Source organism: Dromiciops gliroides, chromosome 2 (genome assembly GCF_019393635.1).
Source record: "Dromiciops gliroides isolate mDroGli1 chromosome 2, mDroGli1.pri, whole genome shotgun sequence".
Classification (NCBI taxonomy): Eukaryota; Metazoa; Chordata; class Mammalia; order Microbiotheria; family Microbiotheriidae; genus Dromiciops; species Dromiciops gliroides.
This window is the reverse complement of record NC_057862.1, coordinates 26,658,014-26,730,102: the sequence shown is the minus strand read 5'-3', so window position 1 is coordinate 26,730,102 and position 72,089 is coordinate 26,658,014. Positions and strand designations below refer to the sequence as shown.

Genomic DNA, 72,089 nt, shown 5'->3' with positions numbered 1-72,089 from the left:
TAACAACTATCCTGATATATTTCCCACAAGAACTTCTAGGCACATTATGTTATGAATAGTTTAATCAAGATGATATAGGACCTGTCATAGGCAGGTTTTACAATGAAGAGGAAAAACTACAGCTAATTGCTATAAATTTAAATTCAAAGTTAGTTTTTCCATCACATTAAGGAGATGCTAGTTCAGTTTCATAAACCCTTTGTCAAAGGATGCATAATACATTTTTTCAAACAACACTAAGGTATCAGTCAATGTTCTAGGAAGTGGGAACTAAGATTTTCCCAAAGGTCACAGCTTCCCCAAGTATGGAGAGAATATTTCCCTTTGGAGAAGGAAGGAGGAAGAGGACCCACATTATTGTTACTACAATTCCAACTGTAACAAGAGCTCTAGCAAGAGAAAATGGTCAAATGACCCCAGAAGATATCATGGAGATAAATAGGACAAGGAGTTCTTGAAATTATAGCTGTATCTGCAGCCCACTGAATATCACAAGCATACCTTCTCTTGATGTACCTGTCCACAGGAGGCAAGAAGACATTAAATGGAGGGGTTCCAGATATTCCTTCTGTTGGCTTCTTACCAAGGAAGATCCAAGATAAATCTAGCTATCCATGTTCTAACAGTTCCTTTATTATTAATGAGAACCTCCAAATTGGATTAGATGTAACTGATAGTGACAAAGGTTTCAGCAGTCCTGGTAATGATAAAGCTGCAAAGATAGTCATCTTGAGCCTATTAGAAACAGGTACTAGTCTTGGTGGCCCTATTGACTTCAGTGACTTACCTTGAGCCACATTAAACATCACTATATAGTTGTTTTGACAATATCTGCAATATAAAAGACAGCAGCTTTCATGTACAAACTTCATAGAAACCATTTCAAGCCTTGTTGAGATGAGATTCAAGTAGGATGCTAATCCTACTTTGTATAACTTAATGCAAAGGGGAACTAACACAGCTACTGTTGTGCATCATTGACAAGCTGTGAAAAGTTTGCATTAATTGTATGTTTTGGATTCAGTTCATGTTCAATTTTTTAAATCATTATGCATAGCAGCATCATTGGTAATTTTTATAAGCAAAGTAATTTTAGATGTATGGTGTTTTTACACTAGAAAGAAGTCCCCCATGTGGACATTTCTTATACTAATTGTATCATAAAGCTATTTATTCTTTGTTGTAAAAATACTTTCCTACAAATATTGGTGAAAATATAAGATATTAAACAGTTAAATATTTAAAATAAATGTTTCCCTTATTCCATTAAACATATCCAAACTCTTGGCAATCATAAAAAAGGATAAAAATCATGATTCTGATTTATCAGAACAGAAAATAATCAAAGAAAAGATAAAAAAAAAAGTAACTGGTGGGGACAGCTAGGTGGCACAGTGGAGAAAGCACTGACCCTGGATTCAGAAGGACCTGAGTTCAAATATGGTTCTGGCCTCAGACACTTGACACCTAGTAGCTGTGCGACCCTGGACAAATCACTTAACGCTCATTGCCCTACAAAAATAAAATAGTAACTGGTGAAGAAGCTATAGAAATACCAGCACATGGTATAGTGTTGGGAAAGTTCTGAATTTGTCAAACAATTTTAGAAAGCAATTTTGTGCTATGAGAATAAAATCATTTAAGTGTTCATATAATTTGACTGAGCAATTCCACTGCTGGGCATATATCCTCAAAAAATAAATTAGTGACATAAACAAAAGTATCCTTTATGCCAAAATGTCCACAACATCACTGTTACAGTGGTAAAAATTGAACTCAAAATAGTGCTCATTTGTTGAGGGCAGTTGAAAAATTATATATATGAATGTAATACAATGCTATTACATCATAAGGAAGAACAGACCTAAGAAATTGAGAGAACCATGGGAAGACATATATAAACTGATGCAAAATGAATAAAGTGTGACATGTATGTATATATCCGTAGATCCATACATGAATACACACACATGTATACATATATAGAGAGACAAATGCAAAATGATTAAAGTAAAACAAGGAGAACAATAAGTATAATGATTGTAAGACTGTCAAACAGAGCAATGCAAAAAGACAGAGGGTCTAATAAAACAAAGAACAATAATGTTGGCATGTTTTACCTTTCTTTGAGCAAAGAAATAGTGGATTATGTTTGTGGAATATGATATATTCCAAAGAATCTGGTTCCTGCACTGAGTAGTCTTGCTCACTTAATAGTTTTTGTTGTTGTTGTTATAAAGGTGGGTATTATCATTGGAGTTAAGAAAAGAGAGGTTGGAGAGAGAAAATGAACGTGTTAAAATGTATTCATAAACATTTTAACTACAACAATAACTAATAATAATAATATAAAATTTTGCCGGATGTCAAAGTCAAGCTCTCAAGGCCTGTAGTTAAGACACTTCTCCCTTTGTTTTTGTTTTTTTTAATTGGGATAACATTTCTTCCTTCATAATTATAACTTCTTTTCCATTGTCTGTAATCTTTCTTTCAAGATCATTCTTACTGATTCAGCAACTGCCAGTTCTTTCCACACCATAGAATGTAGTCCATATGGAACTGATGACTTCTGCTCATGAAGGGAAGTTACATTCTTTATTATAGTCTCACTTAGATTTTTCACTTCATACTAGTCATTTTTGCTCTATCTTTCCAGTGTAAAGTGAACTCTTCTTTGGCAAATAAAACAGTACACAAATTAAGGTTGGACAGCTTTCTGACAAATGTCAGGACATGACAAGTGTAATGGTTCCCATTGACATCGAGTAGGGGGATTATCCCTTTTATCTGCCAGTTTTCCTTAAATCATTATAGAAATAGGAGATGTGCTGAAGGCAAGCTCACTTTTCCAGGTCTCTTATTTAGCAACATGGCTACTGCTACTGTTGCAAGTCAGCCATTGAATAAGATACTCCAAATATTGGCCAAAGAAGAGTATTTTGTCCTTGTTCTGGGATCATTGGGTCTAGTTAGCCATTAGTTAGATTTTTCAATTAATCAATTAAACCATCAAATATGTAAGTGTTCAGGATAACTCTCTGAAGCATAACATATAGAGGGCCTGACCTAGAGTTAGGAAGAATTGGTTTCAAATCCTGTTTCTTACTTAGTAGATATATGACCCTAGGAAAATCACTTAACCCCAATGTACTTCAACAGCACTCTGAGATTTACACAGTAAACCATAGATGGGGCATGAGAGTGAAGGGAGTTTCCACCTAGACAAAAACTCAGCTCCTTTAGATATCTGTGTACGTTTTCAGTTCTGGGTTGTGTGCTGTGGAAAATTCCAAAATAGGATAAGATGTGGTCTCTGTTTTCAAGGAATTTACAATCCTGTTGGGAAAATGAACATATGTGAAATGCAAAATTCAGACCTTAATGTATTTCACTTGAAAAAGCATCTATTCATATTGACATATTCTCTCTTCTCCTGCCCTTATGGACGATCCTGTTAGTGCTAGAAACATAAGGACATACGGTTAGCTTTGATCATTAAAAATATGGAACAATCTAAAGTTTTCATTTCCCTGCAGTACCATGGTCAAGGGCATGAAATTGGGTTGCTTTTGCAATATCACTTTATCATCTGATATATCTCACCTCCTATTGAGAAAGTTTTCATGAAAAAATCAATCTGATTAGTATTTTTATTGATTAACAGTTCATATGCTTTCTTGTTCATTTTTTTATCCTTACCACTGTTTTACTTTCCTAATTATACCTCTTTCTCCTTCAAACATAGGTCTTGTTGCCTCTTCTCATATTATCTCTTCCCTTAGCCATGAATATATTAGTGTATTCTCTTCCCTTTTTTTGAGCCACTTCTCACTTTTTTCTCTTTGACCATTCATTTCAAATTCAACACATCTTTTTTCTCCATTTTTTTCAAGAAGAGACATAATGGACTGTCAATACTTCCCCATCTAAGAAACACACCGAGGAGTTCTTTTCCTTGAAACGTAAAATGGCTTTTATTTTCTTCATTTTCCTTCTTTCTTTCTACCCTTTTTCAACTAGGCCTATGATTGAAATAGTGTGGAGGACTCCTGGTGTGAAAACTCCTTTCACTTTTGTAGCTTGTTAAATTCCAGAATAAAATCCTCTGTTTGCCTTTTAAAGTTCCTCATTGTACAGGCCTTTTCTCCTTTGCTAAACTTCTTATACCACCCTCCCCTCCCATACTCTGAAATGACACCCTTATTGTTCCTTACACAAAACAGTTCATCTCCAGAATCCATTCATTTTATCTTGCCCATCTCCAATGCTTGGCATTCTCTAACTCCTCATTTGACTTTCCTGGCTTCTTGGTTTACATCTAATACCCCATCTTCTGTACAAAGTCTTTCCCAATGACCCTTAATGGTAGTGATTTTGCCGCTGATATTATCTCTAATTTATCCTGAATGGTTCTTGTTTATATGTGACATTTTGCATGTTGTTTCCCTCATTAGAATATGAGTTATTTTAAAGCGCAGGCAATTATTTGCATTTCTTTATATCCCCATGTAGGTTGCCATGGCTTTAGCAATATTGCTGGGTCTCACAAGGAAAAATCTGACCTCCTATTCACCCTGTTACATAAGGAAAGGTATGTGTGCATGCACATCTTTTAGGCACACTACCACATGGTTAGCCCATCCTTGACAGTCTTAGAAACTTTCTTATCAATAGTTTTCCAGGGAAGTATAGGTGTAGTGTGGTATCCAAAACACACAGAACAAAATATCCAAAGAAGGGAGAGACTTCCATGCTAGATTTAAAATACATACACTATGAGCTAGTCAAGCATGGGGAAGTTACGCAACCTTTTGGTCAATCAATCTCCTGCACACATGGCCCTTTCTTTACCTTTGATTCATACTCGTACAGACAAAGTATGCTCATAATAACCTGCATATATAATTATCAGGGAAGGTTGGGGAGGAGCTAGATAGGAAATCACATAAGGTCTGCTGGCCATCTCAGACACTGACTTCCCTGTAAATAATTCTCCTTTAAATAAATTATATCTCTTTAACCCTGAAGCTGACAATGGCTTTCTTCAGTATCAAGTTTTTGTTTTTGTTTTTTTCCCTTGGTAGTATAGGGGAGGCATTATACTCCCAAATGCCTGCCTGTACCCAAAAATTGGGTTAGTCAGCAGGATACCACACCCAACACCCCAGCACTTAGCACAGTGCCTAGCATATAGTTGGTGCTTAACAAATGCTTATTGACTTATTGCCTTACAGAATTTCCCAGGGAACTAACTAGGGATAAGTATGTGTCAGCTACTGAATTTGAATCTTGGTCTTGTTGAACCCAAGACTGACCTTCCTCTAACTGGTCTCTCTGGCTTCCCAAGTAATTCACAAGATTATAATTTAAAGCATGTTACAATTATATTTCTGCCTTTAAATTTTACTGGTTCATTTTACCTGAATATGTCTTAGAAGGGGAATGATATACAATTCCCTTGGGAGTTTCAGCTTTCCCTATTATTCTCATTGGACCCATTTTACTAGACTCTCCTTTTTCCTTTCAAATACAGTCTTATTAACAAATCACTTAAACTTCATGAGAGCAGTAAAAAAACAAGAAAAGGAACAATCTATTTAAAATAGTAAGGACTCTGACTTTGGTAACAATCATAAGGAAACCTTCTACATGAAGCATTTCCTAATCTGTCCAGCTTCATATCCTCCTCCTTAAATCATTTTGTATCTCTTTTCTATGGTGTTCCTTTCTATAAATGTCCTCCCCCAGTAGAATGTATACTCCTTGAGGGCAGCGGCTGTGTCTAGGGCAGAGCATGGTGCCCAGTACATAATAGGTGCTTTATATAAGCTTGTTGATCAATCAATTGAAAAAATGCATCAGAATCAGTACTTTTAAACAAGGTGACTCAAGCAAGTCCGTAATCTGGTCTCCTCTCATGTCTGCAGGGATGGAAGTTTGTAAGAACAATCTCTGCCTACACCCTGGGTTCAATACAACCTGAAATGGGAAAAGTAAGCAATCACTTCTGTCTCCAATTTTAAAGGGAAAGGGAGATTTTCAGACACTTGTGGCAGTTAACTCACTAAAAGTAACTGGAGCTTGAAGCTGTTCTCTCTGTTTGGACAGGAAAGTACAAAATGGTTGTCCCAAGCTAGTGCTCTTAACTGCAGGTTATCTGAATGGATATTATAGCCGTGGCTCTCTCTTGCTAATCTTCCTTTATGAAATTTGGCACTATTGTCTGGTTCCCTATGCAACTTTATTTGGTCTGTACTGGCACAAAAGATAACCCCAAATATCCTTATACTAAAAATCTTTGGGGAAAACATCACCCCCAAGTCTCCAATGTCTACATCCCAACATACCTGTATTGTACATTCCCAAAGTTGACTTCATCACAATACACACACACACACACACACACACACACACACACACACACATACATATACACACACCCCTTTATTCTTTTGCCATCCCTATTTATGTTAAAGGTATTGCCATTCTCCCACTGACCCAAGATGAAAGCCTACTCCTCATCTTTTCCTTCTCCCATCCCTTCTCTGAACATTTGCCAAACAAATCTTCTAAGGCAGTAGTTTTTGATTTATTGGCTTCAAGACCCCTTTACATTCATAATCAATTGAGGACCCCAAAAAGCTTTTGTTGATGTTGTTTACATCTATTGATAATTGCTGTATTGGAAATTAAAAACATACTTTTAAAAATATGTATATCAATTCATTAAAAAATAACAAAAGTTGGGGCAGCTAGGTGGTGCAGTTGATAGAGCCCAACCCTGGAGTCAGGAGTACCTGAGTTAAAATCCACCCTCAGACACTTAACACTTACTAGCTGTGTGACCCTGGGCAAGTCACTTAACCCCAATTGCCTCACTAAAAAAAAAAGTAAACCCATTATATACTAATATAACTTTTTTGTGTAAAAATCACTCTTTTTCAGAAGAAAAAAATAATAGGAGCAGCATTTTTACATAGTTTTATAAATATCTTTAGTATTACACTGAATATTAAGCACCTACTATGCATTGAGCACTGTGTTAAGCCCTATACCAGAATGAAACATCCACTGTCCTCAAAGAGTGTATACTTTACTGAGGGAGAGAATATGTACATTTATAGGGTTGAAAACAATGGAAACCAATACAAAATGACTTAAGGATGAGGGCATGGGGCTGGGCAGATTAGGAAAGACTTTATGTAAAAGATTTCCTTCTGTTACAGCTATGTTCTCATATCTCCTTCTATGAATATTATTTGCAATATGTTGTTTTGGTTAAAGTATGTGAAGGCAATAAAGCTTCACACTGACATGTAATTAAAATGTGGGGAATTTTTAGAGAGCCAAATAACATTGTAGGATTATAAAAATTATTTTGACCCCAACAGGCCAACAACCACACTTGGAGAACCATTGTTCTAACGGAACTGATCTAATCATATCAGTTTCCCACTCAAGACCCTCCAATGCCTCTCAAGAAGCTGAGAGATAACACATATACTGCAAAGCTTACCATTCATGGCCCTCTGTGTTCCTCAGTCATTTTAGTTCTGTCCTACTCTTTATGACTCCATTTGGGGTGTTCTTGGCAAAGACCCAAGAGTGGTTTGCCATTTCCTTCTCCAACTCATTTTATAGATGAGAAACTGAGACAAACAGGGTGAAGTGACTTGCCCAGGGTCACACAGCAAGTAACTGTCTGAGGCCAGATTTGAATGCTTGAAGATGAGTCTTCCAGACATCAAACCCAGTGCTCTATCTATTAAGCCACCTTGAAGTCTCCAGTTATTTTCCGTCCATATTCAATACTACTTACCTTTATATGCTTTATATTCTAGCTAAATTTGTTATTAGCCACTTCACTTGCCTTGCTTCTCCTACCTTTGTGCACTTATCTATGCCGTTCTTCATCCCTGAAATAACTTTTAACAACTTCACCCACCTTCTGCTAAGGTAAAAGTCAGGTGATATCTTGAACACTAATTGTTACTTGATTCCCCAGCTAGAATAAGCTCTTTCCACTGCCATTTCCCCACTCTCTCCATCTGACTTTACCTATGCCTTGTCATAGTTATACTTTTTTCATCTTCCTACCATATCATATAATGCCATGTCATATTGCACATTGTACTATGTCACAAATTACATGAATATATACTATATTGAATAAGATTTAATTGCTATAATGTCATATAAATCTCAAATACTTAAATTGATCTGTGATCTCATTTGGGGAGTAGGGGTTCTCGCCACCAAAGAAAATTGCAGAGGATTTCAGGGAAGAGTCAAGATGGCTGTGGAAAGGCAGTGAGCTCTCGAACTCATGACACAATCGCTCCAAAAAACACCCAAATAAAGCCATAGAACAATTACCGGAGCAGCAAAATCAATAGAAGAATGTGCTGAAATCATCTTCCAATGAAGGACGACTTGGAAGGTCAGAAGGAGGGAGCTGCTGTGCTGAGACAGGAGTAGAGCCCAACCTCACAGTCACTCTGACACAGATCCAGGCCCAGGAAGGCATTGCCAGAAAAAGAGACCCCCCCCCCCAGAGCCTCTGAATCAGCTGCAGAGCCAGTATCAACTGGAACTAAGCTCACAGTCTTGTGAGAGGGCTGAGTCCTTGGCAGGGGGGAGATTACAGGGGTCTATGATGGTGCTGAAGCAGAATTTGGGGTTTTCACCCCTGCTTGGAACCAGGAGATAGGCTTGAGTAGCAGTAGCCCAGGTCGGGGAGGGGCACAGGCTTGTTGGAGCTGAGAACCACAACATACAAAGCTGGTTGATTAGCAAGTCAGTCTGGGGTCATCTACTGACCACGGAGCACACTAGGTGAGTGAAGAACTTGTTCCTCGTTAAATCATACCACCTGGGACCTTTTGAAGTTTGGGGTACTGCAGCCTGGAAACAGTGCCCCACTTTAAGGAGATAAAAGTGAAGTAAAAGACAGGCAAGATGAGCAGACAGAGAAAGGTGAGGACCATAGCAAGTTTCTTAAGTGACAAGGAATATCAAGATGCACCCTCAAAGAAAGATGTCAACATCAGGGTCCCTATATATAAAGCTTCCATGAAAACTATTAATTGGTCTCAGGCCATAGGGTGCTCAAAAAGGACTTTGAAGATAAAGTTAGAGAGGTAGAGGAAAAAATGAAAAGAGAAATGAGGGTGATGCAGGAAAGACATGAGAAAAAAGTCAACAGCATGAAAAGCCAAATTGGGCAAATGGAAAAGGAGATACAAAATCTCTCTGAGGAAAATAATTGCCTAGGAATTAGGAGCGAACAAATGGAAGCTAGTGACTATGAGAAACCAAAACATGATAAATCAAATCCAAATGAATAAAAATAGAGGGCAATGTGAAATATCTTCTTGGAAAACTGCTGACCTGGAAAATAAGTCCAGGTGAGGGAATTTGAAAATGATTGGTCTACCTGAAAACCATGATCAAGGAAAGAGCTTAGACATGATATTCCAAGGAAATGCCAATGAAAATTGCCCTGATATTCTAAAAGCAGAAGGTAAAATAGAAATGGAAAGAATCTACCAATCACCTCCAGAAAGAGATCCCCAAAGGAAAACTAGGAATATTATATCCAAATTCCAGAGCTCTCCGGTCAAAGAGAACATATTGCAAGCTACCAAAAAGAAAGAATTCAAGTACTGTGGATCTACAGCCAGAATAGCACAAGATCTAACAGTTTCTACATTAAAGGCCTGGAGGGCATGGAATATGATGTTCCAGACGGCAAAGGATGTGGGATTATAACCAAGAATCACCTATCCAGCAAAACTGAATATAATCTTTCAGAGGAAAAAATGGGACTTTAATGAAAAACAGGACTTGAATGGCAAATTTGACATTCAAATACAAGACCCTAGAGAACTATTAAAAATTAGAGTTGGAGGACATATGTGGGGTCTTCCAGTGGGTGACTGTCCTGTGTGTGAGGCTGTGTTTTGGCTGGGATCACCCTGGGTTCAGGGTGAATTCTTTGTCCACTGTGTCACCTAGCTGGCCCATGATTACATCTTTAGGATAAAATTGAAGGGTGAGGGGAATGCACTGGGTGAGGGGGAAAGACACAGGAAAGGGCTTATGGAGTGGGGGAAGAGATAGGGGAAGAGCAGGGCAGTAAATGGATTTTATACTCATCAGAATAGGCTCAAAGACCTTAAACTCATCATAGTTGCCAAGAGGAGAGATGAATACACACACACAATTGGGTGGAGTAATCTATTAAATCTGGGCAGCAAATGAGCCTAACACTCATCAGAATTGGCTCAAAGACCTCAATCTTATCAGAATTGGCTCAAGGAGAGAATAACATACACACTTATTTGGGTGGAGTAAGCTATCTGACCCTGCAGGAAAGTAGGAGGGGAAGGGGACAAAGAGAGAAGGGCAAAAGAAGGGAGGGCAGATTGGGGGAGGGGAGAGAAGGAAGTATATCCCTTTTGAAGAGAGATAGGGTGAAAGAAGATAGATAATAGAGTAAATATCATGGGGAAGGGAATAGGATGGAGGGAAATAGTTAACAATAGTAAGAGTGAAAAAGAGAAAGGGGTGGGGATTGTACAAAAAGTATTTATAGCAACCCTTTGTGGTGGCTAAGAATTGGGAATCAAGGGAATGTCCATCAATTGAGGAATGACTGATGAAGCTGTGGTATATGATTGTATTGGAATAGTATTGTGCTATAGGAAATGACAAATAGGATGATACCAGCAAAACCTGGAAAGACTCATATGAAGTGATGTATAGTGAAGTGAGCAGAACTTGGAGGGCATTGTGCATAGTAACAGCAGTATTATTTGATGAGCAATTGTGAATGACTTAACTACTTGCAGCAATACAATGATCCAAGACAATCCCAAGGGACTAATGACAAAGCCGATAGAAAGAACTGAAAAAAGAGCACTTGTGGATTTTACATGTATTACCTATATCAGATTGGTTGATGTCTTGTGGAGGGGGGAGGAAAGGGAGGGAGGGAGAATAAATTGGAACTCTAAATCTTATGAAAATGAATATTGAAAACTACCCTTACATGTAACTGGAAAAAATAAAATAAATGATTTTTGCACTGGAAAAAGAAGATTGCAAAGCAATTATATTCTAATAATCATAACATATCATATATCATAATAATATTTTTAGATAAATATCCACTCCAAATATCCATAGGCACTATTTGTGCCCTATCTGTTATAAAGAGACAGAGAGACAGAGTTAGAAAAAGAGAGAAATTTGTATATTTATAAATATAGTCATATATTATACACATACACATACGCACACACACACACACTATATATATATATATATATATATACATATATATGCTCATATATATATAATAGATATTATATCTCAGAGCAAAGGTTGACAATCTGAATTGATGTAGGTGTTTCTTTCTTTTGAATTCCCTACCCCAATGAAATCATATTTCTGGTCTCCCTTTATTTGCCCCCACAAAAGACACATACAAGCAACAACTAACAAAACTTGTTGTTCAGTCATGTTTGACTTTCTGTGACCCCATTTGGCAAAGATCCTGGAGTGGTTTGCCATTTCCTTCCCTGGCTCATTTTTTACAGATGAGAAAACTGAGGCAAGCAGAGTTAAGTGACTTCCTCAGGGTCAAACAACTAAGTGCCTTAGGCCAGATTTGATTTCACAAAGATGCATAGTCCTGACTTCAGACCGAGCATTCTATCCACTTTTCCACCTAGCTGCCCCACAAAGGAAGTATGTTATTAATTAGGCATTTTCATTCTATTATGTATATGCTAGGAGCTGCTTTGTTAACATGTGATTTTATTTCCTTTGAGTTTTCTGTACCTTCTAAGTGTCCCTTGTCTCATGTAAGGCCCAGCACATGTAGGAGGTAAAAGCTGCACTCTATTGGGAGCTGATGGCCATCTGATTTGCGTGCTTCCTTACCCAGTTCATCAAGTTTCTATCCCCCAGGGTCTCTTTGCTGTGAAAGGTCTCAGCTTCTCACTTAGGAAGACCTCTTCCCCTTCATATACTGCCAAGCTCTGAATGCCAGACAGAACTCCTGCTATCAGCAGGGAAAACTAGCTATAAGTTACTTCCATGCACTCTGGCATCTCAATGTAATAGAAGCCATCAGGAATCCCACCAAGATTTGGAGTAAAAAAGGCAGCCTGATTACAAGTGCTTAAAGTAACATGTGTTTTTAACAGCTGCCATGTATCTCTCTCCACTTTGCCCCAACCGGTAGCAAATGCATTCCTAGCCCTCTCTAGTCTTCCCATTTTCTCCTTTCCACCTGGCCTTCTGAAACCATCATCTCTCATCAGAAGACTCCCCTTTATCCTAGGTCTTTCTTTCCTACATTCTTTCCATCTTCTGTTGTCACTGAAAACTGAGTTCCTTCCAAAAACACTCTTTTTAAAATTTATTTTAGTTTTTTTTTTTTTAATTCATTGAATAAAACAAGCACTTCTGCCGATGCCCTTCAACACAGAAATACCACTACTAGGACTATTTACCTTTTTTTGTGGGGGGGTGGGGAGGTGGGCAATGAGGGTTAAGTGACTTGCCCAGGGCCACAAAGCTAGTGTCAAGTGTCTGAATCTGGATTTGAAATCAGGTCCTCATGAATACAGGGATGGTGGTTTATCCACCTCACCACCTAGCTGCCCCCTACTAGGACTATATACAAAGATGATTATGGAGAAAGGAAAGGAACCTATCTGTTCTAAAAGGTTGATAGCAACTCCCTTTGTGGTGGCAAAGAACTGGAAATTGCAGGAATCCCCATCAATTATTAAGTGGCTGAACAAGTTATGGTATATGATTGTGATGGAATACTACTGTGCTATGAGATAAGCTCAATGATCTTAGAAAAATATGGAAAGACTTGCACAAAATAATGAAGATTAAAATAAGCAGAACCAAGAGAATGTTGTATACAGTAAGACATTATCTCTTGGCATCCTCTCTAGACTTAGAAATTCCATCACTCATATCCCAAGATACTCAGGTCCAGGAAAGTAATTTGGCAGCCTCCTCACTTGTCACTGTTGCCAGCTCTTTCCTCCTCTTGAATTCAATTCAGTCCCAGGGCACCAATTCAACATTTTTTTCAAGTCCATCTAATTCAATACAATATACATCAAGTACTTGCTAACCAGTAAGGCTCTTGGCTAGGTGCCAGGGATATGCAGATTAAAATACAGCAAAGCAAAAACAGTTCCTGCCCTCTAGGAACTGATGCTCTTTGGGGGGCTATAATATGGATTCAAGTAAGTACATAAAAATATTTCAAGAGAGGTCAAGTGCTAATAAGTGGGAGAAACAAAAGGCCTTATATTAGGAGGTAGCACCTGAACTGTGCTTTGAAGAAAGAGAGGGATTCGATAAAATGGATGAGAGAAGGAAGAACATATCAAGCATGAGGTACCACTTGTGAAAAGGGATGAAAGTGGGAGATGGATTGCCCCATACTGAGATTTGTCCTCTGGCAAATAGCTGGCAAATTAGACTGGATTGGTGAGTGTGTAAAGGAGATAAACCTGAAAAAACAAGATTATGTTTATTTACATGCAAAACTGAGAAGTTTGTATGTTATCCTGTGACAATTGGAGTGATGCCCCCTGCTGGAGACATACTGTAGGAAAGCTCCACCATGAGGAGAAGGCATCTGAGGGCAAGCTATGTGACTTGGAAGGGCAGTTCCTTGGCATCAGGAAGTGATGTTTGACATTTCCGGTTTAGACAGGAGGCTTCTGGGAGGAGGAAGGAAGTGTTAGGTCCTTTTTTGGTTCCTGACATCACCATGGCAGGTCAGATGATGGGGTCTCTTAGAAATAGTTAGATTTTTACCTTTCTCTCTGATCATTAGATCCTAATGCTCTTTAATAAATGCTTAAAAGTCTAAACTCTTGCTAAAGCTTCTAATTTATTGGTGACCACTCATTAGATTTTTAGACAGTATAGCTAGATAGCAACTTTGCAATCCTTAAATCAATAGGGAAAGGCAGCTAGGTGGCATAGTGGATAAAGCGCCACCCCTGGATTCACGAGGTCCTAAGTTCAAATCCAGCCTCAGACACTTGACACTTGCTAGCCGTTTGACCCTAAGCAAGTCACTTAACCCTCATTGCCCAGCAAAAAAAAAAAAAATCAATAGAGAGATATAGATATAGATATGTGTGTATATATGCAGATATATGTAAATATATGTGTGTACATATATACATATACATATACATATATACAAGAAACCACTTTTTCTTCCTTTCAGCCCACTCCATCCTATTTATATCTTAATGTCTGTCATCTGTGAACATTTAGGTCCCTAGTCTCCTTCTACTTCTTCTTGCCCAACCTACTCCTTGCTGCCTTTGAACACCTTGCTCTTCTAGTTCCTCAGTTTCCTCATCTCCAAAGAGAACCTCTATTTCCAGCCTAATATAGCCACTCATAGGAGTGATCTGCCATAGCTTAAACCAAACCCTCAAGTTTCTACTCCAATGAATTATGACAGTCAAGACTCAGGCTCATGCTGCAGAGGTTTCCTATGCAGCAATAAAGCACAGTCATGCTGAAGGCCTGTTCACCCTTGCCTACAACTCACATTCAACACAACCCTCATATAGGAAATTTATGTCCAAGAACATTAAATGGGATTTGTAAAGAATGACAAATTCATACAAGGAATAAAGTCCTTGGGAATGATGGAATCATCCATTACAGAGATGATAAAACGTTTTGTCTTCCCACAGGTTTTTCCCACAACAAAAACAGAGAGCTCTTGGGCTGCCCAAGATCTCAGATGAGATTCCTAATGTTCCAAAAATAATTTTTAAGACAGAGCCTCTGGATCACGGAAAATTAAAAAGTAAATGAAGAGTAGGAATCCTTTGTCTCCTGTTTGAATTTCTAACCCCACTCCCACCCCAGGTAGCACCCTTTCCCCACTCCTGGCTTCCCAAAGGTCCATGGGATTTGTTGCTGCACCCTAAAGGCACCCTTCCTGCCTTTCTGCCCATCCTGCTAATGAACCATCTTTTATATTGTCTCCCCATTAAAATGTGAGCAGAAACGACCTCTCTTTACTTTAGAATTCCCAATCCTTATGAACATGAGATCCTTGTAAATTGCATTTCATCATTGGCATGCCCTCATGCTACCAGCTTCAATACTTACTAGATTTTGACTATGAATAAGTCACTTTACCTTTGGGAAACTGTTTCCTCATCTGAAACATGGAGATTATGATACACCCACTTCCTACCTCATAAAGGATTAGTGAGACAGAGAAATATGTTAGTATGTGTTGTTATTATTGTCAACATAATTCACTTATTTGCATCTTTTTCAATGGAGTCCAGATACAACAGACCTGGGACAAAATCCCTATCCTGTTCTGGTCATTTTATATTTAATATTTTATTGGCTATCACACAGGTGGGTAAAATAATTAGTATTTGAATTTTGTAATTGAATAAAAGTATTCAAATGTAAGCATGTGCTCTGTAGTATCATTGTTATTGTTGCAGCTCCTGCTGTTGATTATTTCCCCTCCACCTAAGCCTAAGCTTCATCCTTTATCCCTACCAAGGGGAAAATCACATGTAGTCCCTTTAAATTCATCAATCAAAAGTAATAGATTAAGTTACTACATGCCAGGCACTGAACTAGTTACTAGAAGACAGAAATAAAATAGTCCCTGCCCTCAGGAAGCTTTTGTTCTATCCAACAGCCTCTTTTCCAGACATGTCCCAAAGTTCACTAAACCACTATTAGATAATTCTTTAAATGTCTTGAATTGAAAGACCCTTTTACATTTAATTTCTAAATACCCTCAGGTTACCACGCTGGCCAGGTTTATAGCCAGCAATGGTCCTGCAGAATACCTCTCCTGAAGACATATGTTACTTACCCCCTGCCAGACAGGCAATGGCCTCAGAGTACAGAATATTATATAATTTTTGATATGCCCATTGCCAGAATTGATTTTGCCTGACCATGCATATTTTTTTTTGTGGGGCAATGGGGCTTAAGTGACTTGCTCAGGGTCACACAGCTAGTAAGTGTCAAGTGTCTGAGGCCGGGTTTGAACTCAGGTGCTCCTGAATCCAGGGCCTGGTGCTTTATCCACTGCATCACCTAGCTGCTCCTTGACCATGCATATTTCTTACAAAGTTTTTGTCTTTTTCAATTGGGGGGGCAGAGAGGAGAGAAAATAACTTTTCATCATTGAAAAATTAAATTAAAAATAAACAAAATAAATTCTCCTAACCTTTTAAAAATGAATTCCCCAAATCCTCTGAATTTGAACCACATAAAATCCTAAGACATAATTATACCAGGACAGTGCACTTTCAGGAAATGTCCCAAGTGAGCATTTGAACCTTCTACTTGTATGAATTCAGGATTATCAGAGTCTGATGCTTTTTAACATAAACCATGCCAGTGGCATAATAAGAAACTACTTAGATCTCTGTTCCTTCCAGACACTATTGTCTTTAGCTCCTTAAAACTGCCTGCAAAATCATTTTTGCACCAAAGAAATTTAGGTGATGGGCTATCATAATAGAACTGTCTTTTTCCAATTTAGTAAAATACCATAAAGCACTAATTTATGGCATGGCAGGAGGCCAGAGTCAGAGGTAGGTGAGCAAGTCATGTCCTGGAGATGCTTTCTAGCATATCCCGAGGATTTATTGAAGGTATAGTTATCTTACTCCTGCTTTGTGTTTCCATTTCACATACAAGTAAAAAAAATCAATGTGTTTCCTTCTGGTCATAGAGTAGTTAGAATGAGTAGTTCTTTTTTTGGTTTTTGTTTGTTTTTGCAGGGCAATGAGGGTTAAGTGACTTGCCCAGAGTCACACAGCTAGTAAATGTCAGGTTTCTGAGGCAAGATTTGAACTCAGGTCCTCCTGAATCTAGGGCCAGTGCTTTATCAACTGTGCCACCTCACTGCCCCAAATAAGCAGTTCTTTTTTTAAATTATAAAAGTATTTTATTATTTTCCAGTTACATGTAGAGAGAGTTTTCAACATTTGGTTTTTGAAGATCTCTAGTTTCACATTTTATCTCTCCCTCCCCTCCCTACCCCCTCCCCAAGACAGCAAGTAATCTGATATAGGTTATATATGTACAATCACATTAAACGTATTTCTGCATTAGTCTTTCTGTGAAATAAGAATCAGCAAAAAGGAAAAATCTCAAAAAAGAAAAACAACAGCATCAAAAACAAATGAAATAGTATCATTCAATCCAAATCCATATTCCACAGTTCTTTTTTTTTCTGAATTTGGAGAACATTTTCCATGATGTGTCCTTTGGAACTATCTTGTATCGTTGTATTTCTGAGTCAAGTCTATCACAGTTGATCAACACAAAATGTTGATGATACAATGTACAATGTTCTCCTGGTTCGGCACATCTCACTCATCATCAGTTCATGCAAGTCCTTCCAGGTTTCTCTGAAATTTGCTTGCTTATCACTTCTTACAGCACAATAGTACTGAATGAGCAGTTCTTAAAACAGGTCTGGGCTCTCTCACCCTTAGCCAAAGTTTGTCTAAGGCGAAATTTCAAGATACCCAATAATATGTAGAGATAGTATTCTCAATATGAGGCTAAGCACTTATGGATATATTCTTTGGCCATGGGAACCCATGATAGAAAAATGAAAAATGGGTCTTGTATCTATGAAGCCCTGATTCACTTCTTCAGTGATAGTGGCAAAGCATGAAAACAGATGGATTGAAAATGCTAAGGATCACACTATTCCCAGACTGTCGATAAACATTAATTTAACTCTTGGCTTCCTAACTTGCCTCATAGCCAATGAGGTGGCACAATATTACAAGAATTGAATCATATCAACATTGATAGTCTCATTTCCAATTAAAGTAGAAGAAAAAAGTTATATTTAAATGAAAAGATAGCTTCTAAGTTCTACTTGGAGAAACAAGGGAAGGAGTTGGTAAAAAAAATAATCATAGGTCCAGTGGCAACTAAAGGCATCATTTCATAGGACTTGAGTCATTATATATTACATCACTCATGATGAGTATCTTCAAAAGGACCACCATGGAAATCCAAAGAAAAAGGATAGCAAGTCAATTTTCCAAATCAAGTATGCATACGGAGACAGAGAAATCTTATACCTTTAAAACAGGGTCTGGGCAGGAGGATGCCACCTGCAGTCTTCCATCCTGGGGCCTAAATTAGGTCCTGTGGTCATGCATTAGGGCAAAAAGAGCTCAAAGATCCATCACACAAAGTTTCTGTTCGAGGACCAAGAATGCACGCCAACTGAGATCTCAGCCTGAGGCACCCCAAATATTATTCTCACCAAAACATCAATAAGTATGAGGTAAAGCTCCAGATAGCATTACAGTGTGTAACATTTTATAAATGCACTTAGAAGAAATTTCTGCTATAGCCAACACCTCAAATAACCTATTTAAAAAGTCATTACTTTAACCAGAATGCAAAGTGGGGCCAATATTTACACATACATACATACATACATATTTGTACATAGATGTGCATGAATATGTATCTATGTGTTTAACTTTATATATCTATATGTTTGTTTCTACACGCATATATGTGTGTGTATGTATATATGTATACACACATATGTGTGTATATGTATATATATGTGTATATATATATATATGTATGTATATAAAATCTTTTTTAAGTAGTGATAAAGAACCAGAAAGTGAGAGGGTAGCCAACAATTTGGAATTGGCAAAACAAATTATATATTTTTAATGTGTTAGAATATTACTGCACTATGAGAGGGGCAGCTAGGTGTTGCAGTGGATAGAACTCTGGGCCTGGAGTCAGGAGTTCAAATCTGTCCTCAGACACTTACTAGCTATGTGACCCCAGGCAAGTCATTGAATCCATACTTTTCTCAGTTCCTCATCTATAAAATTAGGGACATACTAGAGAAGGAAATGGTAAACCACTCCAGAATCTTTACCAAGAAATCCCGTGCACAATTCCATGGAGTTAGAGTAAGACACAATAAACAATAACAACGCACTATGAAAAATAACAAAAGGGACTCTTTCAGAGAATGAACTGATATAAAGTGAAGGAGAACCAGAACAATTTATACAATAACAAAATTATAAATACAAATGCATTTTAAAATGTAAGAATTCTGATCAATCCAATGACAAAGCAGGATTCCAGAAGACCAATGAAGAGGCATGTTACCCACTTTCTGAGAAAAATATGGAGTCAAGATGCTGAATGAGACATGCATTTTTTTATGAGATCAATGTTAAAATTCATTTTCCTTGATTTCCTAAAGTCGATATTTATTAGAAGGGTTTTGCTTTCCTTTGTCTTTTTCCCCATAAAGGATGTCAATTTGGGGGAGGGAAGTAAACAAAATAAAAGTTACATAAAAAGTACCACCATGAAAATAATTACAGAGCTGGACTAATATTAGTTGCAGAGGCTAAGGGTTATAAAAACATATAAATAATTCTAGAAGACCTTCTGAATTAAATCATATACACTTTAGTGATCTAAATGCAAAGATGGTCAGTGGGAGTATAGCAAGAAATATGTTGGAAAATATGGTTCAAGATTAAAAAAACAAAAGAGACCAAATGATTGTACACTAAACAGAAAAATCACCTACAAATAACACTTTCTTCAAGAGTAAGAAAACACCACTCTAGGGAATATAAAATAATATAAAAATGCATCCTTTCTTAATTATCTTTAATTTTACTTTTTTTTTAAGATTAGGTCTCCCTATCTCCTCCAGGTTAGAAGTGCAGTATCTGCTCATGGCCCAATACCACTCTGATCAGCACATGAGCCTTAATGGGCTCTGTTCCCAACCTGGGCTGGTTTTCTCTCTCAGGCAATCTTCCCACTCTGTTTTAGCATCTAATGGTTGTGAACGTCAAAGGTAAATGTGGCAGAGGGATAAGGATAGGATGGAAAGGCAGGAAATGCACTTTGTTTTTCAGAGACGGAGACTGAGGAGGAAGCTATAGAGAGACAGATGCAGAGATCTGGACGAAACAGAATAATCAGGAGACTTGTCTTTGAATCCTAATTTATATGGTTGTGTGGCCATGGACAAGTCATTACCTCACCAATCTTCACTTTCCTCATCTGTAAAATACGGATGGAAATAATATAAATTACCATCTCACAGACTGGAATTTCAAAGACAATGTTTCAAAAACACAAAACCACTTTAGAAATGTGAGTCGTTATTTATTCTGCTCTGACATTTGCCTGTGTAACCTTAGACATTCCTCAGTTCCCTCATCTGTAAAATAGAAGGTTCAGACTAACTGGCATCCGAGGTCTTTCCCAGCTCTACATCTCTGATTCTCTCATCTCCAGAAGTTGGTGATATGTGCGTCAATCCGAACCACTTCCCACCTGATTATTAGGCTAATGTTTCTTCTTCTTCATGGTTCTGCTGGGCAGGAGAGATGAGTCTTTGACTGAAATAAGCTAGTGGGCTAATTAGGGGAACTGGTCATGACAGTAACTCTATTTGTATCATGGAGATCATGAAACTATGAGTTTAGACCTAGAAGGGGCCATCTAGTTCAAGGTCATCATTTTATAAATGAGGAAACTGAGGCCCAGAGAAGTTAAGATTTTCTAAAGGTCACACTTATAGTGAGTAATGGAGAGAAGATTCAAGCCATGTCCTCTTACTCCAAATGTAAAGGTCTTTCCTGTGTATTATGATGTCTTGTTACCTCCTGGGAATGCAACATTGGCTCCAGGCTAGAAAAGTGATTTCCACTGACCCTATTAGATTTTCATATTTCAGTGTCATGCTTAATGAGCTTTTGAACTACTACTTACAAAGGTAAAGTTACATTTGCATTCTTAAACCTAGTTAAAAAGAAAAGTCCCCAACTCCTGCACATGGAAGCCTTTTATTCTTCATATTTTGTATTTATTGACTTTTCCTACAGTCACAATTCCCTTGCCTGTACTTCACCTTTAAAAAACAGGACACAGTAGAAGCAATGGCTGCGTTGGTGAGAGAAACAGGGAGGGGGATATGTCTCTGCTTATTTGTTACAACCCTGTGGCTTTCTCCTTACAGCAACTTCTTCAGAGTTACCATCTGTGCTAGGCAGAGATATCTGGGGGAGAGTAATGAGCTACTATCCAGAGGATTGGCAAAGATTCCGGTGGGAAGGCTCAATCACCCAGCTGTCATGATTTTAGCTTCTGAAAATGTCATTTTTGTAAATAATCCATCCCCCTCTCTTTATTTGCAAAGATGTTCCTTTGACTGGTGGCTCTGTCTGTGCCCACCAGCGATGGTGGTGGAGCATTTGTCGTATATGTCAGACCTTGGCAAAACTGAGCTGTCAGCTGTTTCACTATACAAATGGCTCTGACCCATCAGAGTCCTACTTCTGGTTCCCCTTTCTACTGAAGACTGTAGACACCACACCACCCTTTCCTGTGGAGAGGAAGAGTAACATAGCCATTTTACAATGTAAACATCCGGTGGAGTCCCCCAAGGGAGTAACTCATCCCTGGCTCCAGGCCTCATATTCAACATTATTCATCCTTGAAGTGAGCCACAAAATATCAAATGCCACCTAGATCCTCCCTTATCTTTTCCTCTCCTCCCTGTCTTCCTTTGGTCAGCTGTCTACACCAGAGTTACAGTTATTTTATAGCTTTCTAGCCAATAAGAGCACACTACTTATATATAACATACTCACATTTCTTTTTTTTTTATTTGAGGGCCCTCAGTCAATCAATAAACAAATATGTATCAAAAAGGGTTCCTATAAACATGGGAGATCTAGCTATCAGTGTATAATGTTGATTTATTGTTTTGAACTTGTTTTCTGTTTAAATCCCCTGTACCCACTATTGGCCATACAACCCTTACAGAATTAAGTGACTCTTATCCTATCCTAACATTGAGCAGATGGGTGTCTCTTCTGCTGCAGTTACTGTGATACTAAAGTTCTCTGCTGCTATCTGCTTGGCTTCAACTACTATGCATCTTCAAGGGGAAGGCATCTGCCAGCCCTTGGGCTTGATGGCCCTAAATGTCCTCTTCTTTTGTGATGCACTGTTGTTCAGTCCTGTCCCACTCTTCTTGGACATAAGAATACCAATACTTCCATGGGGGTTCTTGCCAAAGATGCTAGAGTGGTTCACCATTTCCTTCTGTAATAGATTAAGGCATACAGAAGGTAAGGGACTTGTTCAGGGTCACACAGCTGGTAAGTGGCTTAGTCAAGATTTGAACTCAGTTCTTGATTTTAGGCTCAGTGCTCTATCGACTGAGCCATCTAGCTGCCCCCATCCCTGCAGCTAAATGCCAGTTATATACACAATCACTTGGGCCTTGTTAAAACTGTCTTTTGATCAAGCAATCAAATGTTTATTAAGCTCCTATTATCTGCCAGGCACTGTTCTAAGAGCAAGAGAGATCAAAGGAAAAGTAAGGAAGTCCTTCTTCTCCAGATTTCCTTTTATATAGAAGCTCTGCAATTTGGTTTGTGTATAATTCAATATGCTTTTACCCTCTCCCCCCCATCCTAGTTTAGTATAAACTCTGTGAGGGCAGGGACTAACCTATTTCTTTTGTATTTGACTTGTACTGGTAGGTACTTAATAAATTCTTGTTGAGTTGAGTTGGATTGATTGGTTTAGATTGGATTAGACTGGATTGTATTGAGAAGAGAATATCACACTTACTCTAGTGTCAGAAGAAGTGAGTTCAAATTCCACCCCAGACTAACTAGCTGTGTGATCTTGAACAAATGAATGAACTTCCCTGGGTTCCCTGGGTTTCCTTAATTATAGAATGAGGTCTCTGAGGTATACCTTCTAGCCTCAATCTTTGAGGCTATAGTCCTAGGATGTGGTACCTGGGAATTATCAAGTTAAATGACTCAGTCCCAGATCAGAACAGTCTTGGTCCCCAAAGCCTTTTTAGACTACCTTCCCTTGCCATCCGCTGGTATGTGGCTCCAAATATAAATTAACATTGTGATCAATTTTGCTATTATCAATTTGGTAACCTGGGGGAAAGATGTCATATACTAGAATCCAATGGGGGGCTTGAATCATGGAATTGGATGATTATAGAAAGAGATGGGACTAAAGGGATAAGCTAGTCTAATCCTCTTGTATGATTTTTGCATAAGTAAAATAAGGCCCAAGAGACAGTATTTGAATAAAAATGTCATTTCTGTCTACTGGAATACAAAGATCTCATAAACATAGTGAGCCAAGATGGCATAGCAACAGGAGAATAAAACTGAAATATAGGAGACTTTGGTTTTATCCCTAGTGGAAAGATGGGGTTTGATTGAGTCAATTAATTAACACCCCCATATCGCTTAAAGTGAAAGATAAGATCTTTTGCCTTGACTCTTTGTCAGGTGAGAATAATTAATCAATCAGGTGTATGAACTGAGTATGAACAAGGCCTACAAGTCTCAGTTTTAGCAATCCATCAATCACAGGCCAAAAATCACTAAAAGTTAAAAAGTCCTTAAGAGCATTTGGATGAACGGGAATGGGATTCCACAGGTAGAATATTGTATGGGATGAGAAAATTTGGTCATGTCATCTGAGTCATTCATAAAATAGCAAGCCAATTAGAAACTTTGATATACAAGTGTCTGGCAGCTTAGTGGAAGAATCCTTCAAAAAAAAAAAAAAACACCTCTGAAAAGGAGTTGTTTGGGGAAGAAAGTTAGAACTCCTGCCCCTGGCCTCTTCTCCCCTCCAACCCATTTGTTCCTGGATGAGGACCTTGGGAGAAGCAGAGGTCCAGAGAATTTGGATTCTTCCATTAGCATCCTAGAAGATAGCAGTGGCTGGTAGATGTTTCTACATTAGGATTTTGAGAATCGACTAGACATAGTGAAGAAAGGCAAATCCAAGGCATTAAGAGGCAAACAGAAGAAAAGCTATACCATACCTCAAGGTCACATATCAAAGAATCCCAGTGAGTACACTTCTAAAAGTTGTTACCCTTTACTATATGTGCTGTCTAAGCTTGAACACATATTCAACTGAACTCTGGCTATATTAATAGCAGAATGTGTTACAATTTGGGGGGGGTATTTTTAACCAACTATTATTCTTTGTTATTTTCTTTTTTTTGTGGTGAACCAACTATTATTCTTACTATACTTGTTTAGTAAATGTCCCTGCTAATAACTAATTAAGACTTCTAATTTTTAAAATCTAGTGTGTGTGTTTGTGTGTGTGTGTGTGTGTGTGTGTGTGTGTGTGTCCTTATCTGCCCCCTCCCCAGTGTCGGGGGAGAATTACCTAAGGTTTACTTTTAAATTCAGCAACAGTTTAGGCTTTTAAGCATTTATTAAAGCATATTAGGGGGGCAGCTAGGTGGTGCAGTGGATAAAGCACTGGTCCTCGATTCAGGAGGACCTGCGTTCAAATTCAGACTCAGACACTTGACACTTACTAGCTGTGTGACCCTGGGAAAGTCACTTAACCCTCATTGCCCCTAAAAAAAGAAAAAAGAAATAAGAGAGAGAGAGAGAGAGAGAGAGAGAGAGAGAGAGAGAGAGAGAGAGAGAGAGAGAGAGAGAGAGAGAGAAGGACTTTATTTTATGGGGCAGCTAGGTCGTGCAGTGGATAGAGCACCAGCTCTGAATTCAGGAGGCCCTGAGTTCAATTTTGACCTCAGACACTTGACACTTACTAGCTGTGTGACCCTGGGCAAGTCACTTAACCCCAAGTGCCTCACCAAAAAAAAAGTATATTAGGGGTTAGCAAGGAGAGAGAGAGAGAGAGAGAGAGAGAGAGAGAGAGAGAGAGAGAGAGAGAGAGAGAGAAAGCTGCCTTCACCAAGAGAGTGAATTTCCACAAGTTAGGAAACCTGGCTACCTTCTTCCTTCTTTTGCCACTACCAACTCCTTTCCTGAACCAAAAAGATACCTTCCCCCGTTAGCGTGGAAGCTTCCTGTGGGACCAAAATAGGGGTGGTCCCCCCACACAGCTCCAAGCTAATTGGCTGGTAGCATTGATGAATAGAGGCAACTTCTGGATGCCAAGCAACTTCCAGGAAGATAGTCACATGTTTCTCAGCAGGGGGTGGCACCCTGTTTCTCACAGACTGGATGATCAACTGATATTAACTGATAATATTGGATTGGACACGGATGGTTCCCTATGACCTGTAGCACTTAAAAAAAAAAAGAGGTACTCTCTAGCTTCTCCATATTAAGCCTAGAGGTTTAAGGGAATGTGGCAGCTGAATTCTGAGGAGTCAGTCTGACAGGATAAGTGGGTTTTAATAAAGGAGCCACCAAATAAAATGGGCAGCTAGGTAGCACAGTGCATAAAGCACCAGCCCTGGATTCAGGAGGACCTGAGTTCAAATCTGGCCTCAGACACTTGACAGTTACTAGCTGTGTGAGCCATGGCAAGTCACTTAATCCTCATTGCCCCATCAAAAAAAAAAAAAAAAAAAAAGGAGCCACAGTGCACATGGCAAACAAGAATCCATAGCTACAAGATACCTCAGAGAGTATTTATCCCAATTCCCTCATGTAACTGAGGAGCAAACTGATGCCAGAGAAAGGGAGAATTGTGTCCATGGTCACTTAAGAAGAAAGTAGCAGAACCAAGATCTAAATAAACTTTTTGTATTCCAAATCTACTCTACCAAACTCTCTTTGTTCCAACACTAATGAATGTTGTGATCCATCACAAATATGTTCATGTCCCTAGACTTCACTTATACCATTGTAAAATGAAGAGACTTAGAAATTATTTGTAGGACAGATAATTGGTGCCATGGATGCAGCCACTGCAGTATCTTTTCCAAAATAAAATGGGGTCACAAAGAGTCAGACATGACCAAAATGACTGAAAAACAATAAATGGACTCTACAATTTCTTCTAGCTCTAAATTTACTAATTACTAGGAACAGTATGATTCTTCTACAACTGCCCAGGTTGCTCTTCATATTGCATTATAGGAAGCTGTACTCAAAGATTTGAAAGGGAACTTTAAAAGTCATCCTGAGTGACTAATGTCCTTTATTTTATACTTTCCATTTTGGCTTGACTTCTAAGGCCATTGCTGATTTCATCTGCTTCCTGATATGTTTCTAATAACTTGCCTGACATTGCAAAAGAAAACATACAGCTATTTCAATAAGTTGGTTCACTGAGATTAATAACAATTATGATTATTTTCATATCTATCTTTGCAAAACACTTTACATATGTTATTTCATTTGATCCTCTCAACAAACCTGGGAGGTAGGAGTTGTTAATATCATCATTTTACAGATGGGAAAATGGAAGCTAACCACTTACCCAGGGTGGCCAGATAATAAAGCATTTGAGGCAGGATTTTACCTCGGATCTGCCTAACTCCAGGCCCAGGGTCCTTTCAACTTCTCACTCACAATACTCTATAACCAAAGCATGTTTATATAATCTAAAACACCAAGCATGAGGAGCTGTTCTTTCAAAGGATCCAAACCTTTTCTCCTGTAAGCTTTGCTTACATTTCTGCAAACATCATGACTTTATTCAAGGTCATCAGAGTTGGTAGTACGTCTACCTCATGAAACCTGCAACCTATCTTTAATTTAGGCTTTCATCTTTGTGAAATAAGGTATTTGAACATATTCATCAACTTGTGATCAACCTTCTGGTGATAACCTTCCTAAAACAACTGTTCTGGTTTTTAGAAGACAGACATTCATTATATCGCCAGGAAGAGAATAAATGAATAAGTTCATGAATAAATAAAATAAATTTTATTAAGCATTTACTATATATCAGGCTTTGTGCTAAGTACAGAAGATACAAATAACAAAACAAGATAGCCCTTACCCTCAAGGAGCTTACATTCTAATTGAAGAAGACAACATAAATAAGGGAATGGCAGACAGGAAGGGAAATTTTGTCTGGGAAGTTATTGACTCATCCTTTTCATCAGTTGTAATGTTGGTTTTTTCTACACATCAGAGGTAGAAAGAAGAAGGAATTGTGAGGCTGGCTGGAGAATGGTAACTTATGGTTCTAAGTCATGGAAAAGTAGTGATGGCCGGCCAGTCAGAAGCCTAGTGTAATTGAAGAGCAGAGGCAGCAATGCTTGATGGGAAACAGGATCTAGAGCTTAGGAGCATGGAGGAAAGATGGCCAGAAAACAGAGTCTTTGATTTAACACGACCTGTCAGACATTTAAGGTCTGCTGACAGAGCCTTAAAAAATAAAAGGTCACTTCCATGCCACAATGAGACACCAGAGGATGACATGAGTAGAAGAAAAGTTTGCGTCATCTTCTCCATTCGTTATTTAGTCATTTTCAGTCATCTTTGACTCTGTGACCCCTTTCAGGGTTTTCTTAGTAAAGATACTGGAATGGTTTGCCATTTCTTTCCCTAAGTCTGCTTCATTACAGATGGGTTATTGACTTTTAGCTAGAAAAGATCTTAAGAAATAGCTAATCCACTCCTTCATTTTACAGATGAGAAAACTGAGTCCCAGGTAGGGTAAGTGAATTACCCAAGGCCATACACATAGGAAGGATCAGAGTCAGAATTCAAGCCCAGGTCCTCTGATTTCAAATTGAGTGTTTTTCCACATTGTTTCAACAAAACCATGTTGTGCTTGGTCTTAATTTCTGCCCCAACTAGAAGATTTTAATCTTAACCAAGAAGCATAAAAAATGCTTTACCAATTTTTTAAAAATTTTGCTTTGTTTATTTTATTACCTTTTAAACTACTTTGACTTTATTCTTTATTCTGTTCTGCTAAGTTTCCTGCCTGCTCTCCTGCCTTGGGGGTAAATGGAGAAATGCCATTGTATCATGCCAGGTCTCCCGCATTATCTTCTTTCTCCCAGAAGAAGAAGAAACATGCTATTTGATTGGCTACTAGACTTTTGCCTTTGTGGCAAAGAAGAAAAACCCTATTACATCCCACGAGGTCTTCTGCCTCGTTTCCTGCCTTCAGGGGAAGAGAAGAAATGTGGTTTCATCACAAACAAGTCTCTAGGAAAGAAGACACATGGTTCTTTCCACTCCCTCTATGGGGCAATGCACTTTTTGTTGTTTAAGACTCTGACAGGAGTCCATTCTGAGGCCAAGCCCCTGGAGATGATAATAATAGAACTGAACTCCTTCTTTAATGATTAACAAGTCATAGTTTAAAATTTTTTTTAAAAAAACAACATCATAGTTAATCTACCATTAAGACTCCTTGTACCAGTGATTCTGAAACAAGGTGTCATTCAAACTCTGTTTAGCATCACTCACTTTCACTCATCCCTCCACATCTGGTTGAAGTATAGGAGTTGGAATATGATTTAACCACCCATTGATACTTTCTCTTCCTGCCACTTTCATTCACCTACCTCTTCTCCTCTGAGGTCCACTCAGTCTCTAACTACCATCCAATCAAAATTCTGGGAGCCTATCAACATACAGTATACTCCCTTCCTTCCATTCTTAAGCTCAGAGCCAAGCTCACAATCTTTCTCAACTCCCCAATAACTGCCCTCATACTAGGAAATGTTATCTCACCCAAATACCTTACCTCCAAGTTCCACAACTTATTCATTGCACATCACCTGTTCTGTCATTCCACTTCAGCTATATGCAAAGATGATCACACCATTGATTTTGTCATCACTCACAAATGCACCACTTCCATTTTCATGAAATGAAATTGCCTTATCTGATCACAATTCACATTTCATTTCTCTCTGTCTTACATTCCCAAACCCTGCTCTTCATCCTCTCCATAACCCCTAGTCCCTTGTCCCCTCAGCTCTTTCCCACATTATCAGCCTTACGCTAGGAACACCCTCCTCCCTTTCTCATCTTCGAGAGGATGAAGATCAGGGTTAGGAAATCAGTTAAACTCTATACTGTCCTCTTTCACTTCACTCCTGGACCATTGCAAGTCTATTGTTGGGTTCCCCTGCCACAAATCTCCCCCAAATCCAAATCATCCTCTACTTATCTGTCAAAATGATCTTCCTAAAAGGCAGATTTAACTCTGTCAACCCCTTCCCCCATTCAATTAATTCTACTGGCTTCCCATCACATCCAGAATCAAATATAAAATATCTTTTGTGCATTCAAAACCTTTATAATCTACTCTCTTTCTACCTTCCCAGTTTCCCTATACCTTACTCAGCCCCATATACTTTTCCATGGAGTGACACTGCTCTCCTTGCTGTTCTTTGCACAAACCACACTGTCTCTTGACTTTAGACATTTTCCTTGGCCAACCTCCCTACCTGGAATGCTCTCCCACCTTGTCTCTGCCTTCTGGCTGCCCTGACTCCTTTAAACCACAGCTAAAACCTCACATTCTACAGGAATTCTTTTCCAATCCTCCTTAGGGCTACTCCCTTCCCTCTCAAATTGTCTACAATCAATCATGTAAATATCTTATTTGTACATAGTTGTTTGAATGTTGTTTCACTCATTAAACTATTAATTCCTTGAGATGAGGAACAGTCTTTTACTTTTCTTTGTGTCTCCAGTGCTTAGCACAGGGTCTGGCACAGAGGATAAGCTTAATAAATGGTTCTTGCCTTACTATCTGACTGACTGTTTCCTAAGTAGCCCTGTAGACCTCCACATGTACCTCTGTGTATCGATTTGCTAATAGGCCAGGCTCAGGAACTGCCATTTAGACTCTGGTACTTGGGTACATATAAGGAACAAAAATCCAGCTCCTGATCAAAACATTATTCTTTCATTGCTTGTGAACCAGTGAAAAAGGAAAAGGAAACAGCCTCCCCAAGGAATGGGTTTGTTATGATTTTATGCTTGATTCCATATGTCAAATAGAGTCCTGAAGGGATAATAATGGGGAGGACATTAAGAGTTGGGGGAAAGAAAATTCTATATTAGTAAAGATGATCAAAATAGTTGAGCAAATACATCTTTTCCCATCTCTAATTTTCTAGTATAGCTTCCTGCCTGCAGGTAAATGTGTAAATAACAAATGGAAACAATTGAATATCAGTATATCTGTATATTACTCTGTGGCTACCCAGCCAATTTAAAATGAAATGTTCACATGAGCTTTATCGCATCACCCCTGGGTTGTTTTTTGTACTTTTTTTTCTTTGTTGTTTTAAAGGATGATTCATCTGGGCCTTGTAATTCCTACTAAAGCAGTGCCTATATGCTAAATTTTACAAACAAAATTGCTTAAATCCTGATTTATCTTGGCATTTCCAAATAGTTGGATTATCTGAATCGTAGTTGGTGTTCCAAAGCCTTAATGCAGTTTTAAGGCTCCTGAGATACCCTGCATCATTTATTCAAAAGATTGACCAGATGATTCACTCTTCACCTTTGTTGACCCATTGATTCAGCTGAAATCAATCATTAATCGAGATTTATGCCAAATTTGGCAAAGAGCCGGTTTCACCTAGACTAAGAATGGGGAATAGACTTTAAAGTTCATTTAGTCCAACCTGCCATTCAACAAAGATTTCCTTCACCTACATGTAAATAATAGTAATTTAAGGCTTCCAAAAAACTTTATATGCATCTGATCTTCATTTAACTCTAGGAGGTGAGTGCTATTCTTGTTTTAAAAATACGGAAAATAAGACTAAGAAAATTTAAATGAATGACTAGGGTCACAAAACTCATAAGGGCCTCCACTACATCACCTAGCTATCTCTACATACCCAAGAAGTGGTTTTCTACTATTTATTTCAGTAATGAGAGTTTACTAGCTCCTAAGATCCACAATTCCAACTGGACACCGTCTTAACTGTTAGGAATTGTTTTCCTTTATAATACACCTAAATCTGCCTCTTTGCAGATTCTACCCACTGCTCCAACTCCTTTCCCCAAGGGCAATGCAGAAGAAACCTAATTCCTTTGCCTTGTACCTATGCTTCAAGTACCTGAATATAGCTATCATCACCATACCTACCCAAAGACTTCTCTTCTCCAGGCTAAACTCCTCTAGTTCTTTTAAATGAACTTCATATGGCATGATCTCCAAACTCTTAGGCACACTGATTCCCTTCCTCTGGTTGCCCTCCAGCTTATGAATGCTATTCCTACAATTACCCCAAATTAAATACACTATGTCAGCTAACACTCAGGACTAAAATATCACATAAATCAACACCCAGCACTTTTTCTGTTGTTTGATGTATGTAGGTGTTAATAATAGCATCAGATTTCCTTTAGAAATGTTATCTAGTCAACAGAAAACTTGAATATTTTTCATTGGCATCCTACTGATTGCACATTGCTTTTAATTTGACCTGAAAGGGAAAATCAGAACCCTTATATACCATTCCTTTTGTCTGAATCACCATGAGTTTCCTGACTTTGATTCTGTTGTCGTTGTTTGTCCTTCATTCTCGAAGAAGATCATGACATCAGGAGGTGATGTTATGACTTGTACTGTATTGGATTTAGGTGAAGGAGGGCGGTGCAAAGTCACCAGACTCACTCTCTTCTCCAGATCCATCTGGGTCCAGTGGCAGGTTATACATCAAGTTGGCTGGAGATAATCCTGGATGTTAGAAGCAGGATTAAGTGATTTATGTGGGGTCACACAGAGAGTGTCAAGTGATCAAGGCTGCCTTGAATTCAGGTCCTCCTGACTCCAGGGTCAGTGCTCTGTCCACTGCACCACCTAGCTGCTCCCACTTAAACACATATATACATATGTATGTATGTACATATATTAATACACATATATACACACATAATTGCAAAACAAGGAAAAGGCTAGAGAAAATAAAGGCATATTTTCCCCAACCACGTACAAAGCCCCCTGAAATCTATCCAAGTACCCCTAGTTCAGAAATTCTGGTCTAATGTGAGGTTATGACATCAAAGCTGGCAACCATGGAACCTAATGTAACATGATAATGGAATCAGAGAGGGACACATTAAAGCATGAAGTGAGATCCCAGGAGAATGCATTATTGACTGCAATAATCAGATATGACTTCCTGGTAGAGATGGAAAGACGTTCAACAAGCAAAAATGGAGAACTAACATAGAGATGAATCATAAGCCTTAACTAACCCACTGACCACTGACAGACTAATTTGAAATTAATTCAAAACTGGAGACAAGGATTATAATCATGACAATACAACACAAAAATATTAAGAACTCTCACACTAGACCCTTAGTTTCTTGTGGGCAACAGCTGTCTTATTCAATTCATTCATTTTCAAAAGGTATGTATGTACCTACTCTATATCATGCACTATTCTAGGAATTAGAGATGCAAATAAAAAATAATACATTCTCTTCGGCTAAGGAAATTACTTCCTCCTGAGAAGAAGTAGCATATATACAGAGAAATAAATATAAAATACATCACAGATAAATTCAAATAATTTGGGGAAGTAAAATGAATTAACAAATGGGAGAATTTGGCAAGGTCTCTTGAAGGGGATGATACTTGAGCTGAGCCTTCCAAGAATTTGGGGCTTACAAGAGGAAAACATAAAGAGGGAAACCATTCGGAGAATGGAGGAAATAATATGTGATGGCATCAGAGGTAGGAGAGAGAGAATGTCTGGAACAAAGAGAACCAGAAGTAGACCAATTTGGGGGGAACATAGAGTACAAGGGGAGATCATGGTTGATTAGCTCAAAAAAGTAGGTTGGAGCCATACCATGAAGGACTTTAAAAACTTAGGAGAGGAGTTTGCATGTCATAACAGAGGCAAAAGGAAATAATTGGATGTTGGGGGTCTTTTTGGAGTGGGCAATGGGGTTAAGTGACTTGCCCAGGGTCACACAGCTAGTAAGTGTCAAGTGTCTGAGGCCAGATTTGAACCAAGATCCTCATGAATACAGGGCCAGTGCTCTATCCACTGTGCCACCTGGCTGCCCCGATAATTGGATTTTTTAACAGAAAAGTGATGACATGGCAGCCCCTCACTTTGGGAATATCACTACACCAGCACCATAGAATGGGGATTAGAGAAGAGAGGGAGTGGATGAAAGAAGAAAATAGTCCAGATATCAGGTAATGGAAGCCTGACCTAGGGTGGTTTTGGAGAGTGGAAAGAAAGGAATGGATAAGTGGAATGTTGTCAAGTTAGAATTGACCAGAATTTGGCAACTGACTGTATATGGAGTTTAGGATAGAGTAGAGGTAAGAACAGTTCATGGGCTGTGAATCTAAATTATGGGATAAATGCTGATGTTATTGACTGAAATTAGGGAGTAAAAAATAGGAAACCATTTCAGAAAAAGATAATGAATACTGTATGAGACATTTTGAATTTGACATGTTTATAGTATGAAGAAAAGAGATCCTCCAGTAGGCAGGTGTAGATATTGGCCTGGAGCTCAGGAGAAAGCTCAGAGATATGATGACTCAGGTATAGGGACGAAAACTAAGCCCATGGGAATTAATGAGAGCACCCAATCAAGCAATCAACAATCATGTAGTAAAAATTAAAATAAAATAAAAAACTATCTGCCAGGCCTAAAAACTATTGTGACCATAAAGGAAAGTATAAAGAAGATAATAGGACCCAGGACAGAGACTGGAGACCTACCCATACATACTGGGTAGATATTGATGCTAACCCTGCAAAGAGTAATGAGAAGGGGCAGGTAGAAAGCTAGCAGAACAATGAGAGTACAGTATTAAAAAAAAGAAAAGAAAAGGAAGTGGAGAATAGCCATGAGGCAGAGAGGTTCAACAGTGCCAAGCTCTGCAGAGAGGTCAAGAAGGCTAAAGATTAAGGAACACCCACTGAATTTAGGGTTCAAACTTGGGAAAAATCATTTCAGAAGTGTGGTTAAAACAGAAGCCAAGGGGTTGGGAAGTGAGTGGGAGTTAAGAAAATAGTTCCTTTTTTCCCCAGAATCTATCACAATGCTGCATACAGTATGCAGTTAACAAATGATCATTGATGGTGTTTTGGTATGGTATGGACGTAACTTTGATACTGAGACCAGAATAAAAAACTATGTTCCTGTCACCTTGTTTTTCCTTTCAACCTGACTGCAATCATTTTTTCTCTTCCACTGGTGTCAAAGGGATGAAACTTGATTCTTCCATACCAAGTTAGGAAATAAGCATTCCAGAAAGAGTCTGAAATTTCATTTCTCACCATGCTGAGATTGCATATGAATTGGCAGCTCTCTTATGCCAGGAATCCCATTAAAATTTGTGATCTGGGAAGGGTCAGGGGGTCCTCTCTGCTGAAAGGTTGATGGAGGTGGCTAAATTTCATTGAGTTACCCAGCCATTGCAAATTAGAACTGTGGGATAGTTGGGAATGCAAAATGCCTCCTGTCAGTGACTTCTGGGCTCTCCTAATGAAATTCACTTTTCGCCATGCAAAAGTTGTGCTCCCTGACAAGGATTCAATTTATCCTGCTAGAATTTCAGATGCACAGAGCCATGTACATGCCACCTCATACCAAAGAATGTGTACTACATGCCGTCTCTCTATGCTCCCTCCTCAAACACTGCATTTTTTCTGTAGACTCTTACCCAAATCAAGGCAAAATAGAAACTGAAATGATTGGCATTTCAAAGGCACCTCACTGAGCATCAAGCTCCAGCATGAATGTGGTAGTCACAGCAGAAATAGAAACACATTACTGATTTTGTCCCTTGCCAGAGCACTTAGTTTCAAAAATGTTGTCTTGAAGGTTTCTCATAACCTGCATGACCTAGAGGAGCTGGGTTTTACAGGCAGACTGATTTATGCCATCTCACTTAAGCTTTATAATAGCATAATTATGCTGTCACAGAAGAAGATTTCAAATGAAATTAATGAAATGCCATTAACCTAAGACAAGAACTGCTGGATTTCAGAAAACTCTCCTATAGAGTTTTTTTGGGTTTTGGGTTGTGGTTTTTTTTTTTCCTTAATATCAAACCTATTGCTTAAAAAGCCCTCAGTCACAAATTGCAATTCCAGTACTCCCTGAAGAAAGTTGCTGCTCCCAATACTTTTACTATTTAAAAAAATTAAACAGGAGATGTTCCAATTCTGTCAGTCTCTAATAAGCCAAATAATGCACAATCAAAATCAATGGAAAAATTATAAAAAGAAAATGAAAAGAAAGTAAACATAAACTCTCTCTGTGTATGTGTATGTGCATGTTTATATGTATACATATATACACATATATGGGGTGTATATGTGTGTATGATACATAGATAGATATTCCAAAATGAAAGTACTCTTTTGGGATCCTCAAATCAACTAATGTTTTTTATCAGACATGGAAACAGAGTTATTTAATGTTCTCTTGGGTGTGGCAAGTATGAAATGTTAATATTCATGTCTTATTAGGAGTTTTGCAAAACCAATATATTTTATCAGTTTTTAATCAATTTGGTCAAAATTAATAATTCACAAATCATGTGTAGCCATGATGAGTTCTTTCCAAGCTTTCACACAAAGCCAACCTTGTACAGTAGAGGATACAATAATAATCTCTGCTCATGTTGTACCTCCATGTTTGGAATTTAATGAACACATCATGTGGTTGTATGTCCATGAAATAAAAAAAAAGATTGGACATTAGGCATTAGAGGTCATGATTAGATAATAAGATTATCTTGGCATCTGTCCTTCCACTGCCTAGTTTCTCTCTATCTGCACCTGCACCTACTAGCCTGGGCCTTCCACATATCATAGGCCAGAACAGTTTATCCATTAAATTTTAGAACAATCTGGGGATGGGCTGTCTTGATCTAGGAGTAAGTGTGAATTCACTGAGCACACCACAGAGCAGACCATGCTTTACAATATACTCACTTCTTTCCTTGGGGCTATCTTGTCATTTCCCCCACCATTATGGTACCTTTCCCCCTTCTTTCTCCCTCTTTCTCTGAACACAATGATCAAATCAAGGCTACAATTATTCTTAAAAAGACTATGGCAGCTACATCCCTATGGAGTCTGTCACCATCCCTGTGCTTGTTGAAAGCTAGGTACCGTCCCCCCACATGAGTTTAGAATCTCTCCTGAGGCAATATAAACTTTTTGAGGGCAGAAAATGCCTTAGTTGTGTGTGTGTGTGTGTGTGTGTGTGTGTGTTCCCAGATCTTAGCTAGTGTTTGGCATATCATAAGTACTTAATAAATTCTTTTGCATTTATTCTGAAATTCATTCATTCAATATTTATTCAAGGGATAAATAGTACAGCATAACCAAAATGGGAACAGAATTATGAAACCCTGGAATGATGAGTTGAAAAAACTTTGATTTTTTTTAATCTAGAGAAGAAAATACTTAGAGAATTCATGATAACTTCCTTTAAGTTTTATTGTTCTTATTTTCCTTTATTTATCTATTTATTTTTTATTTATTATTTATTTATTTTGCCGGGCAATGAGGGTTAAGTGACTTGTCCATGGTCACACAGCTAGGAAGTGTCTGAGGCCAGATTTGAATTCAGGTCCTCCTGAATCCAGGGCTGATGCTTTATCCACTGCACCACTTAGCTGCTCCCCTTTAATTTTTTTTTTTAAATGAAGACTCTGATTATAAGGAAAATGCTTTCTTTTGAATTCCTTTGATTTCCTCTTAGATCAAGAGTTCTTTACCTTTTGCATGTCTTGGACCCCTTGGGCAGTCTGATGAAGTCTATGAACTCCTCAGAATAATGTTTAAATGCAAAAAATATATAAAAATAATAAAATATAAATGAAATTAATCTATTGAAATGTAATTATCAATTAAAAAAATAATATACCCCAGGGTTAAGAACCTCTGCAAACCTAGTAGACTTACCAGCCCTGGAATTCAAGTGGTCAGGAGTTGGCTTACCTGAATCATTGACATTTATTGTTTTACTAAAACACAACTGGTTTTTGGAAGCTACACTATAGAGAGAAACTGCATGGGTAGGGTAGGAGAAGCAGAGGCATCTGTGTGCTTGCAGGGGGAGGCTTACACAACATGTTAACATTTGTATATGTGAGTAGATGTCTGTGTGTCTGTCTTTAGGCTTATCTATGTATTTGTCTCTCTCTCTGGCATCTGAATTATTTCAATTTTCTAGAGACTTGAAAAAAATATACAGAGAAGAAGAAGAGGGAGAGGGGATAGTAATTGTAATGAATAAAAGTGGAGTTTGAGGTGTTTGGGGTTTTGGAGTCAAGGAATCAACCATTTATAAGGGTACGGCTCCTGATTCTTCATCCTTTAGTGAACCACCTAAGACATTTGGATTCTAGAAGAAAGGAAATAGGGACAGATGGAGCATGGGCAGGAAGTGATGAACAATAGCTTCCTTCTACCAATGGCTCTGGGAGGTTCTACACCCTTGGGAAAAGAAAAGTTGTGAAGTCAGCTCTTAATGGGCACTATTGCTGCCTCTGGGAAATGGAGTTACTGACTCTTTACTTAATATGGATACAACAATTCAGATTTTTATTTTTTATCTCTTTTCATTTCCAATTTCTTAAAATAAAGGTATCTCAAACTATATCATGAGTGTATTTTCATTTGAGGGTCATACAAAGTGGGGAAGGAGATAAAACATTAATGGGAAATGAGACACTAAATATATTTAAATTTTATTTCAGGAATTTGGGGTAGGACCTAATAATGAGCTAAATTTCTGATTAATTTATGAAATTTTATATGAGGGTGAATTTATATTTTAAATTCTAAGCAGATCAAGGAGAACCCAGCACTAAAGTGGGAGGAGGTGCAGGTGCTTCTGCATTTAGAAAAAGGTTCTGAACCACCTATGAGTTCAGCATTGGTCCCTGACAAATGGTGAATGGGTACTTAAGTAAGCCCACTACCTCTGACAAGGAGGCCTCCTCTGCGGTACATCCCCACCAACTCTACTCATGAGTAGAATCTGCTGTATATCACACAAGTATTTGAAAAGCTGTTACCTCAGGCATATAGTACACTTTTTCTGATTGGATTTTAAAAAGGGTAGAATGAGGGGCAATGGTTAAAGAAAGTGAAGAGGTAAATTTTGACTTGGTGCAAAGAAAATTTTCCTAATGATTGTAGCTCTCCAACATAAATAGGTGCCCCTGTATGTGAATTCAGCTTCTTTGCTGGAGATATTGAACCTCTAATTAATGACCACTAGCTGAAGATGCTATAAATGCAATGTTTACTCTGGTACAAGTTAGAGCAGATAACTTAAGATGCTGTCCACCTTTAAGATTCTCTGATTCTGGTGTTATTATACATTTTGAAGGCTTCTATGAACAGATGCATAGGGACTTTAGCAGAACCAGAAGAACAATTTATATTATAACAACCATGCTATTTTAAAATCTTTGAAATTGGTAAGAATTCTAACAAATCAAATGACCATCCATGATTCCAGAGGACTAATGAGGAAAGATGCTCCACTTCCTAAAAGAGAGGGCAGATGAGTCGTATATTTTGGAAACAATAAATGACAGAATTTATTTTGATTGATTAGTTTACAAGGATTTTTTTTCTTAATGGATTGGGGATAAGAGGGAAAGAAAATAGATTTCAATTTATTAAAAAATATTTTTTAAAAAGGAAGAAGAGCTTAGAAGAAATGGTGGATGGACATAGAGTATGTGTATGGATATTTATGGATATTGATATCTATACAAATGCACATGTGTATATACGTGTGTGTGTGTGTGTGTATGAAATAATAGCCTGTAAAAATTTATGAAAGGAGAATGTATAGAAGTTATTCTTCACCATCCTCTTAAACTTTCTTCCTTCTTTGCCACCTTGCTTATTGTCTCTTTTCTTCCCCTTCAATCTTTCTTTACTCAGCATTTTGCTACAGTCACTGAGAATCACTGAGTAAAAAATCTTATCCACAGTGTGCCTAAGAAGTGTCATTCAGCTTTGTCTTGAAGACCTCCAGTTAGAAGAGGCCCCACAACCTCCCAAGGCAGCTAATTCCATTTGGGGGCAGATCTATTGAGGTCATGGCTCTCCTTTCAGCCCCCCAGGTTCATTGCCTTGGAATCACCCTGGGTACATTAATCACTAATTCCCCATACCCAATTCACTTGTCGGACCTTATCAATTCTGTATCCACATCTGTTTCTACTGCCCCATCTCTAAACTCACATGGTCACTTAACCATAAATAGGTGCAGGTATAGATTTACATTTAGGGACTGGACCTGTCATTTTTATTGGCAAAAGGAATTCCAAGGACAAGAAACTCCCTCTAACAGTACAATTCAAGAACTTCTCTGCAAATTGTTGTCTTAGACAGTTTTCTGGGTCACTCAGAGGTTAAGTGAGTTGCTCAGTGCGACACAGACAGTATGTTTCAGAGACTGGACTTTACCACAGTTCATTCTGACTTTGAGGACACATCTCTATCGACTGTACCAATGTGTCTTGATCACTTTCTCTGTCTTTATCTCTAAATTAATAAATGATTGATCTACCTACGCTTCTATCTCTATAATCCTCAGTTCCCTCTGTCAATCTGTTTCTGTCTCTGTCTCTGTCTTTGTCTCTGTGTGTGTATCTCTCTGTCTGTCTCTCTCTGGGTCTCTCTCTGTCTCTGTCTCTCTCTTTGTCTCCTCCCCCAAAAGGAAAAACTCGATGTCTCCTCCTTCAATGGTGAGGTCATAATGATAGGTCATAAAAAGACTTAAGAAAAATAGTGAACTTGCAGAACTTAAGTTAAGGATTCTACCGTGGAGGTGGAAGAAGCCTTGTCTTCCATAATGATGCTCCCACTCCCATGGCCATTTCCTGGACTTCACAAGAAGCTGCCCTTTAAAATGCATGTCAACCTTCCCCAGAGAGTATTAAACCTTTAGCATATTCAAAAATGTGTGCCTGCCAATGAAGAATACGTCATCATCTCCTGCTCCAAGATTAGTGACAGCCTTCTCACTGGATTCTAAAAAGCAAGGAGCCTCTTCCCTACACTCAAGCAACATTCATTCTATAGGCCCATAAAGAAACCTCCAGCAGTGTCTTACGTTTAAATCTCTATTGTGTATGGCAGCTATTCAACCTATTATGGTGTCCGTTGATGCAGAGCATTTGGGATTCTTTTCCTCATTCCTTCATAGCCAATCAGATGTAAGTCAGTTAACCACTTGACCTCCATTTGTTCATCTATAAAATGAAAGGATTGGGACGGCTAGTGGTACATTGGACAAAGGATTGGCCCTGGATTCAGGAGGACCTGAGTTCAAATCCAGCCTCAGACCTTAACACTTACTAGCTGTGTGACCCTGGGCAAGTCACTTAACCTCAATTTCCTCAATAAAAAAAAAAAATGAAAGGATCGTGCTCACATTGCCTCTGGGATTAACTTTAAATCTGTGATCCTCTAATATCATCATTTAATGATGCCAAATCTTGTCTATTATGTCTTCAAAATACAAATGCAACAATTAAATGACTATCCAAAGTCTGAAAATTTGCAAAGGAAAAACTACACACATGCCCAGCCAATGATTGTCCTGAAAGTCAAGTCTTAAAAGAAGGATTTACTCAAGTTCATCTGTTTCTTTATCCCCACTCTCATTGCAACCACGCTAGTGCAATCCCTTATCACCTCTTGCCTAAATTATTGCCATAACCTGCTAATTAGTCTCTCTGCTTCCGCTTCCACTTCCTCCTCCTCTCCACTCTGTGCTTCACACAGCTGTGAAAAGAATCTTCCTAAAGCACAGATCTAGCTCTCCTGCTCAAATACATTCATTGGATCTTTCTAGATAAAATACAAACAATTTTCATTGCATTGAAAGCCCTTCAAAGACTGGCTCTAGCTTGTCCTTTCAGACTTATTTTAATTTGCTCCCACTGAATATCATGGCCAATTTAGTTTTTGCAAGACACCTACATAGTAGCAATATATGAATGATATATTTTCACAGAATCAGATAATTCAATATGAAAGTTCATCTCATCCAACCCAAATATTACTGAGAATCTCTTCTACACTATTGCCAGCAAATAGTCATTTAACATCCTCTTGAAAACATCCTCATCATGTCACAAATATATACACCTGCATATATATTATATATATATATATATATATATATATACATGCAAGTATGTGTATATGTGTATTTGTGTATTTGTGTGTATGTATGTGTATATGTGTATGGTGCTTTCGGTTTTGAGAAGAATTTCTTTTAAGAGAGTCCTATGAGTTAGGTATTATACTTAATATCCTTCCTATTTTCCATATTGGGAAATTGATCCTCTGAGAGGTATAGTAACTTGCCCAGTATTGGGCACAACTGGGAATTCTTGCAAATTAAGTTGAAGTGGGGAGAAATACTGGGTTAAACTGAGAAAACCCTGTACTACCACCACTGATCCACCCCAAGCATCCCTCAGAATGCAGGTTACCTGTTCAGGTGTCAAGGACAAAATCTACCTAGTCTTAGAGAGTTTTATTACCATAGTGGTGACGGAAGACAGCCAGGAGTTGGGCTACAGAAAGGTAGAAAGTGATAATAATTCTCCCCACCAAGGTGTTGATTCAGTGGGACTGGGTCACCCCTCTCCAAAAGCTGACATCCAGAGACAAAGCTCCCATTGACCCATGTCAGTTATGGCTCTGCCCATGATTTCCATATAGCTTGCAAGTAAATGAGCCAGAGTTTTAATCAATGTCTCCCATAAACACAACCATATCATAGACATTACTTAACACTTACTCTGAAAGTACAACCTCCTAAAGTTTTGTTATTTGCTCTAATTTGGAATACTCAGTTACTTCTTACTCTGAAAAAAAAGCTTTCTCTCTCCCTTTCTTCCTCTCACCCGCTCACCCCCTCACCCTCTCTCCCTCTCACTCCAAACAGTTTTTCCCACTTCTATTTTCTGGGATAAAGCAGAATTATTCTAATCCTTTAATCCCCTCTATTTAACATCTTTCCAAATCTTTGAAGTCAGCTATCACATCTCCTCTAGCTTCTTTCCTCTAGGCTATGTCCCCATTTCCTTCAGGTCGTCCTCATATGATATAGTCATGATTTCTTTCATTATTTTGGTCACTTTTCTCTATATTTCCAAAACTGTGTAGTGAAAAATCGCATTTGAAACTCAAACTACTCTGAACAAATTCGAATCCTTCTTTGAAAACACAGAAGGCATTTCAAGATCTTGTCCTGCCTGAGAATCATCATTGTTTTTTTTGTTTTTGTTTTTTGTTTTTTGTTTGTTTGTTTATTTTGTTTTTTAGTGAGGCAATTGGGGTTAAGTGACTTGCCCAGGGTCACACAGCTAGTAAGTGTTAAGTGTCTAAGGCTGGATTTGAACTCAGGTCCTCCTGACTCCAGGGCCAGTGCTCTATCCACTGTGCCACCTAGCTGCCCCAAGAATCATCATTGTTAACATCAATCATTACTGTCTAAAATGTAGCAATAGTATTAAGGAATCATGTGTTTTTAATCTTGAGAAAAAAATTATTGTGATTGTTCAGTTGTTTCAGACACTTTGTGGCTCCATTTGGGGTTTTCTTAGCAAAGATATTGGACTGGTTTGCCATTTCTTTTTCCAGCTCATTTTATAGATGAGGCAACTGAGGCAAACAGGGTTAAATGACTTGTTCAGGGTCACAAAGTTAGTAAATATCTGAGGATGCATTTGAATTCATGAAGATAAGACTTCCTGTCACCAGGCCTTGCACTCTATCCACTGCACCACACAGCCACTTTTTTATAGTTGAAGAAATTAAAGACCAGAAAGGCTAAATAAAATACTTCAGAAACAGGTATATAATGTTGTAGAGCACTATGGTAGACACTGAGGAAAATTCAAAACAAACAAATTCCATTACTGTTCCCATGGAGGTAATTCTAAGGCAGATTAAGTGACTTGCCTATTGTTACACAGTAAATTAGATAAAGAATGTGCAAGGCAGCTAGATGGCGCAGTGGATAGAGAACTGGCCCTGGATTCAGGAGAACCTGAGTTCAAATCCAGCCTCAGACACTTAACACTTACTAGCTGTGTGACCCTGGGCAAGTCACTTAACCCCAATTGCCTCACTAAAAATTAAAAAAAAAAAAAGAAGAAGAATGTGCATTGACAGCATGCCATATCCTGAAATTTGAGAACATAATTTGGAATTAGAAGGAACCTTATAATCATCAAGTTAAATCTCTTCATTTTACAAACAAGGAAAATGAGATCTTTATAGTTAACATAACTTGTCCAAGGTCACATGAATATTAGGTGCCAGGGCCCAGACTAAAAGTCAGATCTCCTTACACCAGACTCAAGAGTTCCTACGGCCTCCTATCTCTTCCCTTTGGGGGGGGGAGTCATTTTGCCCTATGACTTTCTGTTTTGTTCTTCATAAAATCCAAGCAGAAAATATAGAAGAAAGGAAGAAACAGGGATAGGACAAGAGGGACTAACTCTGTTGTATACTTATCCAGCCTCAGCCCCTGAGCCAGTCACTTAACCCTATTCACGTCTGTAAAATGGTCTAGAGGAGGAAATGGCAAACCACTCTAGTATCTTTGTCAAGAAAACCCCAAATGGGATCACAAAGAGTCAGACTGAACAACAACATAGTTATTTGAACTCCAGGAAAAAAGTGGGACAGTTAATAGCTCCAGTCCTCTGAAATTACCATTTGATTTGATCAAGCTAAATAAATAAGGAAAGTTGAGTGCACCTGAGGACACAGTCTAAGATATTCTCCAGCAAAAGAGAACATCAGTGAAGTTATATTTCTACTACCTATGATGGGATCACAACTTTTGAATTCAGGAGAAATTTCCTATTTCTTTTGAGAATCTGCCTATCCTTTCAGGTACCTAGCTTCTTAGGAATTACCCTTGAGTTTTCATTCATTTTAGCCAATCAATTATCAAGTCTTGTCAATTCTCTTTCTACAATATTCCTTGCATCTGTTTCCATCTTCCTCATTGGACATCCCCAGGAGTATTCTGGTAAATGTTCAACAACTGACTCTATGAGAAAAAAAATGTACACATACCACAATTTTAAGTATTACTGATATTGTCTCCATTACTAACACTTTCTCCATTAATTCCTTAAGTCTAGACAATCAAAAAGAAAATTTCCAGCACCGCACTGGGTCCTTCATCTCCTTCCAATATCTCTTTTCTTCTCCACACTGCTTCCAAAATAATCTCCCTAAATTTCAAGCCTGACCATTCCACTCCATTGCTCTGGAGTTTTCAGTGGCTCCCTGTGGCATCTAAGATAAAATACAAACTTTTATTTTTGACATTTAATTTTCTTCAGGATCTAGCGATAGATTTCTTTTTACTGATATCCCTTGTTACTCCACTTTATATCCAGCCAAACTGTTCTATTGCTGTCCCCTGTCCATACTATCCCTTGTCCCTCAGCCACACCTTTTCACAGGCTGGGATTTCATTCTCACCCTCTATATCTAGGCATTCTTTCCTTTCATTAAGGTTCAACTTATTGTCTATGTCCTATGGGAAGCCTGTCCTCCCTCAGACCTTTTGTTGTGAGTGCTCTCTCTTCTAAATTATCTTGTATTCATTTACCAAGTCTATTTTCAATCCATACTATAGAATATAAGATTTTTGAGGGCAGGGTCTGTTTTGATTATGTCTTTGTATCCCCAGCATCATCTACTTGGGTATCTGGCACAGAGGAATATGGGGTAGATTTTTAATTTCATTGATGTAAAGAACTCCCCCATAAGGAAATCCCATCTACCAATGTAGGGCAGCACTTCGACAAATGAGTTTCTTCAAGATGAATTCCTAGAACACGAAAAGCTTAAGTAATTTGTGTTATATGGCATAGCCAGTGCTCTTGAGAGGCAGGACTGTAACCCAGGGTCCTCCTGGCTTTGAGTAAGGCTCTTTTTCCACTCCAACAAGTTTCATCTGCTGTCTTGCATGTAGTAGAAACTTAATATCTATTTATTAGATCAGATGGGATTGGGTTGGATTGGTGGAAACTCACGATCAAAGTTGGGATTGTGATCATGAAATTATCCCTAACACAGTAATGACCCAACATCAACATCGTTTTGTTTATCTACTTGACCATCTGGATGTGCTAAAGCAATTAAATTAACATAATGAATGCTAATTATTAAAGTCAGATTCCCCCCTTCAAAAATCACAATCTAATTCTGGGCCAGCCTTTTATAACTAATCAGCCTAATTTGCATGTCTATTGGGGACAATGGCTTCCTTCACCTAATAGAAGCCTTGTTTTCCAGAGTTTCAGCAGAATCACACTAATACACCTGGGTAAGCTGTTGTCTTATGTTCTGTGAACCAAATTTAGAAGCCACATCTGAAGCCTTCCTGCTACTCCCTAACAAATCAATAATGCATCTCTGTCCTGTAAGATGCAAGCACAGATCACTTTTGTTTCTATGCATCATACTAATAGACACTGTATGTGACAGGATGGATGAAGCCAGCAGACAAGGGGCAAAATGGACTAGAAATTTTGAGCATATGTCCAGTCTGAGAGGCAGCTCAAGATTTAAGTCCATACATTCCATATTTCAGATGATTAGTTAGGGTCAACTCTTGGGCACCCTGAGAATTAGGGCTTCAGATCTTTAGGATTTCAACTGAACAATTCTTAGATAAATGTGTACATAATGAAACTGTCCTGCAAAGAACAAGTGTATATATACACACACATCTATACACATATGTATATGTATAGATGCATGTGTGTGCATGCATGTATAGCTAGCCATATGCATCTATACATTCACATGTAGACACATATATGTGCTCATATACACAGACGTGCATACATGCATGGATTTATGTATATATACATGTATACTTGTATATATGTGTGTGATAGATGTAGATGTATGTTTACATATGGATACACATACATGTCCATATACATGCACATGCACATAAGAATATGGAGTCAAAGAAACAGGCTGTTACCATGGAAAGGATGCTATATTTCTAGTTAGTGAGCCAGGAAAAAAATCCCATCCCTTCTACCTACTACCCATGTGACATGGGAGAATGACTTATCCTCTCTTTGGACATGAGTTTCTTCATTGTGAAAGGAAAAGGTTAGTCTTAATTGACAAATGGTCATAATTATCAATATTTGTATTTTTTAATGTCCTGTAAAGGTTTAAACAAGTTTTCTTATTCACTTATATGGCATAGCAGGACAGGGACTAGACTTGGGGTTCAGAATGCCCCAAGTTTGAAATATAAATAAATAAATTTTTTAAAAAGAATGCCCTGAGTTTGAATCCCAATTCTGCTACTTACAAGCTATACTACCTTGGAAAAGTCACTGGCTTTCTATGAGTCTCATTTCTTAGTGTTTAATGATGATTCAAGGCAGCATGATACCATAGGGGAACAGTTTTAGGAGGATTACCTCTCTGTTCAGTCTGAAGAAGAGAAGGGCCAGGGATGACTTAATAGAGATGTCAGAGCATTTGAAGAGTTGTCATATGGGGGAGTGATGAGACTTGTTCTACTGTGTTTCAGAGGTCAGAAATAGGAATGGTGGATGGAAATTTCAAAAAATTCAATTTTGAGCTTCATGTCATAAAAACCTGCCTAAACATGAATGGCTTCCAAGGATCAAATGCATACTTTGAGAAGTAGTATGTTGTCCATCATTGAAAGTCTTCGAACAAAGGTAGTCCACCACTGTTCAGTTGTGATGGTGGGGGTTACGTTTCAGCAATGGTTTGGAATCAATGGCTTTCAATTCTGACTTTCTGTCATTCTAGTCCCAGCTTGGCCCCCACTTAGCTAGGAGACTTTGGGCAAGTCATTTAACTGATTTGATTTTTTGCTTCTGTCAAATAAGAAGGCTCAGCAAGCTCGCCAAGAAGTCCCTTGTGGTTCTAAGATCTTATCAAGCCTTGTTGTACCTACCTCGTCAAGTTTGTTACAATTGAACATTTTTAATCGTGCATAATATGACTAGTATTGGATTATGCCATTAATACACAAAAAAGAAACAAAATAGTCCCTTTCCTCAAGTAAATTCCATTGTACTGAGAGCATAGGACATCTGCATGCACTAGTATTTTAAAAGTAACTTAAAATTATTACAAAAGGGAGCTCAAAATGAAGGGTCAGGAAAGGTTTAATGATATGAGAGGTGGTGGGACCCAGTTATGTTTTGGGAAAAGAATGAATTTCTAAGAGGTACAAATGAGGGCTTTGGGCAAGAATTCAATAAGGTAATGTCTTGAAATCGTTTTGTAAACAGTATAAAAATTGAAATTAGTCTTACTATTTTATAATTATTCCAATGCTTTGACAGTAGTAACGATTAGAGGGTTCTCACTTATGCAATGTTCCGTCCCCTGTGGAACTGTAAAGGAAGAATCAGGTCCAATACTATGATAAAGCATATTATATAAAGGCAGCCTAACATTTTCCACCCTAGATTTCATTAGTCTATTGAATATCCTAGCCTTAGGGTCATCAGGACCATGCCAAATTGTTGTTTGTCCTTTGTTCTCAAAGAGGACCATGACAGATGTCATGACTTGGATTTCACTGGATAAAATTAGCATAAATAGAAGACCTTTATTGACTATTATTACATATTTTATGGCTGAAACATGACCTTAGACTGCACATATATCCCTCAATGGACATCCATTATATAAAGGCAGGCATTTCTCAGTCATGCTTGACAAACATAGAAACTAATAAGAATTAACATATGGGCCTAAATTAAGGTTGATAATTGGAAAAAATATCAGTGAGACATCATTAGGAACCATGGGAAAAGGTTAATTTTGCCGTTTGTATACTTTTGCTCCAAAACTTTTCCACAATAAATCAATAAATAAGCATCTAGTTGGTACTTATTTTGTGTCAGGTACTACACTAAGTTCTGGGTATAAGATAAAGAAACTCCCCCTATCAATACAGGTTGGCATATTTTCTCTTTTATTATAATCAGCTCTGGGACTTGCCTAGAGGCCTGAAAAATTAACTGATGTGCCCAAGCCCTAAAGCTGACTCTAAATCCAACATACCACACTACCTCTACACGAGCAGGAGATACAAAGAAAACAACAAAATGATCTCTGCCTTCAAGTAGTTTATAGTAATTAATATGCCAGAGATATTCCACAACAGTTAACATTCGATTATCGTTTTGTTTTTTTATATTAAACTGTTCATGTTTGTTGATGATTCAGTTCATACAAAAAAAGTTTAATACAATAAATTCTGTTTAATTGTGTCCAATTTTTCATGACCCTTATTTATAGTTTTCTTGCAAAGGTACCAGAGTGGTTTGGCATTTCCTTCTCCAGCTCATTTTACAGATGAGGAATTGAAGCAAAGAAGATTAAGTGACTGGCTCAGGATCACACAGCTAGTAAGTTTCTTGAGGACAGATTTGAAGTCATGCAGATGAATGTTGCTGATTCTAAGCTCCAATGCTCTTTCCACTGTGGCATAGATTCCATTGAATAAGTAGCACACATTAGTATAATTTTTTGAGGATTGCAAAGCTCTTTTCAAGTATCATGACACTGGTACTTCATAGCAACCCTTTGATACAGGCGCAACATCATCTCTCTTTTAGAGATGAGAAAAATGAAGCTAAGTTGACTTAAGGTACTTGCCCAAAGTCACACAGCTAGTAAATATCTAAGGCAAGAGTCAAATGCAAGTCTTCTTTACTTCAACTTCAGGGTTCTACCCGTGACACCGCACCATGCTTCCTCTCGAATAATAAGAAAATATGGGTCAGCTAGGTGTTACAGTGAATAGAATAGAACACTGAACCTGGAGTCAGGAATGCCTGAGTTCAAATATAGTCTCAGAAACTTGACACTTACTAGTTGTGTGCAAGTCATTTCACCCTGATTGCCCAGGGAGGGAAGGAAGGAAGGGAGAAAGATTCACCTGCAAAGCCATAATAACCAAGCCTCTTGTTACTAAAAACACAGAAACATACATATCAGAAAGTTTACAACAGGGGAAAGGGAATGTGGTCATAAAACAAACAGGGAATATGATATATCAGTGAGTACACGGTCCCTGAACATTGTGAAGATAATTCATCAGATGATGTTGAGATTCTGGAAATCAATAATGTTTGATGGGCATGGAGTCCTGTAGTGATGGGAGAACATATGGTACTCCCAGCTTAGGATGGATATGTTTAGTTAACCTCTGCTTCATCCTCCAATTCCTAGCGCCCTCCTTGGAAGCTAGACAGAATACAAATGTTCATCTTTATCCAACAAGGGAAAATCATCTCCAATTAAAAAATAAAACATAATGAAATGGACTCGGAGGTTAGAGATCCAGGTGGCTTCTGGAAGTACAATAGCTTCTTGTCTGGCTTTATTTTAGTGCAACTGTGCTAGAAATTTCATTAAATTAGGAGTTCTCCTGGGGTTTCTGGGTTACATTGTGACACATCCACATTCTGAGACTGGCCCTCATTAGTACAAACCAGAAGGTGCCAAGGAAACTATTCTTAGCTTGGTTTCCAAGGGAAACCAGGTGCATGAAGTCACTGCGTATGTCACTCTGCTCCTTGTCAAGGCCTTTGATCCCAAAGGCATAAGTCAGATTTGGTTAAGATGGGGAAGAGGAGCCAAAGATCAGTGGGGCACCATGGGTTAGGAATATTTTATGATTATCCCACCATACGGATGATTAGTTTGTTTCTCTTTCATTGCTAAGCAATGCAAGATGACTTGCCTTTTGCTGAAATCAGCTAGGACAGATAAAACAGCTAGGACCCTGCAATGTCAGCTCATTGGTAGGGCAACAAAAGAAGTTGAGGAAATCACATTGAACACAGAGGGAAAAAGGCTACAAACTTTGAAGACCAGTTAAGAGAGAACTAATTACCCTGCCAGGACCACATCAACTACAATGAAGGCAAAAATGAGAGATTGGAGGTGGTCTGGGTGAAGATTGCAGAGAAACACATTTAGGCTTGATGCAAGGAAAGACTTGCAAATAGGTACATCAAACAGTGGAAAGATAACTGAATCTAGATTCAGAGCCTGTTCCACATTGAAACAGGTCAAAAGATCAAAAATCACAGATTTCAAGTTAGAAGGCATCTCAAAGATTTTCTAGTCCAACCCTCTCATTTTTCAGGCGAAGAAACAGGACCCAAGAGATCTAAAGGGACTTACCCAAGGTCGCAAGTAGTGTGAGGCAAATGTGGAACCTTGGGAAAATTCCCTTCTAAGTTCTCTTCCAAATCTGATTCTATAATCAAGGATCTTGTGACCTGGCCCAATGAGGAAAGGGCTATAAAAATCCAGGATGAAATGAGACTTGTTAGGAAAACTAAAAGGAGGAAGTTTTTGACCTATTTTGGTTTTGTTTTTAGCATATAGCTAAATGATGGAGGACAATGGGTGACGAAAGGATGATATCACCAATCAGGTCAGGAGGAGAAATAACAAGTGACAACAGAGAGAAGGCAGAACTCTTCAATTCTTGGTGGTTTTCTTTGCTCTTCCAGGGAGAATCATATGTAAAATGGGCACTATCAGGGGGTCTTTCACTCCAGGTCTTTCAAACAATGGCTCCATGACCACTTGGTACGGTTGTGGCAGAGAGGATTCCTCGTCCGGCACAGAATGGACAGGGTGGTCTCTGCAGTCATTTACAAATCTAGATTGAAGTTCAGATGGCCCGAGTTGAAATCTGGCTCTACAAGTTTCTATTTGTATGACTGGGTAGGTCATTTCAACTCTCTGGACCTCAAAGTAAAAAAAAAAAAAAAAACCATGAAGGGGTTTGACTAAATGAACTCTAATGTAGCTTTCCATTTGAATTCATATGGTCCTAAATATTTATGTTAAAAAGGAGTTAAATTTGAATCTCCAATTTGGAATGAGAATGCAAAGAAATACCATTTAACAAGAAAATTATATTAGATATTATTAAATATTTATTTGATGATTAAGAAGGCCCTTGAGGATCACCTTAATGAACATTATTTTTTGTGGTGCCTAAGAACTAGTCTATTATGTTCTGGCTAATAGAATGCCAGGTCTATGTGACATTACTATATCTGATTATCTGATAGAATTAGGCCTTTGTACTATATCAAGGAGTGTTACTCTCTGAGTCAATAGTCAATAAACATCCAAGCACTGTGCAAACTGTTAGGACTACAAATCTGAAAAAGAAAGACAATCCCTCTCATTAAAGAAATTATTATACAATAAACAATACACAAAAAGATGCTGAAAGTGGGCAGGGCCCAGGGGATCGTGATGCTTATTATTTTGTCCTTCATTCTTTAAGGGGACCATGACATCAGGGGGTGATGTCATGACTTGCACTGAATTGGATTTAAGTGAGGGAGGGCTATGCAAATTCACCAACTTCTCTCTCTTCTTCAGAGCCATCTGGGTCCAGTGGCAAGATATATATCAGATGTAAGGGCCAAATTTAATATGGGGAGAGTTAATTTGGTGGCTCACTGTAATATTCGGGTTCAGAAAAATAATGAGAGATCTCTAGGTCCAAAGTCTCCTCCCTTCCAAACTGCCTTTTTAGCTATTTCTCCCAGGCTAATAAGAAAGGAGATTAACAGCCTCTTTTCCACAAACAAATCAGGTTTTATTAATGGGAATAAAATATATAACAAAGGTGAAATTAATAAAGTCAGTGACCGGGAAATAGGGAAAGAGAAAAATGGATAAGTTGCCTGGCTTTAGGAAAGACTGACTCAATCCCCAAACTTGCTTCCAGCTAAGCTAATTCAAAGAGCCTCGTTTCTATTAACTCACCACCTGGGGTCCATAGTTTCTATAGGAGTCAGCCATGCAGCCCCCCTCCAGTCCACTCTCAGAAGCTCACTAGCAGGAAGTGAGCCCCCAACCTCAGTGTTCTCCTTTTCTACTTTTTCTCCCCCTCCCCTAAAAGGGAGGACCTTCATGTTGCTTGGCTGAGAATAGTCCCCCTGGTGAAGCCAGTAGTATACATCACTCAGGCCAGGCCAGGCCAGGTGTGGCCTATATCTAATTATCTCAAGTAGGTACTTAGTTTCTCAAACAATACTAGATCATTGAGGTGGGACCCATGGGCATCTGCCAAATTCCATTATTTTTTGACACAGAACAATTGAAGATAGCCCCAGATAATTAAGGCATATGAGGCTAAGTGACTTGCCCTGGGTCACACAGCTAGTAAATGTCTGAGGTGAAATTTGAACTCAGATCCTTCCAACTTAAGGGTCAATGCTCTATCCACTGCATCACCTGATGTTTGTAGAGTTGAATCTAAGGAGTGCAGCTGGGGGAAAATAAGACATGGCTAGAGATTCTGAAGTTTTGATAAAGGGAAGCTTTGGAGAGGTTTTTGTTCTACCCTCCAGCCCTCCCATCAGAGGAGAGAGGCAACCAAGGTTACTGTATGGTAATCTCCTGTACTATATTGTTTTCAGATTTATAGAGGTGTATTTTAATACTTCTTATGCATAAACAAAATTTATGGAAATACTATAACATGCCATTGTTTTAACATTCTAGAGTCACACAATGGTAGAGGCAAAAATAGAACTAGATTCATTTTTTTCACCTGAGGCAAAAAATAGTCGAATTGGGAGTGCAGATAAGTGTGGGGGATAGAGAAATGCCAAACACAGACAGTGCATGATGCAGACCTCAGCCCAAAGCAAGGCTAATGGCGAAGGAGGGACTTGGGCAAGAACAGTGTGAGGTTGGGTCATTGAGGGTGGCAGCTGGAAGGTAGGGGGGCTGGTAGAGGTGTAGCTATGTCATGTGGTGGCTTGGACAACTGGAATCAGAGGGTTGTGGCTTCAGCACAGGCTTGTAGAGAACAAAGTGTCCTGTGAAAGGACAATGGTCCCAATAGGGAAGAAAAGCACTGCTCTGGAAAGGAAGTATAACTCCTCCTAAGCCAAAACCTCTGGACCAAATACTGTTCACTCTGTGCTATTGTAGCTTATATTAGAAGTAAAAGGCAGAGATCTAGTCCAATTCTCTCATCTTCAAAAATAAACTAAACACAGAAACAGCAACATTGTTTGATGAAGAACTGAAAATGACTTAACTATTCTCAACAATACAATGATCCAAGACAATCTCAAAGGACTATTGATGAAACATACTATCCACTTCCAAAGAAAGAACTGATTTGGGGGGCAGCTAGGTGGCACAGTGAATAAAGCACCAACCCTGGATTCAGGAAGACCTGAGTTCAAATCCAGTCTCAGACACTTGAAACTTCCTAGCTGTGTGACCCTGGGCAAGTCTCTTAAGGCCCATTGCCCCGCAAAAAAAAAAGAAAGAAAGAAAGAAGAAAAAAGAAAGAAAAAAGAAATAACTGATGTTGATGGAACACAAATTGAAACATGATATTTTTCACTTTCTTTCATTTTTTTCTTTTATTCAAGTTTTATTGTACAAAATTACTAATATGGTAATGTTTTACATAATTGTACATGCATAACCCATATCTGATTTCACCTCAGTGGGGGAGGGAAGGAGGAATAAAAATTGAAACTCAAAACTATAAATAAAAATGTTTGTTACTTTAAATAAAAATATATTTTTTAAATAACAATTAAACTAAAGTGTTTATTGGCATGAACTGAATTTAGTCCTGAAAAGTAAAAGCATTTGTTCAATGTCACACACCTAGTAAGTAGAATAGCCAAGAAGTGAATCCAAAATCTCAGATGCTAAGTTAACTGATCTCTCCAATTATACCACATTTTTTTCTCTTATAAAAAAATAACTAAACTTGTTTTATCCATAGATAAAGCAGTATCAACTTGAAATGCATTTTGCTTACAAAAGAAAAAGTATGACCTGATAAGGTGGTACAGCTATAAAAAGGACTAAAGCTATGTCCCCCCATCCCAACTTAACTTATGTATAGATCAGGTCCAATACAGCTCTCTAAAAGAGCTGGTGACAGTGTTATACCTAATAGCTCAAAGTATAAATTTCTGCTTCACTGAACTGCAAATGGGAAATAGATCCCAAATCAATTTGGAGAAATATTAAGGGTTATAGAAAGCTATATTGGGATTATTATTACTGGTTTCAGAAATGTAAGATAAAAAACCCCTTTACAAATGACTATATATCTGAATACCCACATGCAGATATCATCCTTTGTAAGACTTTTAGGATACCCTGTACAGATAAAGTCTTTTTTAGGTGCTGGAAAGATGAATTAAAAATAAGATGCAGACCCAGCCCTCAAAGATTTAATGACCTACTGGGAGAGTTAAACTTCAACACATCTGACTGATGCAACCATAGTTTCAATCAGTCAGTCAGTCATCAAGCATTTATTAAATCATTATTCTGCATTAAGCACTAGGTTAAGTTCTGAGACATAAAACCAGTCCCATACTTCAAGGGGCTTACATTCGAATGAAGGACATAACAGGTAAATAGCTGGAAAGGGAAAGAGACAGACAGTGATAGAGACAGAGACAGAGACAGTGACAGAAACAGGAACAGTGGGGGGGGGGGAGGGAGAGAGGGAGAGTGTATGTGTTGTTCTGTCATTTTCAGTTGTATCAGACTCTTTGTGACCCCATTTGGTGTTTTCTTGGCAAAGATACTAGAGTAGTTTGCCATTTCTTTCGCCAGCTCATTTTATAGAAGAGGAAACAGAGGTAAACAGGATTAAGTAACTTGCTCTGAGTCACACAGCTAATAAATGTCTGAGGCCAGATATATCTCAGGAAGATGTATCTTCCTGACTCCAGGTCTGGTACTCCATCCACTATACCACTTAGCTGTTCCAACTATATACATATACGATATTTTACTACATAAATGGGAGAGAATCCCAAAGAAGAAAGGAGGGAAGAAAGTAAGTTCTCCTACAGTTGAGTCTTGAAGGAGCCCAGAGAAGCCAAGAGGTGGAAGAAACTCAACTTATTGGCTGAATTTGACTTTGCTGGATCAAATGGTTTTGGTTTTTTTAATGGTCAACAAATAAAAAATACAGTTATTTCTTATACTCTCTGCAACTCTCCCTTGTTTGTATTACTGGAAAGATATAGTCAGCTATAGATTATTGTATTCCTTGTTCATATTATAATCAAAGATCAAAGTATCATGCATAAATTATCTTCATAAAGATTTTGTAGAAATGAAAATGGCAGCACATAAGCTGATAGTTATTGATATCCACTGTATTGCTTTCCCCCCCACCCACCCCGAGTCATAACAGTGCCTGCATTTGTTCAGTCATTTTCTATTCTTCCCTTCTCAAATGCCTTGAAAATCAATCCCTTGGGGGCAGCTAGGTGGCGCAGTAAATAAAGTACCCACCCTGGAGTCAGGAGTACCTGAGTTCAAATCCAGCCTCAGACACTTAACACTTACTAGCTATGTGACCCTGGGCAAGTCACTTAACCCCAATTGCCTCACTTAAAAAAAAAATCAATCCCTTGATGTTTTTAAGTTTAGATCATTTTCAACACTGAGGATTTCTTCAATCAATTGTATATGCATAATTTAAATATAGGAAGTAGAACATGAGCTGAGCCTTGAAGGAAACCAAGGATTGTAACACAGAGAGATGAATAAAGAGAGCCTTTCAGGCATTAGGCACTGTCTGGGAAATGGAATTCTGGGGTTAAAGAATTGCAAGTAGCTAACATTTAGGGGGCAGGTCATAGGTGGAAAAAGGGATAAAGAAAGTGCTTCATATATTTAGGGATTTAGGGATGATGTTGATATTGTATAAACTGTAAGGGAATAAAGTTTAGTTGGCTATCAAATGTATATCAACCCATTGTCTCAGGGGTTTGCATATCAGATAGGAACTAGAGTGGTGTCTAATGCTCATATCATAGGATTCCCAAGTTATTCCAGGGGAGAGACCTAATCATTTTAATTAGCGTAGGATATATTTTGGTAGCCATCCCCTCATTATTTCTACAAATACTGGGAAACAGCACTAATATAATCTAGTAAATGACCCAAATGGCATTTGTATGTGACAATAGAATGCATGAAATGTTTCTTTTTCTTCCTTCTTTCCTCTACTTTCCTTAAATTCATCCTTGGGTATTTTTTTTGTTTGTTTCTTTTACTCTCCTTCTTCCTTTTTGTTGACCACAGATATATCTTCCTGTTTATTAGTTCAGGATAACATTCTATCTAACTTGCCTTCTCTGAACCCACATATACTTAATGTATGTGTTGCCAAAGGAGACATTCGGATTGTCCAATTCCATAAAAAAAAAATCCAACCTACCTTGTGAAAAGATTGATTAATGTCTTCACATATTAGCCCAACTTTCAAGATTCTAAAATTAATCAAGAAGCAAAAATAGGTCACAGACAATCCTCAGTGGCCACTGGCAAGTAGATCAGAGAAAGACCAAGCCAAAAGAGGCTTTTGAAACCATATTCCACTCACTTTGAGGTGCAGAGAATTTAATGAATTTGCAAAAGTTCATCAAAGGAGTAAGTAGCTGAGTGAGGTTTAACACTTGAGCCATCTAACTGCAAAACAAGTGTGGTTGTCCCTGCCCATCAGTGTTCTTTTCAGCTTCTAAAATAGAACTTTAAGAAGTTCAGATGAAACTTTAGACCATCAACAGTAAAATGTCAGATATGCAAAAGACTTTTAAAATGCTTTAGTCTCATCCTCCCATTTGGCAGATGGAAACAAAGCCCAAATAAGGGAAATAATTTATGCAATGTCACCCTATTAGTTATTGACAATCAAGACTGTATTCCAGGCACCCTGACTCTCAAGGCTGGTCTTCTCACCACTACACTGAGCTTTCTTTCAAAAGCACAATGAACCTTGCCCACTTTTCATAAGAAAGTTTTTTAGAGGTATTTTAGAAGGTTGTTGGATTGGATACAGCCCCTGCAAACTTACTTAGCTTTTCCAATCTAAAGCCAAAATTTAAGAAAAGTACAAGTATCTTGGGTGAGAAAAGACTCCAGATAATAATGACTAGAAACATGAATCATATTTCCATCTAAATATGGCACTGAAGTTGATATTTAAAAGCCACTTAAAAATATATGGTCTTTGCCAATCTTGGCCTTGAAAAAAGCAAATAATGAGGAAGTTAATTCAGCCTTTCCTTGCAGAGGTGGGAAACTATGGGTACTAAATGTGGTATACACAGGAAGAAATTATCCTTGTGTTTTTTAATTTTATTTAACTGGTTATCTTTTTACAAATAAAGGTTCATGGGGGAGAAGGAAGTGACAGTTAGGTGAGAAGGATTCAGAAATGATGGTGATGTTTAAAAGGCAGTAAAAACTTCAATTTTAAGAATGGTCTTTGGTCTATATAAATTAAGGGGAAATATTTGTTTATTAATATATATCTTATTTTCAATTCATGGAACAGAACAAGCATTTCTATTACACAGTACAATAAAAAAGACAATTGCTCATGAAACTGCAAATCTACAATGTACAATTTGCTATTTCCTCCAAATACAGAAGAAATATATATAAATTTCTTTTCTCTTCCTTACCATTCCCTTCACCCAGAGCTCTGTATCATTCCCAAATAGGTTTACAGATATATGTATATTTTTAAATTTTTACCATAATTCTTTTTATTACTATTATGATTTTATGATTTTGAGACTGTGCTCAAAATCAGTATACAAGCATAAACTTTAAGGAAAAGTTTCCTACTTCCTTGCAGGTTTTTTTGTTTGTTTGTTTTCTTACTTTGGGTTTGGTTTTATCTTTGTTTTATATTTTGCTTTTGGGGGGTTGGGGGGTATTTTTTTTTTTGCTTTTTGCAGTGAAATCAGCTTTACTTTTCATGCTATGCTGATGGTCCCTGATGAAATTCTCAGATGCCCCAAACTTAGAAAGGATAACAAAAACTCAAGGCTTTATCTACAAAGATATTCCCTCAAATAGCCCACAATTTTCACACCAAATACAGATCATGTCTCCTCAAGTGGTTTGTACCAAGTTGACAGATCCAATTAGAGTCAAAATACCTAGAAGTCATAATAACATAGCAATGAAATCAGGGGGAATCTTTTTTTTTCTTTCTTATCAACAATACAAAGAACTGAGGAACATAAATGAGTAATAAATGACTTTTGACCTCTATAGTGTTAATCAAGTCTGGGGATTTTAAGGAGCAAAGGAAAACATCACACATAGTTTATCTAATTATGCTGAGTATTAATACAGTAGAATCTAATTCATTGAATATACTCACTCAGACTGCCCTTCCCCCCCAACAAAAAAGATACAGTACAGGTGTGTCTATACTTCATTGCCACTTCAGGGCCTCCCCCTACCTCAAATACCTCTCTGCTCCTTGGTGTGGTTGAGTGAAATGAAGTTACACGTGGGACTTCCCAAACAATTGGAAGATTTTTTTTTTAATTTCTGGGTGTTTTTTTTTTTTACATTTTAAGTTTTAAATTGTTTCCCTCCCTCCCCACCTAGCACAAGAGAAGGCCACCATTTGATGCAGATTTATAAATAGATAGATAGATAGATAGAGATAGAGATATATACAATTCTTGATGAACGCAGCTGTTAGATATTGTACAGCTTGAGGGGTTGTTTGTTTGTTTTTACTGAGATGGACAAAGAATTGTAGTTATTTACAAGTTTACCTACTAAAATAAACAGATCTCAGGCATCTCTGAATACACCAATCATGAATAGGTCAGCTAAGGCTAAACACAAGTATTGCTAGAATTGCTTTTCTGTCAGAGCCTACACACATGGATATCTTGCAGCTTCTATAACTGTATTTAATGACAAGCCCCACCCACTCATCCTCTGTGGGCAGGAGCCTGTCTAACCAGCCCACATCATTTAGTAATGAGGGCCAAAATGGATGTGAATCTTATAAACAGTTTATTCCCTAGGGGAGAAAAGTTAAAAGGTTTCATTCATTTTAGAAACTATTCCAGGACACAAAAGGATTGACAGTCGTACCATTTACTGGTGAAACACAGCCAGCTGAGTCCACATAGTTCAAAAGAACTAAGTATTCAGAACTAACAAGTCTTAGATTCAAACCTGACCTCTCCTTCTCACTAGATATGTAACAACAGGCACATTACTTAACATTTCTGTGCCACAGTTTCCTCAAGGGAAAAATCAAGATAATGATAGTACATACTTTAGGGTTGTTGTGGGGTTCAAAAGAGAAAATGTGTAAAGTGTTTTGAAAGAGAATTCATGAGTAGAACCAGGAGAACATTGTACAAAGTATCAACAACATTTTGTGTTGATCAACTCTGATAGACTTGATTCTTCTCAGCAATACAATAGTCCAAGATAGTTCCAAAGGACTCATGATGGAAAATGCTCTCTAAATCCAGAAAAAAAGAACTGTGGAATCTTGATGCAGATGGAACCATACTATTTCTATTGTTTTTGTTATTGTTGTTTTTCTTTTTTAAGGTTTTTCCTTTTTGCTCTGATTCTTCTCTCATTACATGACTAATGCAGAAATATGTTCAATGTGATTGTACATATATAACCTATATCAGATTACTTGCTGTCTTGGGGAGGTAGGGAGGGAGAGGAGGGAGGGAGAAAAATTTGAAACCAGAAATCTTATAAAAACAAATGTTGAAAACTCTCTCTACATGTAACTGGAAAATAATAAAATATTTATATGGAAAAAAAGAAAGAGAATTCATGAAAAGGTATCAGGTATAAAAAGACTAGAAAAGTCAATTGAGGGAGTTGCAAAGAGTTTTAAATGCCAAATGTAAGAGTTAATATACACTCCTTCATAGGGAGCTACTGTGTTTATTTAATAGACAATAACATAGTCAGACCTAGACATTAGGAAAATCACTTTGGCATATGGAGAATGCATTGGAGTGAGAAGACACTTGAAACAGGAAGAGTAATTAGGGGCTCTTGACAAAGTCCAGGTGAGTAGCAAGGAGGGCCTGCACCATCATGGTGGCAGAGAGAAAAGAAGGTTGAGAGATACTATGGAATAAAATTATAGGGTTTCACAAATGATCAGATATGTGAGTTCAATGAGAGTGAAGATTCAAAGGTCACATGGAAGGTGGTAGCCTGAGTCACTGGAAGGATACTATAACAAACCCTCACAAAAATAAAGAAGTTTAGAGGAGAAAGAAGTTTGGGAGGAAAGAAAACAAAATCTTTTGCTTGAAAGCGAAAAACTGATGAAAATTGAAAAACAATACTTTGATGTAGTGAAAAAAACTCCCATCAAAATGAGTCACTGCCAAATGCCACTTGCAATTCCAATCTCTTTTGCCCCAAAAGAATTGGTGGCAACAGAAAAATTGGCAGATGGAACAGTACTAATCAAATGGAACAAGTGCCATGTCTTTTTGTTAGATTTTTTTAAGCTGACACATTAGAGTCAGTACAACAACAATGACCGCTTCTTCCATTTGATGTATCCCCTTTAGATCATTTTTCAGTACACTGAACAGGAAAGGAAAAAAGTGAGTGGGCACAAATCAGGCAAGTTATACTTCCATCCTTTTCCATTGTGGGAAGCTTTGACTTACATCATCTACTTTGCTGTATATGTATATATATATATTTTTTTTTGCTACTAAAATGATCCTACAAGAATTACTTCTTTAAAAATGTTGATTGGCAGTTCATTTCATGTCTCTGTACACCCACACACTTGCAGGGTCTGTTGGCATGGATGCTTATCGTGACACTTAGTAATGGCACTTTGTTTCTCATACAAAATTTTTATTTCACCTTTCTTGAGAACTATGTTGCTATAGCAAATAAATGCTACAGTTTAAAGGTTTCTGACAGGACTGGAATCATTAAACTGACTTTTGTAGCTGCATATGCTAAAGAGAGACAGACAGAGAGGAGAGAGACACAGACAGAGACACAGACAGACAGGGGTGGGAAGAGAGAGAGAGAGAAAGAGAGAGAGAGAGTGAGAGAGAGAGAGAGAGAGAGAGAGAGAGAGAGAGAGAGAGAGAGAGAGAGAGAGAGAGAGAGAGAGAGAGTTTGAGCAAGAAAACAGTAAAAATGAGGCTATGTGCCTGAATTTAATGTTGGTCTGAATAATCATCCATGAGCAGAGGAAGGTAATTCGTTCAAAAACAATAGTTAATCATTTCACACAGCAGACATGCATAGAATGATAGACTCCTAGATTTAGACCTGTGAGGAACATAAGAGGTCATCACCAAGCTCCTCTGTGTTCAACTGAAAAATATGAGGCAAAGAGAAGTAATTTGCTCAAGACAACAAAACCAGTAAAAAGCAAAGCTGGGGGGGGGGGGGCGCAGCTAGGTGGCGCAGTGGATAAAGCACTGGCCCTGGATTCAGAAGTACCTGAGTTTAAATCCGGTCTCAGACACTTGATACTTACTAGCTATGTGACCCTAGGCAAGTCACTTAACTTCCATTGCCTCTTAAAAAAAAAAAAAAAAAGCAAAGTTGACAGGTGAACCAAGATAATCTAATTCAAAACCAACCATGGTTTCCCCTTTGCTATATCATTTGGTTTAGACTTTGAAGCATCTTTTATTTGTTTATTTTTTTTTTAATAAAAGAGCCACTGCTGGTCTTTTACCTTCATGTGTACTTTTTTTCTTTTTTTTTTTTTTGGAAGGGCAATGAGGGTTAAGTGACTTGCCCAGAGTCACACAGCTAGCAACTGTCAAGTGTCTGAGGCCAGATCTGAACTCAGGTCCTCCTGAATCCAGGGCTGGTGCTTTATCCACTGTGCCACCTAGCTGCCCTTAATATGTACTTTTTTGCTTTTCTTGGCGGGGAGGGGCAATGAGAATTAAGTGACTTGCCCAGGGTCACACAGCTAGTAAGTGTAAAGTGTCTGAGGCTGCATTTGAACTCGTCTTCCTGAATCCATGGCTGGTGTTTTATCCATTCATATGTACTTTTCATATGCCCCCATTCATATGTACTTTTAAAAAATTACAGCAACATTGATGCTGAATCAACATGAGTTCTTAAAAGCAAGTAATTTACTTTTTTTTTTTTTTGGTTTTTGGCAGGGCAATGGGGGTTAAGTGACTTGCCCAGGGTCACACAGCTGGTAAGTGTCAAGTGTCTGAGGCTGGATTTGAACTCAGATACTCCTGAATCCAGGGCCAGCGCTTTAACCACTGTGCCATCTAGCTGCCCAAGTAATTTACTTTTTATCAATAAAATTAATTTGGACAATTAACCAGTCAAAAGAGGATAGAAGAGAGATTAGTTTAGCCTCAAAAGTCCAAAATTTGTAGGTGATCCAAATGACAAAGGAAAGATTCATAGGATAGATCTGGATAAAAAATGGATCTTATCTCCTAGGTAAGGAAATCCCATCTGCCAATCTAGGCCAGCCCCTTCTCTACAATTTAAAGTCATAAAAAGCTCTCTTGAGCACTGATAGATTAAATAAATTGCCCAGTGTCAATGTCCATTGTAGTTAGGTCTTTGACCTTCTTCTTGACTTGGAAGTCTGTTCTTTGCTAGCAACAAAGAAAAATGTCTCTGCAGATGCATACACCAAAAATATCATTATGGTTAGATATGGTTAGAAATAGAGGTGTCACCACAATGCTGCAAGAGTAAGAATTGTGCTATAGGAAACGACAAACAGGATGATTCCAGAAAAACCTGGAAACGCTCATGAACTGATGTATAGTGAAGTGAGCAGAACTGGGAAGACATTGTGCGTAATGACAGCAGTATTGTTCAATGAGCAATTGTGAATGACTTTACTCTCAGCAATACAGTGATCCAAGACAATCCCAAGGGACTTATGATGAAGCATACTATCCACCCCCACAGAAATAACTGATAAGAAGAGCATTTGTGGATTGTACATATATAACCTGGTTGCTGTCTTGTGGAGGGGGGAGGAAAGGAAGGGAGGGAGAAAAATTTAGAACTCTAAATCTTATGAAAATGAATGTTGAAAACTACCCTTACATGTAACTAAAAAAATTAAAATAAATGTTGCAAAAACTCTATACTGCCCGATGAAAAACTAGTAGATTTTTTTTCCTTTTATCCCTTTGAGAGGAAATATATTCATAAATCAAAACTTATATAGACAGATAAAGCCAACATCAAATAAACAGCATCATCTTATATTTGCAGTTTTCCTTGTCTATAGTTTATTTATACATAGTTGGTTTTGTGTCATCTGTTCCATTAGACTGTCAGTTCTACAAGAGTAAGGACTAACTTGCCTTTCTTTGTATGTCTAGCACTTATCACAGTGTTTAGCACATAGTAAATACTTAATAAAGGCTAGTTCAGGGGGCAGCTAGGTGGCACAGTGGATAAAGCACAAGCCCTGGATTCAGGAGGACCTGAATTCACATCCCACCTCAGACACTTGACACTTAATAGCTATGTGACCCTGAGCAAGTCACTTACCCTTCATAGCCCCATAGATAGATAGATAGATAGATAGATAGATAGATAGATAGATAGATAGATAGATAGATAGATAGATAGAGGAATGAATTATAAAATAAAAATAAAGGCTAGTTGACTGACTTCTGAGGGCAATAAAGATTTTTTTTTCAGAATGGTTAAGATGTTTCTGAGGTATAATGTAGATAATATAGATTCTGAGAAAGCACTGCTTCTTTCTTGGCATCAAAATAATCCATATAGCATTGTCATAAAGCTAACATAATGATAAACTTGCTCCAATAAACAGCCAGCATTCAAAACTTAAGAAAATTATTTTTAAATTCCAAAAACTCCAAAGTGGGGTGTCTACTAGAGTGATTTTGTTTCTATATTTAGAAAATTGTCATTAATAAAGCATGACTCAATCTTTTGGAAAGAACACATTTAGTATTTTAAGACACCTCATTAAAATAAGATGATCTTCATCAGAATTATTCCCTTTGGGCTTGGAGTACCAATACATGAAGGCATTGCCTATTACTGGCTTGCTTAAATAAAGAAAACAATGCTGTCTTATCTTCCTCTGTCTTATGAAAAAAAAAAAACAGATTCCTCTTATTCTACTTGTTCTTGTCCAAAATGGTAATTTTCTTAGGTTTGTTTTCATGGTGTCCATTTACCTTATTCCAATCATAAGACCTTTCAGGTGATAGATCTGAATCTGGAATAAATAACAGAGATTATCTAGTCAAACTATGACACTTCAGGTACTGAAACTGAGATCCAGATATGAGAGGGGGCATGCCCAAAGTCAGACAGGTGGTAATAATAATAATAATAATAATAATAATAATAATAATAATAATAATAATAATAATAATAATAATGTGTCTTAAGTTTTGCAAATCACATTACAAATGTTGTTATTAGAGGTAGTAGACACATAGATAGTAATTGAAAGAACCAGGACTCAAGCCATGGGTTTCTTGCTCTAAATTTGGCATTCATTTACATAATCCAAGTTCCCACTGAACTACACAGCTAATAGAAAATACAGAGAACTCAATGATAGAGTCATATATTGTTTTAAAAAGAAAAGTGTTACTTTTTATTTAAAAAGTTTAAATTGCATGAGATAAGCAAGAAAAACCTATGTACAACAAAGGAAAGCAGATACAAGGATCAAAATAACTATCCATTAAAGAAATTCTAATTAAAACAACTCTGAGGTATCACATCACAACTATCAGAAATGACAAAGGCTGAAGGGAAGGAAGGAAAAATAGATACACTAATGAACTGCTGGTGGAAGAGTGAACTGGTCCAATTATCCTGGAGAATGATTAAGAACTATGCCCAAAGTACTATAAAATTGTACATACCCTTTGACCCAGCAATACTGCTGTTAGGTCTATATCCCAAAGAGATAAAAGAAAAAGGGAAATGATCTACATGTAGAAAAAATTTATCTTAGCTCTTTTGCGGTAGCAAAAAATTGGAAATAAAAGGGATGCTCACCAAATGAGGAATGGCTGAACAAATTATGGCATATGATTGTGATGGAGTACTACTCTGCTGTAAGAAATGATGAGGGAGTGGTTTCCAAAAAATGGCAAGAATTATAGGAACTGATGCATTTTAAAGTGAGAAGAACAAGGAGATCATTGTACACAATAACAGCAATAGTGTAATGATAATCCACTGTGAAAGACTTGGCTACTCTGAGCAACACAACAATCCCAGACAATCCTAATCAACTTATGATGGAAAGATACTATTCATCTCCAGACAGAACTGATGAACCCTGAGTGCAAATTGGAGTACAATGTTCTCTTTTGCTTTATTTTTCTTGCTTCTTGTGAACTGGATGATGTGGAAATGTGTTCTGCATGATTTTCCATATAGATTGACATATTGATTGCATTTTCAGTGGGTATGGGAGGGGCTGGGAAGGGGGAGAGAAAATTTGGAACTGAAAATTTAAAAAGAAAAAGTGTTAAAAAGAAATAAATAATAAATTTAAATGTTAAAAACAATTACAAGAGAGATCCTTACCTACAGTACCTACATTTCAGGGTTGTTGTGGTGAGCATATGAGATAACATTTCTAAAATACTGGATACAGTGCCAGGTACACAGCAGAAATCATTTAAATGTTAGTTGTTCTGGTGGTTGCAGTTGCTATTCCTGACTCCGAAGCTACCTCCATATCGACTATACCATATTGTTTCCCTATATGCCAATAAAATACTCCTCCCTAAAAAGGAAATGGAGTTATTTTAGTATGACTTCATTTTTAGGACACTCTTGGCAAAGACCACTTTCTTTTCCAGATGTTTACAAATCATCATTTTAATTACATGTTCTAGACTTTTGCCGAGAATCAAGTTTAATATCATTTCTTATGATTTAAAGGCCCTACCGTTTTTCTTCCATTTTGTTTAATTGGAATTTTTGATCTTCTCTAGTCCTATAGTATCATTTCTATTCCCCCAAATCTTGCAGACATCATCAGCAGTGATTCAAAAATTAAAGATACCAATTCTTTGAGAACCCTGGGACAAAATTTGCCTCAATCTATCTTTGGGTACAAAATACGTGAACTGTGATATGTCGAGACTGATTTTTACAAACTTAACACCTCTATCTGAACTTATAAACCCAAATAACTCATGTATTGACCCAAAAAATAGACATAGAGATACACACAAACACAATTTAATAGCATGATGCAATGGTGTAAGTACTCAAGTTGGATGCAGAAGACCTGCATTCAAGTCTAAACTAACACTTATGACTTATGTGACCTTGGACAAATCATAACATCTTTGGGACTCAGTTTCCTTTTCTGTAAATTAGTGGTTCTTACACTATGATTTGCAAACTTCTAGTGGTGCCCAAGATCATTTCAGGGAGTCGCTGACATTAAAAGGCTATTTTCATAATAATATTCGAATAATGTTTGCCTATTAAAATATGCCTCCTTTTCTAACTACCTATCTGTTTGAAATAAAATTCTCTTTATATACTTCAACCATAACAACCTAGCACAACAGTCTGAATGCAGAAGCAGATACAAGAATCCAGTTTTTTTCATTAAACCAGACATCAAAATGATATGCGAAAATCTATGACAATGAAACTTTTGGCTTACATTTTGATTTGTATACTATAGCTATTTGTCATAAAATATGACATTTGGGGCAGCTAGGTGGCGCAGTGGATAGAGCACCGGCCCTGGATTCAGGAGTACCTGAGTTCAAATCCGGCCTCAGACACTTAACACTTACTAGCTGTGTGACCCTGGGCAAGTCACTTAACCCCAATTGCCCCTCAAAAAAAAACAAAAAAAAATAAAATAAAATAAAATATGACATTTATGCTGACATCATGTATTTGTTATTATTTTAATGAATTATAAACATTTAGTTTTAGATTTCTAATATGATACATGTGGGCAGATATAATTCACATAATCTAAATATTTAGGTGGTCTTCAATAAATGGGGATAATGTAAAGGTTCCTAAGACTAAAAAGTTTGTAAATCATAGGCCCAAAATAATTGTGATCTCTAAGAATTCCTCCAAGGCTTCCTCTATGTTAATTGAGCCTAGGATGGGTTACTCCAATATAAATGAAGAAAACAAGAAAGACAACCAAACTTAGCTTAAAAACAAAGGACCAGGTGAAATTTAAATGGCAAAAGTTACAGCAGCCACGGGGTAAGCTATAAAAATGAAAAGTAACATGTTCCAAATCCTAATTACTCTATTACATAATTTTCCTTGTCTTTCTTTTTTAATAGGAGGGTGACCATTATTTCTGCCTATATATGAGAGAGAGGTATTGGTTCAGGTTCAAAATAGAGTGGATGGCATGCTGGACTTGGAAACAAAAAGTCCTGGATTCCAATTCTGTCTCAGATATTTGGGAACAGTATAACCCGAGGAAAGTCACTTGATTTTATTAAACCTGTTTCATCATCTGTAATGCAAAGTATCAGCTATTTAATAGGGACATCTTGAAAAGTAAATCAGATGATATTTCTAAAGATCTTGGGAAACCTTAAAGCACTCTGAAGTGTAGGCTATTAGTATCGAGAAAGGCTTAATGTATAGAACCAAATTATTCCAATGTATGTGACCTAGAATATGTCACTTCCTTTCTCTTGTGCTCCATCTCCTCTGTAAAGGGAGGGCATTAAACTGACTGACCTTGTAGCTCTAAATCCTGTGAGTCTGTGACCCTAATGGCTCAAAAATTATCCTGCTTCTTCCCATTTTATAAGCTATTTCCTGGACCTACTTTATCTGAGAACAATTTCTAAGTACAGGGGAGATTCCCTGGGAGGAGATGGGGAGGAGAAAAGGGATAGGGCGTATTTATCTCCATGGGGAATGGTAAGTGACACATTCCCAAGTGCAAGAGAGGAAATTCAGCTGAATATGCATAACTGAGGCAAGTTAAATGACATAAAGAACTCAAAGGGCTCTGGGGGACATGTATGTATTCATCCCCATAAGGTTTCCAAGCCATAAATCTATTTAATTAGATTTAATTACAATCCTGCCAAAGACAACACAGAGATTATGAAATCTGAGAATGACATTTTCTATATTGCTGGAGGGATTGTCTGCTTATGCAAATCAGTGACATAGCTTCACTCAAGAGAACTAATTGAATGAATCCGCTATGCAGGAACCACTAATGAGGAAAAAGAATAAAGGAACCACCAGGTATTCAGGACTGTTTTGAAAAACCCAAACTTCTTGATTCCACCAAACTCTGCTGACTACACATGCCAAAACAATGGTTGGCAATTGCAATAGTGGACAAAGCATTGCATTTGAGTTTTGTGTGACTTTGGAAAAGTCATTTAACCAAACTGTGCCTCAGTTTCCTCATCTACAAAATGAAAGAATCTGACCAGGTGATCTCTTGAGATCTTTTGAAATACATAGGTGAAATAATAAAGTATTACTGAGCAATTCTAGATGGGATAAAGGATTATGTGTCTAATTTTTCTAATTATTCAGCCTTTTCAAAGCCAGGAACAAAGGTAGTATATAGATGCAGAAAGAAAATCTTTGTAATGATTCCATACTTATTTGTTCTGTTTTGTTTCAGGAACTACATGTTCTGTTGATGTCCTCTAAATATCATCCATGGGCAAAGCCCCTATCATTGCACCCTAGGTATAGCCCTGCTATACACTAGGCCTTTCCAAATTGATAGGACCTCCCTGAGTTTGTAACATATTATCACAGTATGTAAAAGCTTAAGGTCACCTATTTTATGGGCCAGTTGATAATGATAATGATAATAATAACACTATTAATAACTGATAGGTAGATAGTGCTGTAAAATTTTCAAAGTACTTTGCATTATCTCAAAAGCCTCACACCAACCTGCTGAGGTGAGTACTGCAAGTATTATCATCCCCACTTTTAGATGGGCATACTGAAGCTCTGAAAAGTTAAATGACTTGCTGAGGGTCACTCAGCAAATATATGAAATATGATTTGAACCAAGCCTCAAGTTCAATACATTAGTGACTACACATAGCTGGCTTTCTTCTATGAAATTTCCTAAGATAAATATATATTGTTCCCAAGCTCATCACTCTTCCGCACATGGCTTAAAGTTTGTTGGATTTTTTTTTCATTCTCTCACTAAATGTACTTTTCTTTTGGTTTCATGGGATAAAGGTAGGATGGATGAGTAGCTTGGGAATCTAAGAACCATCTACAAATTAACTTTGTAGTAGTAGTGTATATTTTATGCAAGGGATCCTGTATGAGTTTACTGCTTTGAAATCATTCTCAGTAGCTCATAGTCATTGACATTCAGATTGGTTTTAGACTTTCCTGATGCATACAGAGTCATATAGACAGGTTCTAGCCATCCCAAGGCCTCGGTTCAAATGCCATCTCTGATGTTAACTACTTTCGCAACCTTGAACAAGTCCCATAACCTCCTCAAGCTTGACTATCTTTATTGGTAAAATGGAGAAGTTGGCCTAAATGGCTTCTGAGATTCTTTCTAGCTTGTCTCTTTATCCATCCCATTTTTACTCAGCTTAACCAACAAGCCAAACTAGTCGTCATACTTTCCCCTCATACCATAATTATTCTATCTCTCCATCACAGACTATTGTAATTCTTTTTTTTTTTTAGTGAGGCAATTGGGGTTAAGTGACTTGCCCCGGGTCACAGAGCTAGTAAGTGTTAAGTGTCTGAGGCCAGATTTGAGCTCAGGTACTCCTGACTCCAGGGCCAGTGCTCTATCCACTCCGCCACCTAGCTGCCCCATACTATTGTAATTCTTGAGCTTTCAATCACCTTGAAAGTTCAAGAGTTAAGCTTTCAGGGTGATTGCCTAGAGTTGAATGTTAGAGAGACCAAGTTTGATGAGAAAAGGCTTGTGGACTAGAATATTTCAATAGAGCAAGGACCTGTAAAGGATCTAACCAACTGACCAACTTGTTTCACCTATCCAAAACCCCATCTCCCACCTCCATGCCTTTGTACTGGCTCTTCTGTATCTCTGGAATGTGAGTGAGGAACTCCTTACTACACCTTTTTAGAATGCTTGGCTTCCTTCAAGATTCAGGTAAAGTTCCACCTTCTCACAAGGCCATTCAAAGCCCTCCAGCTGTTGCAATTTTTCCATGTAAGATTACCTTTCATCTATTTTATCAGTATCTTTTCTGTACCTTGTTATTTACATTTTGTCTCCCATGTTAGAATGTAAGCTCCTTGAAGGGATGTTTTTGCTTTTATTTAATGTTTCCTCAGCTTTCAAAACTAAACATAGTATATTGTAAATTTTTAAGAAATAATTGGTAGGAGGTCCAAGGACAATCACTTTGTGGCAGAGCTGAGCTACAACTATGGCATTGGTGACTATCACCTGGGCAATGACTTCTTGGGCCTCACACTGGTCTCCAGCTAGGCCATCACAAATATCAAGAAGTCTGAGTGGCCACTATGTGAAGTTGCTGAGGGAGTGTTTGAAACTGAAGGCCCAGAAGACCACAGGTTCTTTTTAAAGAACCACAGTCAGCTCCCCTCAGACCCAGTGCTGAAAGTGACCTTGGCCATCTCTGACCTGAGCACATCCCTCCACTACTGGTCGGACCTGCTGGGGATGACAGTTTATGAAAAGGATAAGGAGCAGCAAAGGGCTTTGTTGGGCTATGCAGACAACCAGTGCAAGCTGGAGTTGCAGGGCATCAAGGGAGCAGTGGATCATGGGTCAGACTTTGGGAGGATTGCTTTCTCCTGCCCAAAGAAAGAATTATCAGACATAGAAGCATTGATGAAAAAGGTGAACCAGAAGATTCTGAGCCCCCTGGTTAGTCTGGACACACCCAAGAAAGCAAGAGTTCAAGTGATTATTCAGGCCGACCGTGATGGACATGAAATTTGTTTGTGGGCAATTAAGCATTTTGAGATCTTTCCAAGATGGATCCAAATGGGGACAAATTGTTGGATGATGTAATGGCATCAGACAAGAGTGATGAGTGGTTTGCCAAACACAAAATACATAAGCCTTCTGGATAATGGAAGATGTCACTGAACAAAGACTTGTGCTGTTCATCCCAATTCCCATCTGGCACTAGAGCTGTGGTGTTTTCAAGGGCTCCTGCTCCTACAATTGCCTTTTGGGGAAGGGGAAACATCCTTAATACTATTTAAATTCCAAATCTTTAAAGTCATCTCCTCCCTTCCTATGCCAACCATTTCAGTCACAGATTCAAGCAGCACTCCTTGTTGATCTAAATGTGTTACTGGTGGCACAGGCTCTGCTCACAATTTGCCGGTACTTTAGAAATAGTGGCTTTCCCCAAGAACTGGAACAGACACCTACCCACCTGGGCAGAAGGCAGATGCCAGGGCCTGCTGGAGACCTCCATATCATGCCTAATTTAACAGTCAAATCAGATTCATAAGCAAGGAAGAACATAGGTTAATCACCCCAAAAGAACACCAAAGTCATAAGCTGCTGTTGAGTAGACACTTCATAAATGGGAAGTGGAGAAGGGATGGAAAATTTGGGGCCTTGAATCCAAGGGTCAGGTTATTTAGTCGGTCTTCCTCTTTACTCCTCAAACTTGTGAGGAGCCAGAGGAAAATGCAGTGCCATTCTTACTGGATTGCTTGAAATGATGTAAATGGTATCCGACTTTAAATTGGTTTCCCCTATGATTTCTGTTCCATTTATTGAGCTTGGAGATTTTATTTAACTAATCACTCAGTTGACTGGGGTTGACTTTGTCCATTTCAAAAAGGAGAAAATTCCTCCAAATGTATAGTGTGCTTATAATAAATAGATCTGACTCTTAGGCTCCAGAATTAAAGCAGTGATGGGTTAATTACTTTAGTGAAGCTCTAGAATGGGGTTGGGGACAGATGACTCCAAAGAGACCAATCCTAGAAACACACATTAATATTTATACTGTGAGCCCTTACTCCCCACCCAGAGCTGGGATTTTTGTTTTGTTTTGTTTTGCTAGGCAATGTGTGTTAGGTAACTGGCCCAGGGTCACACAGCTAGTGTTAAGTGTTTGAGGCCAGATTTGAACTCAGGTCCTCCTGAATCCAGGGCCAGTGCTTTATCCACTGTGCCACCTAGCTGTCCCTCCAGAGCTGGGATTTTAAGAGAAAAACCTGACCAGATAGCACCTTAACTCTGTTTTTGAATGCCATTAGGCCTGGGAAATTTTTTCACTCATCCCTGCAAGTCCCAATGTGTATACATTTCAAATGAATTACAGAATTGTAATATTGAAGCTCTCCAAGCATTCAGAAAACAGTT

The 72,089-nt window shown here is 38.0% G+C and overlaps 2 pseudogenes; both read left to right on the top strand.

The window, feature by feature from the left end:
- LOC122738197 overlaps positions 1 to 792 on the top strand; it is a 974-nt pseudogene extending 182 nt beyond the window's left edge.
- A 21,166-nt stretch (positions 793 to 21,958) lies between these two features.
- LOC122738196 lies at positions 21,959 to 70,834 on the top strand (annotated as a pseudogene).
- The last annotated feature ends 1,255 nt before the right edge of the window (positions 70,835 to 72,089 follow it).